This window comes from Sciurus vulgaris (assembly GCF_902686455.1).
Source record: "Sciurus vulgaris genome assembly, chromosome: 5".
Classification (NCBI taxonomy): Eukaryota; Metazoa; Chordata; class Mammalia; order Rodentia; family Sciuridae; genus Sciurus; species Sciurus vulgaris.
The window spans coordinates 78,897,612-78,969,700 of NC_136465.1; the positions used below are offsets into that span (position 1 = coordinate 78,897,612).

A 72,089-nucleotide genomic window follows, 5' to 3' on the forward strand; every position below is an offset into this window, starting at 1 on the left:
CTTTCTCCACTTAAGCATTTTCAGTCATTCCCTGCAGACAGGAATCTGGGACAGGGCATTCCTATTTGAAAACAGGGGGAAAAGACCCCAACCCATAAGACTGAATGTGGTCTTTGTAAGACTTCCTCTGCTTGGCCCTGCCTGAGGCCCATGGCCTATTACAGCTTCCCTGGTTTTTCAACTTTCTGACTGCAGGTTCAAGCTAGGTATCTGCTAGGAGAGCAGAAATGCTATTTGTAAAGGATCCTTGTTTCTTTGTCTTCAGGCAATATCTAAGTTGGGGGTCATGCTCCCTTTGAGAGACCTCAAGATTGGGCAGAAGCCTGGGACTTTGGGAAGAGGTGGGCTCTGGCTGTAGTAGAGGCAGGGATTCCATCAGAGGCATGCCTGGGCCTTTCAGGGACAGGTGAAAATAATAGTTTGATTTGTAAGACTGGCACCTGGAGAACAGTGGTTCCTGTTTTTTCTTCACCCCCAAATATCCAGGCTCTGGGGAGTTGTAGGGATAGCAGCCTTCAAATCCAAACCTGAGAAGTGATACCACAGACTCTTCCATCAGTGTCCTGACATAATTAAAAACAAGGCTACAGCAAAAAGGTGAACCGTCAAAGAAGACCACCCAGAAACCCTGCAGAAAAGCTATCTGAGTGAGAGCACGGTATGAGGCAGGTAGGGAAGCCAGACCACCCCTGGAAGGAGAAGATGCCATAGCCTCGGTACCACTGCTCTGGTCAAGGAAGAGCTTCAATACCTGTCCAGCCCCAGGCAAACCCAAGCAGACCCAGACCAGAAAAAAATTGTCCACTTAGCCAAGGAGAACCTCCAAACAAGTCCTAAGTCCTAAAAGGTGTTGGAGAAATTCCAGATGGAAATTTCCAGAATGATTCCCACTCCTTCCATACAGTTAGTTTTGAATCACTAGCTGCAACTTGCCAGTCACACAGCACCATGGACAAGCAAAGAGGTACACAGTGGGCTCTTGCCATACATCAATCAGAGTTTGTCAGAAGATTCTCAAATAAATGGATCCAAAGAAGTTCTGGAATGCAAAATGTGAAGTGTTTATATAAAAGTGTTATTTTATGTATCCTCTTTGAGCACATGATTTCTTCATGCATAGAAGAAAAAAATACGTCCTTTTTACATGTTTCTGACTTAAGGATCAAATTAGATAATTTTTTTTGAATTGATGTTTTGGTTTGAAGATGTAAAGGAATTTGAATTCTATTCTATAACAAAGCTCACTTTCTCCTTTCCTCCCTCCTTCCTTCCTTCCTGGTGCTGGGGATGTAGCCAGGGTTTCACACATGCTAGGCAAGCACTCTAACACTGACTACATCCCCAGCCCATAAGTCTGTTTTTAATATAAAAGTGTTTCCCTAACATTTTCATATGAAACCAACTGTAGATCCTGTTTGCCCCGAGGCTCAGGGGCCCTTGCCTGCACTGTTTATGAGGATGTAGCCACTCACCATGTGAACATGTCAGGTTGGGCTATTTCTTCTCAGTAGTGCTAAAACCAGTTATGGGTCCTCCTAGGACAGTGAATAATCCACAAGCATTGAATCATGAGGTAATGTTATGAGTCACCCTTACCCCAGGTGAGTCTTTGGCACTATAGATGATGGGGACGAAGGTTTTTTTCATTTGCACTCTGCTGTAGAGGTTCACTTATGCTACCTTTTTGTGGGTCTAGATGTTGATGAACTCTACCTGCACCCCCAACAAATGTCGAGGCGCCCCCTTTGTTAACCTGGTCCCACATATCCTTCCAGTGTTTTTCAGTCTGTACAGGACAACCTCTACTGCTTTCTTTGCTTCCTGGTTGTTGCAGACATTGAGCTGGAAGGTTCTTAGTTATTGTTCAAGCCCGCCTGCATAAGAAAACTTTTTTTTTCCCCCTTAAGGAAGCCATTTGAATGCAGATGCTTGTTCAAGGAGAACCTAAATCCAGAGTCATAGTCTGTGACCAGGACACCTTTGCTGCCAGCAGGGTTCATGGGTCCATCTTGCTGGCATAAATCCAACTGCTGATGGAGTATAGGAAGCAGAACAAAACAACAGCATGTGTCATGTTTCACTTTATCTACTATAAACACTTAAGGTTTTTCCTGGGAGCTGTGATGGGCATCTGGGAAGGCAGGCAGCTAGTACTGTGGCAACAAGTGGAAGAATGGTTGGCGTTTCCCTGGTAGTGGTTCCTAGACCAAATAGACAGGCACTCCTATTTTGGAGGTCTGTGCGGGTACATTTCCCTAAACTCTGGATTACTCCTGGACCAAGTGGGGATACTGCTTCCCTTCTCAGAGTTTCTCTATAGGTTCCCAACTTGTGGGCTCCACCCTCTGGCACCAAAGGACACCAACATACCTCCTAGCTTAAATGTTAGGGCTGCGCTCAGTGGGGACCAACCGTGATCCAGTGACAGGGTAGGCGGGGAGATGTGCAGAAATTTTAATGATACTAATTTTTCCAATCCATGAACACAAGGCATTTTTATAATTATTTGTATATTCTTTTTTTTTTTCATCTTAGTTTTCAATGTGGAGATCTTTTGCCTCCTTGATTAACTTTATTCTTAAATATTTTATTGTTTTTGATGGGATTATCTTCTGGATTTTTTTTTTTTATAGTTATTTGCTAGGGCATGGAAAAGCAACTGGTTTTCATGTGCTGAAGTTGTTCCTGCAAATGTATTGGATTTGTACTTTTAGTTCGTGTGTGTGTGTGCATGCACACGTGATCATTATAGTTCTCCTCAAAGAAAGTCATGACATGTTTAACAGGCATTTACACTTTTTGCCTTCATATTAGATGACTTTTATTTCTTTCTCTTGGCTAATTGCTCTGTCTAGTGCTATGCTCATTAGAAGTGATGAAGACTAAGTACCCTTGCCTTGCACCTCATCTTAGAAGGAAAAGTATCAGTATTTCATGATTGTGTATGATGTTAATTGTGAGTTTGTCATGTATAGTTTTCATTATGTTGAGGAACATTCTTTCTATATTTAGTTTGTTGTAATTATAAAAAGATGTTGAATTTTGTCAAGTGCTTTTTGGCATTTATTGAGATGATTTTTTTTCTTCTTCTTTATTCTATTTGAAAGTAAAAAAACTGAAATGGGGACAGGCCTAGACAGATCAGCGATGCCTTTTATTAAGCAGGGAGTTAAGCATAGGAAGGGCACCTTTTCAGGAGAGAAAATGGTAACTTGTTACAAGAGAAGTGACTTTTATAGGGTTTACGTGAGACTTGAATCAAAATTCGTTGGTTGGGCAGTCAGGGAGAGCCATTGTGCAAGTTCAAAGCCCATTGTTGCTGGGAAATGGAGAAAGTCCAGAGCCGACTGTTTGCCTTCTCTCTCCCAGGACCCATTGTCCTCCTTTCTCCCTGGGGGTTGTTGTTTCCCTTTTCCTTGGGGGTTGTTGTTTTCCACATCCTTCACTGTTAACCTGTTGATGTGTTATATTACATCAATCGATCTCTGTATGTTGCAACGTCCTTTCCCCCAGGGATAAATCCTGCTTGATCATAATGCATGATTCCCTAAGGTGTTGCTGAATTCAGTTTCCTAGTGTTTGCTGAGGATTTTTGCATATGTGTTCATCAGGGAGATTGGCTTATACTTTTCTTGTGTCTTTGATTGATATCAGGATAATGCTGGCTTCATAAAATAAGTTTGGAAGCTCTTTAATTCTTGAAAAAGTTTGAGAAAGATTGGAATTATTCTTTAAATTTTTAGTAGAGGTCAGTAGTGAAGCCATCTGTTTCTGGACTTCTCTTTGTTGAGAGATTTTTGATTATGGATTCAATCTCCCTACTAGTAAAGATCAGTACAGATTTCTGTTTTGTCATGATTCAGTCTTGGTAGGTGGTACATTTCTAGGAATTTAAAAATTTCTTCTAGGTTAACCAGTTTGTTGGTATATAATTATTTGTAATAATCTCTTTCAAGACATTTGTTTCATTTTGTTATTGAAAGCTCAATCCTTGTTCTGATGCCAATTTATTAAGAAGGACAAGGTTTTGAGAAAAAGGATAAAGAAGGTTTATTGCTTTGCTAGCAAAGGAGGCGTACGAGGGAGTCCTGTCCAAAGGCTGATTCTGTCTATCAGGGAGAACAGAGGACTTTTAAAAAAGCTCTTCAAAGGCTACATTCCTGGTGTGCCCTGATGGGGACATGTGCTGATGGTGTGTTAAAATTCACTTGTTAATTTGAGAGATAGTCCCTCCCTAGATCTTCAGGTGACATCTCCTTCCTGTTGTGGGTGTGTGTTTAAGGGCAGGTAACTCAAACTGGAAAAAGGTAATCTTGTTCCAGCCCCCAAGTTAGGAAGGAGGAGAGGGAGAAGAGGAAAAGGAAAACAAGTCCCTTTTAAAGTAAGCCTCTGAGCATCAAAGGCTATATTCAAAAAGTGAAGTGGAGGATCCAAAGTCCCTTTATTCCCACCTCTTCACCATGTTCAGTCAGAGGAAGGAGAAGTTGTGCTCCATTTGTATACAGTGTGTCTAAATGCATTCTACTGTCATGTACAAACAAATAGAACAAATAAAAAATAAAGTGAGTGGGCCACTGTTACACAGTGGCATCAGATGTCACGTCTCCTTTCCATTTCTCATTTTGTTTATTTGATCTTCTCTGTTTTTTCTCTTAGCCTAGCAAAAGAGTTTTCAATTTTATTTACTTGGTTTTTAAAAATCATTTCATTTTTCTTTATTGTGTCTTTATTCTCTTATTTTTAAATCTTTTGCATTTTTATTACTTTCTTCATAACTTTGGGATTATTTTGTCCTTTTTTTTTTCTAGTTCTTGAGATGTAAAGTTAAGTTGCTACTTGAAACTTTTTTTTTTTTTTTTTTTGCAGTGCTGGGGATTGAACCCAGGGCCTTGGGCTTGGGAGGTGAACACTCTACCAACTGAGCTATCTCCTCAGCCCTGAAACTTTTCTTTTATAGGTGTTTGTCACTTAATCTTTCTTCTTAGTATTGCTTTTGCTGCATCAAGATATTTTCTAATTTCTTTTTTTAACTTTTGGTTGTTGAAAAGTGTGTTAATTTCCACATATTTGTAAATCTCCCCACTTTCCCTGGTCTCTAGATTCATTTTAGTATAGTTGGAAAAGACATTTGATCTAATTTCAGTCTTCTTAAATTTGCTAAGACTTTTTTGTAATCCAAGATGTGATCTATCCTGTACAATTTGTCCTGTGTACGCTTGAGAACAGTGTGTATTCTACTAGTATGGAACAGAATGTTCTGCATGTATCTGTTAGGTTGACTTGGCCTGTAGTGTTCAAGTCCTCTGTGTCTGGTTGATCTGTCTATTACTGAAGTGGGGTATTAAAATTTCCTACTATTATTGTATTTCTCTCATTTTTCCCTTCAATTCTGCCAATGTTTTCTTCAATCTAGGTGCTCTGCTGTTGGGTGCATATGTATTTATAATTGTTATGTCTTAATGTTGAATGATTCTTTTATTCTTAATGTTGTTTTAGGTGTCTCATGACAATTTTGAGCTTAAAAGTCTATTTTGTCTGATATTAGTCTAGTCACACTTGTTCTCTTACCATTTGAAAGAAATAGATTTTCCCATTCCTTCGCTTTCAATATGTGTGTTGTTAACTCTAAAGTGAAGTTTTTTTTCCAAAGATAACATATACTTAGATCTTTTTTTAAAAAATCTAGTCAGGAGGTTTCAAGATGGCAGACTAGAGGGTGGCTGCATTTCATGTTGCTCCAGGACTCAGGATTCAAAAGAGGAGATGTTGAGAGACTTGGGACCAACTCAAAGTCGCCGGGTGAGTCTCTCCCGTTGGGGAGGCATCCCAGATGGGGCGGTAGTCCCAGAACACAGGGAACTTTGTGAAGTAGAGTTGCCCAACAAGACACCCCTCCCCCTGCTGGAGCAGTGAACTCGGACAACTGGGAGCATCATAGAGGAGGCCGCTCAGCACAGCGCTTGGACTTGGAGCAACCACTGGAGCTCCGGGCGGCAGCCCAGAGGAGGGGCTGCGAGGAGAGCTGTTTGGACTCAGAGGGACTGCTCCTGAACACCGGGGTCTCCCGGAGGAGGAGGAGGAGTGCGGCAGGTCACTTGACTCGGAGTGACTGCCCAGGGCTACAGGTGGTTGGTGGGAGGAGGAGGCGCCCAGTGAGTTGCTTGGACTCCTAGTGTCTGCACCAGAACACCTGGCGGCTGCCCAGAGGAAGAGGCATGCGGCAGGTTGCTGGGACTTGAAGTGACTGTACGGGGCTCCAGGTGGCTGCTCAGAGGAGGGGCCGCATAGCCAGGTGATTAGGTGCAGAGCAGGGTCCCAGGACCTAGGAGGCTTCTTGGGGGAAGAGCTGCACAGAAACAAGCTGAGGGGCGGAGTGAAGGTTCCAGGACTGTGAGCAGATTCTCTGAGGAGAGGCAGCCTAAGGAGACTTGTCTGCGAAGGGTGAGGCTCCCAGGCCCTAGAGGTAGGTCTGGGCCCCTGGGAACATTGCAGAGGAAGGCAGCCCAGCCCAGGTGGTACTTGTGGATTGAGGGGAACCTCTAGGAGAGGAACTGACCAGCAAGACTTCCCCACTGTGTGAGTCTTCAATGCTGGGTGAGGTTTTCCCACAAGGATGGTAAAACCAGAGACACAGGCCCAAACAGGCCTTGCCTCAGCCTACAGCCTAGTTCCCTGTTGGATGACCATTGGTCAACAAGTGGAGGCACCTCTGCCCACTAGCAGGGAATATACCCCACCTGAAGGCCACCACCCCTAGAGAGGCAGCTTCCTTGTAAAGCACCACATTATCAACGTCCTCCAAGACTTCAGTCTACTAAAGGCAAAGAGGGGATATACTAGAAATCTTCAGGGACATTATAAGTCAATAGAGGAAATCGGCAATATCTCAGTGGTCCACTGATACCTGAACAATATGAGAAAACAAGGGAAGAAAATGCCCCAAACAAATCTAGATGTTACATCAATAAAATCCAATGACAGCATGGCAGAAGAAATGACAGGAGTTCAGAATGTACATAATTAAAATGAACAGGGAAGCAAACGATGAGATGAAAGAGCAAATGCAGGTATTAAATGATCACACCAATCGATGGTTAAAAGAGCAAATAAAAGAAGCAAAAGATCATTTCAATAAAGAGTTAGAGATATTGAAAAAAAACCAAACAGAAATCCGTGAAAAGAAGGAAACAATAAACCAAATTAAGAACTCCATAGAAAGCATAACCAATAGGATAGAACACCTGGAAGACAGAACCTCAGATATTGAAGACAAAATATTTAACCTTGAAAACAAAGTTGACCAAACAGAGAAGATGGTAAGAAATCATGAACAGAATCTCCAAGAATTATGAGATATCATGAAAAGGCCAAATTTAAGAATTATTGGGATTGAGGAAGGCTTAGAGAAATAAACCAAAGGAATGAACAATCTATTCAATGAAATAATATCAGAAAATTTCCCAAATCTGAAGAATGAAAAGGAAAATCAAGTACAAGAGGCTTATAGGACTCCAAATATACAAAATTACAACAGACCCACACCAAGGCATATTATAATGAAAATACCTAACATACAAAATAAAGACAGAATTTTAAAGGCCGTGAGAGAAAAGAATCAGATTACATTCAGGGGGAAACCAATAAGAATATTAGCAGATTTTCCAATCCAGACCCTAAAAGCTAGAAGGGCCTGGAACAACATTTACCAAGCTCTGAAAGAAAATGGATGCCAACCAAGAATATTATACCCAGCAAAACTTACCTTCAAATTTGATGATGAAATAAAATCCTTCCATGATAAACAAAAGCTAAAAGAATTTACAAAAAGAAAGCCAGCATTACAGAACATTCTCAGCAAAATATTCCATGAGGAAGAGATGAAAAACAAAGAAGCAAAACAGCAAAGGGAGGAATTATCCTAAGGGAATTGTCAAATAAAGGAGGAACCAAGTTGTATCAAAAATAAATAAATAAATAATTAAAAAAATGAACCAAATGACCAGGAATACAAATCATATCTCAATAATAATCCTGAATGTTAATGGCCTGAACTCATCAATCAAAAGACATAGACTGGCAGATTGGATTAAAAAGAAAGATCCAACAATATGTTGCCTGCAAGAGACTCACCTCATAGAAAAAGATACCCATAGACTAAAGGTGAAAGGATGGGGAAAAACATACCATGCACATGGACTCAGCAAAAAAGCTGGAGTATCCATCCTCATTTCAGATAATGTGGACTTCAAGCCAAAGTTAGTCAGAAGGGATAAAGAAGGACATTTCATACTGCTTAAGGGAAGCATAAATCAGGAAGACATAACGATAGTAAATATTTATGCCCTAAACAATGGTGCATCCCTGTACATCAAACAAATCCTTCTCAATTTCAGAAACCAAATAGACCATAACACAATAATACTAGGTGATTTTAACACACCTCACTCACCACTGGACAGATCTTCCAAACAAAAATTGAACAAAGAAACCATAGATCTCAATAACACAATCAATAATTTAGACTTAATGGACATTTATAGAATATACCATCCAACCAAGAGTGAATACATTTTCTTCTCAGCAGCACATGGATCCTTCTCTAAAATAGACCATATATTATGCCACAAAGCTACTGTTAGCAAATACAAGAAGATAGAGACACTACCTTGTATTCTGTCAGATCATAATGTATTGAAGTTAGAAATGAATGAAAGAGTAAAAAACAGAAACCACTCCAACACCTGGAGATTAAACAATACACTATTATATGATGAATGGATAACAGAAGATATTAGGAAGGAAATTAAAAAATTCTTAGAGGTAAATGAGAACAAAGAAACATCATATCAAAATCTCTGGGACACTACGAAAGCAGTATTTAGAGGAAAATTTATTTCATGGAGCGCATTCAATAAAAGAAGTAAAACTCAACAAATAAATAACCTAACACTACAGCTCAAAGCCCTAGAAAAAGAAGAACAGAACAGACCAACACCAAAAGTAGTAGAAGAGAGGAAACAGTTAAACTCAGACCTGAAATCAACAAAATTGAAACAAAAGAAACAATACAAAAAATTGACAAAATAAATAGGTGGTACTTCGAAAAAATAAACAAAATTGATAAACCTTTAGTCACACTAACAAAGAGAAGACGAGAGAAAACCCAAATCACTAAAATTCGGAATGAACAAGGAAATATCACAACAGACAGGATTGAAATACAAAACATAATTAGAAGCTATTTTGAAAATCTATACTCCAACAAAACAGAAAACCTCAAAGACATCAACAAGTTTCTAGAGACATATGAATTGCCTAAACTGAACGAGGAGGACATACACAACTTAAATAGACCAATTTCAAGTACTGAAATAGAAGAAGTCATCAAAAGCCTACCAACAAAGAAAAGTCCGGGACCAGATGGGTTCTCAGCCGAGTTCTACAAAACCTTTAAAGAAGAGCTCTTTCCAATACTTCTCAAAGTATTCCATAAAATAGAAGAGGAGGGAACCCTCCCAAACTCATTCTATGAAGCCAATATTACCCTGATACCTAAACCAGACAGAAACACATCGAGAAAAGAAAATTTCAGACCAATATCCTTAATGAACATCGACGCAAAAATTCTCAACAAAATTTTAGCAAATTGCATACAAAAACATATGAAAAAGAGAGTGCACCATGATCAAGTGAGTTTCATCCCAGGGATGCAAGGTTGGTTCAACATCTGGAAATCAATAAATGTCATTCACCATATCAATAGACCTAAAGTCAAGAATCACATGATTATTTCAATAGATGCAGAAAAAGCATTTGATAAAATACAGCACCCCTTCATGCTCAAAACACTAGGAAAAATAGGGATAGTGGGAACATTCCTTAACATTGTAAAGTCCATCTATGCTAAGCCCATGGATAATATCATTCTACATGGTGAAAAACTGAAAGCATTCCCCCTAAAAACTGGAACAAGGCAGGGATGCCCTCTTTCACCACTTCTATTCAGCATCATCCTTGAAACTCTAGTCAGAGCAATTAGACCAAATAAATTAAAGGGATACAAGTAGGAAAAGAAGAACTCAAACTATCCCTATTTGCTGATGATATGATTATATATTTAGAGGATTCTGGAAATTCCACCAGAAAACTCTTAGAACTCATAAGTGAATTCAGTAAAGTAGCAGGTTACAAGATCAATGCTCATAAATCCAATGCATTTTTATACATAAGTGATGAATCTTTGGAAAGAATAATTAGGAAAACTACCCCATTCACAATAGCATCAAAAAAAATAAAATAAAATACTTGGGAATCAATCTTACAAAATAGGTGAAAGACCTCTACAATGAGAACTACAGAACACTAAAGAAAGAAATTAAAGAAAACCTTAGAAGATGGAAAGATCTCCCATGTTCTTGGATAAGCAGGATTAATATTGTCAAAATGGCCATACTACCAAAAGTGCTATACAGATTCAATGCAATTCCAATTAAAATCCCAATGATGTACCTTACAGAAGTAGAGCAAGCAATTATGAAATTCATCTGGAAGAATAAGAAACCCAGAATAGCTAAAGCAATCCTCAGTAGAAAGAGTGAAGCAGGGGGTATCGCAATACCAGATCTTCACCTCTACTACAAAGAGTAACAAAAATGGCATGGTATTGGTATCAAAATAGAAAGGTAGATCAATGGTACAGAATAGAGGACACGGACACAAACCCAAATAAATACAATTTTCTCATACTAGGCAAAGGTGCCAAAAATATGCAATGGAGAAAAGATAGGGTCTTCAACAAATGGTGCTGGGAGAATTGGAAATCCATATGCAACAGAATGAAACTAAACCCATATCTCTCACCATGCATGAAACTCAACTCAAAATGGATTAAGGACCTTGGAATCAGACCAGGGACCCTGCAGATTATAGAAGAAAAAGTAGGTCCAGATCTTCAACAGGTCAGCTTAGGACCAGAGTTTCTCAACAGGACTCCCATAGCACAAGAAATAAAAGCAAGAATCAACCACTGGGATAGATTCAAACTAAAAAGCTTTCTCTCAGCAAAGGAAACTATCAGCAATGAGAAGAAAGAGCCTACAGAGTGGGAGAAAAATCTTTGCCATTCATACTTCAGATAGAGCGCTAATCTCCAGAATCTATTAAAACTCAAAAAACTCTACACCAAGAATGCAAATAATCCAGTCGACAAAAAGGCTAAGGAAATGAACAGACACTTCACAAAAGAAGATCTACAAGCAATCAACAAACATATGGAAAAATGTTCAACATCTCTAGTAATAAGAGAAATGCAAATCAAAAGCACCCTAAGATTCCATCTCACCCCAAGTAGAATGGCGATCATCAAGAATACGAGCAAGAACAGGTGTTGGCGAGGATGTGGGGAAAAAGGTACACTCGTACATTGCTGGTGCGGCTGCAAATTAGTGCAGCCACTCTGGAAAGCAGTGTAGAGATTCCTTAGAAAACTTGGAATGGAACCACCATTTGACCCAGCTATCCCACTCCTTGGCCTATACCCAAAGGACTTAAAATCAGCATACTACAGAGATACAGCCACATCATTGTGCATAGCTGCTCAATTCACAATAGCCAGATTGTGGAACCCACCTAGATGCCCTTCAATTGATGAATGGATAAAGAAACTGTGGTATATATATACACAATGGAATATTACTCTGCCATGAAGAATGATAAAGTTATGGCATTTGCAGGCAAATGGATGAAATTGGAGAATATCATGCTAAGTGAGATAAGGCAATCTCTAAAAACCAAAGGACGAATGATCTCACTGATAAGTGGATGATGACACATAATTGGGGGTGGGAGGGGTTAGTGTTAGGTTTAGAGTTAGTTTTAGGAAGGGGGCAAGAATGGAGGAAGGAAGGACTGTATAGAGGGACAAGAGGGGTGGGAGGGGTGGGGGGAAGGAAAGATAAAATGAATGAAACAACATTACCCTATGTAAATTTATGATTACACAAATGGTATGCCTTTATGCCATGTACAAACAGAGAAACAACATGTATCCCATTTGTTTACAATAAAAAAAGAAAGCAAGCAAACAAAAAAAATAAATCTATTCAGTCACCCAGTGTCTTTTGTTTTTGGTTTTTGATGAAAAGAAGCATTTATTCTTTTTTAAAATTTGTTCTTTTTAGATATATGTCAGTAGAGTGCATTTTGATTATACATGCATGGAATATAACTTATTCTAATTAGAATTCCATTCTTGTAGTTGTACATGTGGAGTTTCCCTTGTGGTTTTTTTCACACACAAACATAAGAAAGTTATGTCTGATTCATTCTGCTATCTTTCCTATTTCCATCCCCCCACCCTTCCCTTCCTTTTTCTTTGTCTAATCCACTAAACTTCTATTCTCCCTGCCTCCCCCTTGTTGTGTGTTAACATCCACGTATCAGAGAGAACATTCAATCTTTGGTCCTTTGGGATTGTTTATTCCACTTAGCATGATAGTCTCCAGATCTATCTGTTTACTGGCAAAATGTCATAAGGTTTTTCATTCTATGTTATGGTTGAGTAATATTCCATTGTGTATATATACACCACATTTTCTTTATCCATTTATCAGTTGCAGGGCACCTAGGTTGGTTCCATAGCTTAGTTATTGTGAGCCGATCTGCTGTAAACATTGATGTTCCTGTATTACTATATTCTGATTTTAAGTCCTTTGGGTATATACCAAGGAGTGGGATAGTTGGGTCAAATGGTGGCTCTATTTCAAGTTTTCTGAAGAATTTTCAGAAAACACTTCTTTGCAGAGTGTTCGCACCAATTTGCAGTCCCACCAGTAATGTATGAGTGTACCTTTTTCCCCATATCCTCACCAACATTTATTGTTGCTTGTGTTCTTGATAATTGTCATACTGATTGGAGTGAGATGGAATCTCAGTGTAGTTTTAATTTGTATCTCTCTAATTGCTAGAGAAATGATGTTGAATATTTTTTCATGTTTGTTGATTGATTGTATTTCTTCTGTGAAGTGCCTGTTCAGTTCCTTTGCCCATTTATTGCTTGGGTTATTGGATTTTTTTTGTGTGTGTGTTAAGTTTTTTGAGTTCTTTATATATCCTGGAGATTAGTGCTCTATCTGAGATGCAGGTGGCAAAGATTTTTTCCCATTCTGTAGACTCTTTTCACATTCTTGATTGTTTCCTTTGCTCTAAAGAAGCTTTTTAAGTGGGGCTTTTAATCTATTTACATTGAACCTATTTATTGATTGGGAGGATTTACAGGTGCTATTTTGTTCACTGTTTTCTGTTTGTCTTGTAGTTCTTTTGTCCCTTTTCTTTTGCTGTCATCCTTTGTGTTTCATTGATTTTTGTACATTAGTATGCTTTTCACAATTTTTCTTTTTCTTTTGTGAAACTTATGTTGTATTGCCTTTGTGGTTACAGTAGGATTAACACAAAATGTCTTATAGTTAAAATGTTGTGGTATGTTTTAAGCTGATAATAACAACTTCTCTCCTACCTCATGTTATTCATGACATTTGCATCTATTTGTGTTTTATATTCATTAATGCATTTTTGTTATTTGCTTATTTTATTTTGGTACTGGGGATTGAGCCAAGAGGTACTTTACCAGTGAACTACATCTCCAACCCCTTTTATTTTTCATTTTGAGACAGGGTCTTGCTGAATAGCCTAGGCTATCCTGGAACTTCCAATCCTTCTGCTTCAGTTTCCCGAGTAGCTGGGATTACAGTTGTGTACCACTGCACCTGACACTAATGTATTTTTAGTTATTTTTATCACATTTGCTTCTGTATCTGTATTATTGTAAAGATGGTGTGAAAGTAAGTTTGAATACTTGGTGGGTAAATATTGTGCTACCATGTGTAGCAGGTCAGGTGTTCTTTAATATGTAGAAAGAAAAAGAAAAACAATTTAGAAGATACTAAAGAAGAAAATAAATTTGTAGACACTTTGGATTTACCCAAGAAAACTGGAAATTCTCTGGAGATAACTTATTAAATATCCTTGTGTTCTCCTTTTCTCTCTGCCCTTCTTTCTTTCATCTCTCTCATCATGATCATAGCTGACCAATCTGGAAGTCTATGATCTCTATGAAATTTCTGATGAAAATAACCCTTGAGAGGAAAGATTTGCAAATAATATGTATAGAAATTTTCAGAAATTAGAATTCTACAGGAGCTGGTGATTCCACATAAACCTTCCCTTTGAGATCCAGGTCTTTTGCCTTTAATTTATTGCTAGCACATGTTGACTCTGATTTCTAGTCCTCCAGATTTTCTACCATGCTATGTAATTATGAGATGACATTTGATTTTGGAGATCTTATAATAATGTTTGATCCAACTGCAAGAGCATCAGTAAGCTGATATTTTTTGTTGTTGTTGTTAAGTACAAAAGCTATAAAGAAGTTAAAAGTAAAGAGTAAATGCAAGGAAAGATGTCCCTTGACTTGTATGATCTGTTCCAAGAAGAATGACCAAATATTGCTAGCCCATTAGAGAAATTTTACAAGTAAGTAAGGAATATAACACAACTTAAAATGAGACAGAAAAAAATAAGATATTGAAGAGGAATAGTATTTATGTGTGGTTAAAGGCATGTGTCCTGCCTGGGTTAAATGAACCTAAATCAAGTCTCATCATTAGGACTTATTAGACAATTATAATCTACACCTCTATTTATTTGTAACATTGGAATGAGAATAGCACTTATTTTTCAAGGTTGTTAGAATAAGATTAAATAATGGAGTGGATAAAAGGACTTACACAATACTTTGGGCATATAATCAATACAGGTTTACTAAGAGTTAATCATAGAATATTGATGCTCAGCTCAAGGTTGGGCATAAACAACTTGGAAGCCAAGGTCATGATTTCTATTAATTATAAAGAGCAGCTGGTGAAAGCAAGATTACATTCAGAAGGAAGGTCTGTAATTTAGGAGTTAGAGTAAAAGTCAGTTACTAAGTGAAAGCAGGTAAATGTCATAGCCTTGGAGGGTCAAGTAATTACTTGATGACAGAAAGGAATGTGCCATTACTGGACCAAACACTGGACTTGAGGACATGGTTGAAGGCCAAGATCTTCTGAACCTGGCAGAAACAAATGAAGAATCAGGAAGTTGAGGCTGAAGGCAAATTGTAGGGTAGTCCTCTAGTTCTGTCAGACTACAGCTTGATGGCAAGGCACTTCAGTTTTATTAGTAGCTTTAAATATTTTTAAAAAATCATCATTATAAAAAGCTTAAATAATGTAGAAGGATTGTAAAAAGTCAAACTCACCTCTACAAATATATTTCTAGAAAAAAATCATCAATATAATTTTTTCCTATAATTTTCTGAACACCAATCTCTCTCCATCTCCATAAAATGAACATACTACTACACTCATAAACATATTTTTAAAATTTTTTATTAAAATCTTGTTTATTTTTACAGACTGCATTTTGATTCATTGTACACAAATGGGGTACAACTTTTCATTTCTATAGTTGTGCACGATGTAGATTCACACCATTCATGTAATCCTACATGTACATAGCATAATACTGTTTCATTCTACTATCTTTCTGTCCCCCACCCCCTCCCACCCCATTTTCCTCTACACCATCCAAAGTTCCTTCGTTCTTCTCTTCCCCCTGCCACCCCACCTCATTATATACTGTCATGCACTTATCAGAGAAAACATTTGGCCTTTGGTTTTTGGGGATTGGCCTGTTTCACTTTCATAAACATATTGCTAGATAGGCATTTTAAATATACAAATGGGATAATATTGTTTATTTTTATTGAATAACATGGTTTAGATACTTTCTATATTCATAATATTTCTGTTTACTGAATTCTTTTTTTTTTTTTATTTAATTTTTTTTTCTTTTAGTGCTGAGGATTGAACCCAAGGCTCTACCACTGTGTCACATTCCCAGCCCTGAATTCTTTTTAATGACTGAATTATATTCTGTAGAATTGGTAGTCTACAGATTATTTAAACAACCAGTTTTTATGGAAGCAGTTTTCCTGAGAATTATTTTCAAGAGAAGAATGCAAAAGAAATGCCAACGTTCTTGACTTTAGCCATGATACGGAGGATGGCCCTAATGACCAATTATGTTGTCAAGAGCGAGTTCTATACTAGATTTGTTCCACAAATCTCAGAGTAGCTGCTCATAACCAAACACAAATCCAGAACTCAAGTGTGCCTTCCAGTGGGTTCTCTGCAGACTCCCATCTTCAAAACCACTCCATTCCCACTTCCTGTTATACACTTAGGGAAGCGACCTACATTCCTCATTGCTTTCTATCCTCATGGGTCCCACAGCCTTTCCCACTGGGCTACAGAGGGAGATGCCTCATTTTCTGTGGCAGGACTCCCCAGCTGCAAATCTCAGAGAGAGGATGTCTCACATTCTTCCCTTGCAGAAGGATCCCACAGCTTCTTCCACAAATCATTCTGAAATCACACCCACAGAATTTTGAAAAACGAGTATACACTAGTTAGTGAAGGACTGTTCAACTCTTTCTGTAATAACCGATGAATTATTATCTCACACTTACCCAATTAAAAAAGGCCTTCCTAATTTAACAAGGTCATTCTAGTGACTAGTCCTATAAAATAAGAGGTCATGCCTTAGGGTCTTATTTTCTCAACATCCAATCAGTTAAGCAGCTGGCATAGATTTTTCTGTTCCACACCAACAATCAGCTGACTTCATAAATGATCTCTATAGATGTGATGGTTGAAATGATGGAAATGATTGACATTGACAAGGTCAAAGTTATAAGTTTGATGTGTCAGTTAGGAATGAATTCATTCTGTTGCATTTCTAATTCCTAGCCATTTAACCTATTATTTTTGTTCTAACAGTGAATATCCTGAGACCAGGGCTAGGGCAGAATTTTAGTTATGCCATCAAGAACTAGAGATTTTTGTACTTTCATTGTTTTTTTTTTTTTTTTTTTTTTTTTTTTTTTTTGGTATTGGGGATTGAACTCAAGAACACTTTACCCTGAGTTGTGTCCCCAGTGCTTTTTATTTTATTTTATCTTGAGACAGGGTCTCACTAAGTTTCTGAGGGTCTTGCTAAATTGCTGAAGCTGGCCTTGAGCTTGGGATCCTACTGCCTCAGTTTTCCAAGTTGCTGAGATTTCAGGTATATGCCTCTACACCTGGCTTCTACCTTCATCTCTATCATACTGATCATGTAGCTACTTACCCTCATGTTGTGGTCCCATATAGCAAGATGGCTCTCATGGTGTGAGCATTGCATTTGCCTTTCAGGAAGTAAGAAGCTGAAGTAAAAAATGTCAATGGGGAACTATTTTGCCCTAGGTATCTGCTCTTCTTTCCCTTACCCTGGGTGTAAAGTCTTCTCAGAAACACTACTCAGTAGGCTTCAAATAACCTAATTATCTGAAGTTATGTTTTGGATCATCCTCAGTAACAAGAGCTGCTGAAAATTAATATTTTAAACCAGCCACACTGCTACCCTAATTAGCATTGTGTCTCTGTAAGGAAAATGATAAAAATGAATATTGGGCAAGTAGTTAGTGGTATCTGTCTTCCCATTTAGCATAGTTACATGACATGAATAAATGGAGCAGATAAAAATATAAAGGATACATAATGAATCAAGAGATTTCAGTGTAAGAGTTCAAGAAAAAAGACTTTGAAAGGCAAGGGACATATAGTAATATATCAAGTTTTAAAGGGTTGCTGACAGAAAGACTAAGGCAATATTACTAAGCTTGATGGTCAGGAATAAACTAGGATCTCTAGAAGGAATATTTTTAGGATAGTTTTACTTTATTTTTAAAAAAATTTTTTCTCATTAAACAGACTTTATTTGTAGAGCCACTGTAGGTTCACATTAAACTGATTGGCTGGAGAACAGCTCCTACCTACCATGTCCATGTCCAGGGCTCCTTTGTCATGGTGCATGAACCTGCAACATCAGGATGGTTTAAAGTGAGTGAGAGTTGCAATAAGAACATCAAATGTAACCCAATAGGTTAGAAAAGTTTATGGAAGATTCCTTTTTTTTAGGTTAAGGGAGAATTCAAAAATTTTTGACTTTAGGTAGAAGAGTTAGTGAAGACTGAAGATGCAAAGAAGGGGAAGCAAAATACAAAAATGAATGTCAGAGAAGGCAGGGGAGAATGAGACCAAAAGCACAACTTTGCCAGGTTAGCCTAGATCAAAAGAGGAATTACTATCTTTTTCAGGTGAGAAAAGGGGAAAAGATAATTATAAAATGTTCATGATCTTTTTTTCTTCCTTTCTTCCTTCCTCCTCCCTCCCTCCCTCCTTCAGCCCTCCCTCTTTCTTTCTTTCTTTCTTTCTTTTTTTTTTTTTTTTTTTTGGATTGAACCCAGCAGGGCTTAACCACTGAACCACATCCCCAGATCTTTCTAATATTTTGTTTAGAGACAGGGTCTTGCTGAATTCCTTAGGGCCTTGCTAACTTGCTGAGGCTGGCTTTGAAATCCTGATCTTCCTGCCTCAGCCTCTGGAGCCGCTGGGATTATAGATGTACACCACCACACCAGGCAATGTTCACAATCTTTAAAATTGAACAGTGTAATTCAACAATTATCTTTTGAGTACTTCTCAAATACCAGGTGTATTGGAGTGCTAAAGATTACAAAATGAGTGAGACAAATTTCCTACTCTGAAAGACACTGCAGTATAGCACTTACGAACACATCTAGACTGTTTATAGCCTATAAACACATATAGTTTAAGTGTTTAGATTATAACTGTTCTAAGGTGTATGTGACAATATCAACAGCTTGCAAAATTCTTAATTTTTTCCCAATGGGAATCAGGGAAGGCTTCTCACAAAAATAATAACGTTTAAGAATACCTAGGCTTATTTCTCTACAAAGAAAAAGAAAAACATGCTTGCAGAGTTTCAAGATTTAAAAACTATCAAAAGAAAGGGCATAAAGTTAAGATAATATATGCCATTTTTCAGGGAATAGCCAGGAGGCTAATTTGGTTATTACATGTGATTACAATTGGACAGGGTAGTAGCATATGAAGCTACAAATGCAAGTGAAGCCATATTGCTAAGTGGTTTACCTGTCACGTTCAGATTCAATCTCACCCAGTGATGTTAGAAAATGAATTATTCTATTGGAAAAGTTAAAATGGTAACTTTGATGGAAACACATCGATTGGAGTTAATGGTAGCAGAAAGAAGTTGAGAAGTTGTACTAATCCAAAAAGGAAGCGATGAAATTCTGAATGGTGTGACAGTGGTAACAGTAAGGGGGGGGGCATAGAATTAATAGGGACAAAGTTGGGAAGCAGGAGAAGGAAGAGAATGAAAGGAGTTGAGAATAGAATCCAGATTTCTGACTTGGTCATTTGAAAGCAGCATCTGCATGGAAGGCAGAGAATTGGAGCACAACAGACAGTGATATTTATTAAAAAGATACAGACTTAAAGTTTAGGAAACAAATGAAAATCTTGGATTTAGATATAGGATTATCATGCCATAAACAATTGTTGAAGCTTGTGTGTAGGATGAGATATCTCAGGATTAACAGTTGAGTGATTAGAGAATCAAAGATAGAACCTGGGAGAATATGAGGCTTTTCAAAATTTTCAGTGGTATTTTAATTTGGATTTATATTGTTAGAAATGTTAGATTTATAACTTCATAAAGTTGCTTTTTAAAGTTACATTAGATTTTAAGTCCTGTAGGCAATGACAGTGTTTAACACCCACTATCTAACAGTGACAAACCTTAGTATGTACCCATTAAATATTGGTGAATATGTGAATGATTAAATGGAAAAATAAGAGTCAGTAAAGAAAGTTTAAGAGGAGAATAATGAGCTAACAGAAGAACCTATTGAAAAAAAAAAGTTTTGGTAGAAATCATCAAAGGAAACAAAAGCAGAAAGTATATGTCCTTGAAAAATATTGTGTTAGTCAGCTTCCCACCACTGTGGTGAGTGCTGGAGATCACCAACTTATCAAGAGGAAAAGATTTATTTTGGGGTCTGGTTTTGGAGGTGCTCATCTATGATCAGTTGGCCCTTCAGTGGTGGAGGCTGTGCGAGGCAGCACATCGTGGTGAGAGCACACAATGGAACAAAACCATTCACCTCATGGCCAGGAAGCTAATAGTAGGAGGTGCTGGGGTCCCATTGTCCTCTTAAGGGCATGTCCCAGTGACCTTCTGCTAGACTCACCTCTTTTTTTTTTTTTTTTTTTTTTCAAATTTTAAGGATTTTCTTTGTATTTTTCACAAAGATTATCAATGCTTTTACATGAAAGAAAAAATGCATATCATGTTTACACATAATACATACAGCTGAAACTGCTACAGTCTTTTATAACTACAGTATCATTTTCAAATAAGCATGGTATAACTAAATATTACATCATTTGATTTCTTTTTGAAGGTGATACACCTCTGAGGCATCACTCTAATGTTACTGTCCATTCACTACTTGTTGAAAATTTGAGTTCCTAGTAGATGTTTTAGCATATGGATGGTTCCTCCACTGCTTGGGCACCCTCTGTGACAGCTTTGACACACTTAGCCATTGTCTGTGAGGCTCTGCTAATTGAATCTGTCATGTAAAACTCTTTTATAGTTAACTGAGGTGGAACAAGTGGGTCAGCAAGAAGTTGCTGGTTCACCAGCTTGGAGAGCTCATTTGCTTGCTGAAAGTAATTGGCTCCTTCCACATCATCATATCGAACAAGATTAGGAGAGAGTTCTTCCAATCTGTTCCTCACTTGATCCAGAGTATCATATGGAAGAGTAATACCTGCAATCTCAGAAAGTGCTCTTATAATTTTCCAGTCTTCTCGTGCCAAGCCAGGAGGTGTCACAGCTACTTTCGTTTGCTGAGCTCTGCCCTCAGTATTTACATAAGTAGCAGACTTTTCTGTGTAAGCAGCTCCTGGGAGAATAACATCAGCTATGGGAGCTCCAACATCACCATGATGTCCCTGATAAATAATGAAACAATCCTTTGGCAAATCCTGTCGTGTGATACAACCTCCATCAGCTCCCAGGAGAAACAACACTTTGGGAGGGTTCTTTCGAATTGCTTCTACCCCAGGTTTATACCCTAGGTCCAAAGCAGCTACTTGGCTTGCAACCCTATGGAGAATATTCATAACTTTCCAATCTCCAGTAACACCACTAGTCACCCGAATCTTTTGTGCAATGGTAGAGACAGTTGCAAGAATTGCTGCCCCATCGTTTCTTTGGAGTGCAGAACTGCCTAAAACCACCATTGGTTTTTTAGCATCCTTTAAGACCTGGCTGAATGAGTGGCTACCAGAAGCAATGTCTTGCAGAATTTTAGGGGAGTCTCCCAGGTGGTCATATCGGTAAGTGAGGTCCACTGGACTACCTATAAGGGCTACTTTCAAGTCATTATGAAGCCAGCTCTTTCGAATTCTAGCATTAAATAGTGGTGCTTCAAAACGTGGATTTGTACCAACCAGAAGGACCACATCTGCCTCTTCCACACCAGCAATTGTAGTATTAAGAAGATAATTGGAACGCAAATCTGTGCCAGCTCCAGCAGTGGGAAAGACCTCTTCAGTGCATAAGGTTTCAGAGTCCACTCTATTAAGCAAATCTTTCAGAGCTACTAGGGCTTCAGCATCCACCAAGCCACCTGCAACTGCTGCCACATCCTTGCCTTGAAAACTCTGCAATATTTATTCTCTATTTCAATATTTTACCATTCCAGCTACACGAGAGAGTGCATCTTCCCAGGAGGTATAGCTTAAAAGTCCCTTTTCATTTCTGACCATCGGCTCAGTAAGTCTTTGACGTTTTAGCCCATCATAGGCAAATCTGGTTTTATCAGAGATCCATTCTTCATTGATGTCCTCATGCATTCGTGGCAAAATTCTCATCACCTCTCCAGTTCTTGTGCTAACCACAATATTACTTCCAACTGCATCCATTACATCAATAGATTCTGTCTTTCTTGTTTCCCAAGGTCGCGCAGTAAAGGCATAGGGCTTAGAGGTTAGGGCACCTACAGGGCAGATATCAATGATATTCCCAGATAATTCAGACATGCACATTTTTTCAATATATGTGCCAACTTGCATATCATTTCCTCTGCCTGTTGTTACCAAATCATCTACTCCTGCAATCTCACTTGCAAACCTGATGCATCGAGTACACTGTATGCATCTAGTCATGATGGTCTTTACCAATGGTCCGATGTTTTTGTCCTCCACAGCCCGTTTACCCTCTAAAAATCGGCTTCTATCACTTCCAAACATCATTGACTGGTCCTGCAGATCACATTCACCTCCCTGGTCACAAATAGGACAGTCCAATGGGTGATTGGCTAATAAGAACTCCATCACACCTTCTCTGGCTTTCTTAGATTTTTCTGAGTTTGTCAGGATATTCCAACCCTTCATTACTGGCATAGCACAAGCAGCTACAACCTTAGGAGCTTTCTCAATTTCAACAAGACACATCCTGCAGTTTCCAGCAACAGACAACCTTTCATGATAACAGAATCGAGGGATCTGCATGCCAACCTTCTCACAAGCTTGGAGGACAGTAGTTCCCGGTTCCACCATGACAGATTGACCATCAACGAACACTTCAATCAAGTTGCTTGCTGCTGTGGCAGTGGTTCGAACATATCCTTTAGGAGACTTGGAAAGGCCTACTAAGGCCCTTCTAACAGGTATCCGTAACATGTTGCTTCTCCGTGGAGCCGCCGAAGCTGCTCTGCTGGAGTGTCCGGCCCACACTGACCCCTCCGACACCCGGCAACTTATTCAATATTAGACTCACCTCTTAACATTTTCACCATCTCTCAGTAACTCCTCCTTGGGAACCAAACCTCCAACACACAGTCCTTTGAGGGTCATTTAAAATCTGAACTAGTGCAAATGTTAAAATCAACTATTGCCAATGTCAATAGAATACACATTTGGCTATTAAGATATTGGTAAACCTTATAGAGAATTGCTGGAAGAGGCTGAAACTAAATTTCAAAAAGTAAATGTAAATGAGAATCAAGTGTCTCTATAAATAAAGTTAAATAATATAGAAAGATTCTAAATAAGTTAAATATTTTATGGTCTTTGGAGTTGAACCCAGGACCTAGCATATGCTGGAAAAGCGCTGAGCTATATCCCCAGCCCTTTTAAAAATTTTATTTTGAGATAGAATTCAGCTATGTTGCACCAGCTGGCCTCAAACTTAGGATCATCCTGCCTCAGCCCCTGGAATAGCTGGGGTTACAGGTATGTGCCTCTCTTCCTGGCTAAAATATTATGTACATTTTAGTACCAGGGGTTGAATCTAGGGGTGTTAACCACTGAGACACATTCCCAGCCCTTTCCATTTTTTATTTTGAGACAGGATCTTGCTCAGTTGCTGAGGCTTGCTTTGAACTTGTGATCCTCCTGCTTCAAAATTAAAATTATGAATACTAAATGAATTGATACATGTTCATGTTAAGCACTTAGAGCAATATTTGGTACATATTACTGCAATAAACGTATTATGATTTACTTACTGATCTATGTATCTATCTACCCATCCATCCATCATTCATCTAGTTATATATGTATCTATATCTATTGTATATTTCATGAATGAAAAGAATAGAATGAAAGAAGCAAGACTGTACTTTTTTTTCCTTTTTATTGATTCTTTTTAGTTTTACATAACATCGGGAATCATTTTGACATAGTAATAAAGGCATAGAGCCAGGTGCAGTGGTGCATGCCTATAATTCCAGTGGCTGGGGAGGCTGAGGCAAGGGGCCAGTCTCAACAACTTAGCAAGTCCCTAAGCAACTTAGTGAGATCTCACTGTGTCCTGCACAGTGAGGAAGAAGTTAACGGAGGTTGAGAACTGGCTGAGAAAATGAAAGTGTGAGGAAATATTAAGAAATGAAGACAAAAGACATGAAAATAGTGGAACAGTGGGTTCTTGGTGGGTGAAACAGTCCTGTTGGATCTGATTCCTAACAAAGAGAAAAAACTTACATATCCTTTTATTTTATAGGCAAACACATCAAAGCGATTTATTGTGAGAAAAAGTTCTTCAAGGTAAACAAAAAGCAAAGTCAAGCAGGAATAGTTTAATTAGAGCTTATCTATTTTGCAATATCTTCTCTAGGCTCTGGACAGCTGGCCCCTCAAAGCTATTGAGTACACCCAAATTTCTTTCACCCCAGGGCAGCAGGCATCTGAGTTCAAAGCTATGGAACCTGTAAATCCCACGCCAGGCATGGACTCTGCCCCACTAAGAGTGGCCACCTGCAAACGGGCCTCTCTTTCAGCACCATGGCACTGAGAGATTCCCAGAAATAAAAAAATAAAATTAAAAAAGGGCTGGAGATGTAACTTAGTGTTTGTGTCTCTAAAAACACAGACAAGAATAATAACAAAGGCAGGGAATATAATTTGCTTTAATTCAGTCCCCAGTATTTCCCCTTTCCCTTCCCTCTACTCTACTGATTTTGTGCTGGTTACTTTTAGGTGTTTTTTTTTTTTGTTGTTGTTGTTTTAGTTAGTGTCTGTGGATATATATATAATGGTGAAATTCACTGTGGTATATTCATACATGTAAATAGCTAAGTTAGGCTAGATTCATTCCACTGTTTTTCCTTATCTCATTTCTTTTCCCTCCTTCCAGTCCCCTTCATCTCATCCACTGATCTTTCTTCTATTTTGATGAAATTTCCCCCTTTCCCTGTCTCTTTCTCTCTCTCTTTTTCCCCTTATTATAAAAGCATATCCTCTTATATGCTTCTGCATATTAGAAACATTCAACTTTTGACTTTCTAAGTCTGTTTTATTTTACTAAGCATGACGGTATCCAGTTTCATCAATTTATCAGCAAATATCATGATTTTTTAATTCTTTATGACTGAGTAATGTTCCATTGTGTATGTATACTACATTTTCTTTGTCCATTCATCTGTTGGTTACATAGCTTGGCTATTATGAATCATGCTTCTGTCAACATTGATGTGGTTGTATTCCTATAATATCCTGATTTTGGATCTTTTGGATATATACCAAAGAGTAGGGTAGCTGGTCATATGGTTGTTCCATTCCTAGTTGAGGAATCTCTATATTGCTTTCCATAGTGATTGCACTAATTTGAAGTCCCACCAACAGTGTATGAATGTACCTTTTTCCCTACATTCTTGTTCACACTTGTTTTCTTGAAAATTGTCATTCTGACCGAAGTGAGAGACAACTCAATGTAATTTTGATTTGCATTTCCCTAATTGCTGGAGATGTTGAACATTCTTTCATATATTTGTTGGCCATTTGTATTTCTTCTTTTGTGAAGAATATGTTTAGTTCTTTCACCTGTTTATTAATTTTTTGGTGTTTTTTTTTGAGTTCTTTATATATTCTGGATAAAAATGCCCTCAAATGTGGACTTTTAAAAATTAAGTTTGGCAATTAAATGAAAAAAAAAGTAAGAAATATCTTGAAAAATAAGTAAATTATAATAATATATTTGAAGTCACATGGAGAATTCTTGATATCTTTTTGGGAGAAAGAACCAGAGGAGAAAGTATATTTTCTTGGAACATATATAGATGACTAAAGGATAACTAAAAGCCAAACCAGGAGCTAAGGTCTGTAGAAGGTAAAAAAGAGTGGTCCTGGAAAGTACACAGAGAGTTATTGATTTATAAAAGGCCTATAGCTGGGTGGAAAAATAACTGTGACTTTAATTGAATATCAAAACTATGATCATTACATGGGACTGCATATTTTAATGTATTGAATTGACTGTGTTTTGAGATAAAATGATTCTTCAATTTTTAATATTTAAGAGTGATCAGAGGGCCAGGTGGGGTGGCTCATGCCTGTAAGTAATCCCAGTTGCTCTGGAGGCTGAGGCAGGAGTATCACAGGTTCAAAGTCAGCCTTAGCAACTTAGGGAGGCCCTAAGCAACTCAATGAGACCCTGTCTCTAATTTAAAAATTTTTAAAAAGACTAGGGATGTGCCTCAGTGGTTAAGCACCCCTGGGTTCAATCCCCCATGCCGGAAAAAAAAAAAAAAAGTGATCAGAGAAGTCATGTAACACTTTGGATTTTCATCTGGAGCAAGTAGAAGACTTCCATTGATAGCATTTTAGAGAGAGCTGATCACAAATGATTGTACTTCCATTAGTCTCAATTTTTGCATGTTAGCTATAGATTCCTTGTGCCCAAGCACATTCAGGAATAAGAAATTAATTTTCCCCAAAGAACTCAATCTAGTATTTCAAGTTTTAATACTTTTAAGAAATTTATTTTCATATTATTATAGGATACCTAAGACAATTTAAAAGTGAATAAAATCATCTAAGACAACTTAAATAATTCTAAGAAATTATTTTATATATAATTTTCTTTCTTTTCTTTTTTCTTTTCTTCTCCTTCTTCTTCCTCTTCTCCTCTTCCTCCTCTTCTTTCTTTCTTTCTTTTTTTATTTTGGTAGTGGGGATTGAACCCAGGGTCACTTAACCACTGAGCCACATCCCTGGCCCTTTTTATTTTTTATTTTGAGACAGGATATGACTAAGTTTCCTGAGGCTGGCTTTGAACTTTCCATCTTCCTGTCTCAGCCTCCCAAGTCACCCAAATGTCTTTCTTTCATAAATCAATAACATCTTTTGTACCTTCCAGGGCTATACCAATGAGATTGTTCTGCATTTTGTGCAACTAAGAACAATATTCTTATTCATACTCTTAGCTGAACACCTTTCATTAACTGAATGAGTCTTACAGGATATTATTTTCCAACTCATTCATTATTTTGTTTTTAGTTGTAAGATTTCTTAGTCTATTCAATTCATGAACTCAAGCATATTCTGAACAATTATAGTCTTCAGAGTCTGAAGTTGGGTTTAGTCTCTTATTGGCAACTGCTTTCATTTTTTCAAGACATGCAAGATAGCTTAACCTAGACTTTGTTTACCCTTTGTTGTTTTTTCATCTTGTGGTTTTATTTCTGTTATTTTAGCCTTTCATTGAATGAGGATTCTATTGGCTCGTCTTATAGGAAAGGAGCCTGAAGGAACTGGCATATGGACAGCTTGAACAATGTTGGATCTAGTAATAGAACATAAAATCATGGTTCTGGATGGGATATTAAAACATGGAAGACAGTTATTAATGCCTGTAATTAGAAGTAATAGTTGAGGAGAATTACTGTTTGTTTTAAATAACCTGATGAAATTCTTGTTTTTCCCTTGAGAAGCTTGACGAGCCCTTTAACCCAACTCAGCAAATCTGGCTAAAGCTCATATAGAAATTTAGATATGGGTGAGAAGTGTCCAACTCATGAGCTTCAAAAGTGACATTGTTCTTCTGGGTCTTATAAAGAATGCTCTGAAGTTTCTCCAGCATCAAGGCAGAGAGAAGCCATGGCTACCATCAGGATGCTGCTGGTCCTGCTCTCAATGGCCCTGCTGGCCCTGAGTTCAGCTCATAGGGCAGATGATGGTAAGAGGAAATAGGGGTCATATGACAGAAAAGGGGGTGAAAATTTGTGGAGAAGAGCAGAGTTTAATAGACTCTTTTCAAAAATTCAGTAGTTTATATTCAGAGAGTAGGCTAATAAATGGGGAGGCAACATTAGTTTCTATATTATTTTTCACTGATGGCAAATATCTCTCTGAAAATCTTTGCCTACATCTTAAACCAGCATCTCCATGGTATAACTTTTATATAATTATAATACATATGGATCTTCAGATATTCATTCATTTTGTAAGATGGCCTATAAATTGAGTAAAAATTCTGTAATGCATCTAGATATCTTGTTTCCTTGACATCAAACACTTGAACATTTAGACATTGGAAATTTTGATTAAATTTTTATTTATTTAATCAAATTTTTGATGCATTATTATATTTTTTCATTATATTACTAATCCTTTTAACACAAAAATCTGATAATGCAATTGTCAGATAAGCATTTAGAGTAAACCTGTAGATTCCTAGAAATGGGTAATTTTAGGTAATAATGAAGGAATTTATATATAATAAAAGTAAAAGGCTAATTATAAATCTGTAAGTCACATACAAAAGATGGGTGGCATATCTTAAAGGTATCAAATATGCAGATGCAGAACAAAAACTCAGATCATTGTTTAAATGGGAAATGACTAAAATTTCCAAAATTATCAAACACACTTTATAAGATAAACTATGAAAAATTAGAATCAAATTTTATTTCCTTATCAAATGTTCTTTCACTATGTAGAAGTAGCCTAAGTCAATACAATGGGAATATTAAACAATATTAAACTGTTTACTGCTAGCAATATTAAACAATAAATAAAATTATAATGTGTTATTTGAGTTTTAAATCTGTTGCCATATACTGAGACAAATTTGTTGCTTATGGAAAACGTTTCCCAAACCAGGTATCTTTCAAAGTTGATAAAATGCTTTGAGCCTCAACTGTGCTTTGTGATCATTTGGATATTAGATGGGGAACAACAATAAAATTCTGAGGAAAAATATTTCAAAAGAAGTATGTGCTGTGAATATAGTCTGTGCTGTGTCTTTTACATATAGTATGTCACTAATTATTCATTGCAACTATTTGAGATAGGTATTATTATCCATATTGCACATATGTACTTTTTAAGTACTTTTCCGAGCTTAAATAACTAGCAAGTGACATGCATATATTATAGATCCAACCCTACCGTTTTTCAAAGCACATGATCTTTCTCTCACTCTGTGACCACTATTTTAGCTTTTACTTTTTTTTTGAAATGACTTGGATTTGTCCTAAGTGCGAAGAATATTTTCAAGTTAATATCCCTATCCAACACATAAATTCTTTTGCTCTGGATATATCTTCTTGTTGATAAATTATTTCTTGGCTTCCTTCTCAAAGTCACCCACTTCCCACTACAGGCATGTGCCACTGAGCCTGGCAGTAAGTTTATTCTTAACGTGATGAGGGAGAGTGCTAATTTGCCTTAATAGTGTCTCAGAGGGGAAGAGCAGAGATGAAATATTTCAAAGTAGGGTTTAAGTTCTGGTTTCATGAAGACTTTGTCTGGAGCGGGTAAAATTTATGAGATTCTGAGACAATGGTCCTGAGGTTATATGAGGAGTCTTGGAGAATAAGCAGTCAATGGAATGGAAGAGTTGAATAGACTCATACTTGTTTAAATGAGTTTTGGGCAAGTTCCTGAAGTAATCAATAGTTATTTGAACAGTTTGTCTGCTGGGTAAGAGCGTTCTGGATAGCAAAGTAATGTTAATGTAGACAGTGAGCTGCATAGATACAGATTATTCTGATTCTCAAATTTTCTCTGTTTAGAAGTTGTCACATCATCTTTATTTTGTCTACAAGTATTGTGGCTCCCTCTTTCATTACTTATAATGCAAATTAGTCAAATATTTGACCTCCTTCCCTTGTCCATCAATGATCAGGATTAGGGCTCTACTTTGGGTAGTGTTGATTCATTGAATCCAAATCATTTATATTTTTTTTCCATAGAGTTCTCTTAAGCATTTTCTTAACTTGTATGTAAATCTACCTGTCTTTTTACAAATGCCCAGCTGGACTCCATTAACTCATGCTTTAAATTTGTCTTAGTTTTCTCTCTCTTTAAAATCCTAGATACAGTTCGTGATCGTCTTCAAAAAACAGGTAAATCCTTACTTAAGTATTTCTTTCTTTCTTTCTTTCTTTCTTTCTTTCTTTCTTTCTTTCTTTCTTTCTTTCTTTCTTTCTTTCTTTCTTTCTTTCTTTCTTTTCATTTCTGTACTGGGGATTGAGCCCATGAGCACTTAATCACTGAGTGACATCCTCAGCCCTTTTTATTTTTTATTTTGAGACAGGGACTGGTTAGGTTACTTACAGCCTTGCTAAATTTCTGAGTCTGGCTTTGAACTCAAGATCCCCCTGTTTCAGCCTTCCAAGTATCTGGGACTGCAGGAATGTGCCATCATGCCCAACATGTTTCTTTTTTCTTCAGAACCTATCATACTTTTTTCTTAATCTCTTAAAAGTTCATAAATATTGGAGCTGGGTGTGACGATGCATACCTGTAATCCCAGAGACTCAGGAGGCTGAGGCAGGGGAATCTCGAGTTCAAAGCCAAACTCAGAAATTTAGCTAGGCCCTAAGTAACTTTGTCTCTAAATAAAATATAAAAAAGGGCTGTAGATGTGGCTCAGTGATTAAGTGCCCCTGGGTTCAATCACCTGTACAAAAATAAATAAATAGATAGATAAATAGGTAAATAAATAAGTAAATAAATAAATAAATAAATAAGTTTGGGTTTAGTTAAATAAATTTGGGTTTAGTGAGTCCTAAAAGGCAAAAGGAATTACATGACCATCCGTTTCAATAGTCCTCAGCAATATGTTAAATAAGTACCAACTCCTTTTTTTTTTTCTTTACATTAGGACTTCTCGTATCAGAGATCCAAACAGTGTCTGGACATGAGCGGATCATAGGCACCCCACTTATTTATACACAAATTTCCCCAAATCCTTCTGCAAACAGTGACTAGTAACTGAATAATGTAAGCCCTTTACATTTGCAAATATTTCATCTCCACTGACAAACAAGTAACTTGAAGCATAAAGATATCCCATAATTTACTTAAAGTAGTATAGTTGTTCTGTAAATGCATTTACCATTGCACTTTGTTCTTCCACAATGAATTTATCACTGATGATTCATTCTTTAATTCAAAAATCCTGTATCTGTTTACATGCTGATTTTTCTGAATGCATGAATTTTAAAGCCATTATTAATCATACACACTTCAAATGAGGAATTTGAAGTCAGTTTAAATGGCATGGGTGAAGGAGTGGATATAGAAGAAAGATATAAAATAAAGACCAGAGTACATGAGAGAGCTAATGGATTATAAACCATTCCACCATTGAAATGGCAGAATTGAGTAAAAATGAATTAACCAACAATTTGATTGCTTAATGAAAGCCCTTATGCTTAATGAATTTTTTCTAGTTCCTAATTGTCAATGATGCTTTCATTCAGTTTTTAACATCATTTCAAATTTCATCCTTCTTTTGTTCTTTCTTTTCAGGAGTCACTCAAAAGGAAGAAGAGCCCCAAATCCCATGTGAGTCATTTTGAATTCAACTAAGTTATTTAGAATTTTTCTAAATGGAGTCTAAGAACCTCTGGTTTACTAATCTAATCTCAAATTTCCTGTATTTCTTTTCTTTTTTTTTTTTTTCTTCTTTTCTTTTTTTTTGGTACTGGAGATGGACCCAGGGGGTGCTTAACCACTGAGTCACATCCCCAGCCCTTTTTTATATTTTATTTAGAGATAGGGTCTTGCTGAGTTGCTAAGTGCCTCACTAATCTGCCGAGGTTGGTTTTGAACTCGCCATCTTCCTGCCTCAACCCCTGAGTTGCTGGAAGTACAGATGTGTACCTTTGCACCTGGCTAAATTCCTGTAGTTTTAAAGAATGAAAACATTATATTTAACCATTAAAACTTATTTTCTCAATCAGTCTGCCATATAGTTTTAGTTCTACATTGCAGAAGGAACACAAAAGCCAAAAACAGAAAACAAGAGACCCAAACTAAAAACAAAGATGAGAGAGAGCGAAAGAGAGAGTGAGAGAGATTTGCTTTGGATTTAAGAGTGTTCTGAGGTTCGGTACAGGGTTGCTGCTTTCGTTCTGAATTTTTTCATGTTTAAGGTACCTGGCCTTGGCTTCCTTTGTGATGGCACACCTATCTGGGAATTCCTGAAAGGTCTTATCTACATCTCTCAACCCTAATTCGGTAAAACTTAATCCTTAGCAATCACTCTGGCAGGGCTCTTTCCTCAGCACTGGGAATACAAGGTGAATGAAGCATTGTTACTGGTCTTAAAGTACTCAGAAACTTTTGGAAGATGGTGCTTGGATATACCCAAGATTATTGTCAGAAAAGGGGTAAAGGGTTCTCAGTTGACTGGACAGGTTGTGCTCCTCCCCATCCCCCCCCCCCCAAAAAAAAAAAAAAAAAAAAAAAAAAAGCCAAAGCACTGCCACCCACAGTGTTCCCACCCCTGTGTCCATTCAAATCCAGTCCGCATGCTAGTGAATGCAGGGAGCTGGGGTTGGAAGCTGTGCTGTGACTGTGCCGGCTTCTGGTCTGGTGTGTCCATGATCAGAGTTATTCTGATCTAAATATTTTGGGGCCTAAGATAATCAACTGAGTTGTTCATGGAGTTTTTCATCAGTATGTCTGAAACCATTCAACATAATGACAATGCTCCTGAAACTCTGTTCCTGAAAACACCAAATGAACAATGCCTAGAAGAAGAATTTTGTGATATTGCAATTGTGGTTGAAGATGTGAAACTCAGAGCACACAGATGTGTTCTTCCAGCCTGAAGCATTTAAGTTAAAAAGCTTTTCAAGAAACTCGAGGTAGACAGCTCTTCAGAAACAGCAAATTTTCTTTGTTCTGATGTATTTGAAGAGGTCAAGAGCTAGATGTATACAGCAAAGATTTCTTGAAAAGGGGGGATATTAATGATGTACTTGGGTTATATTCTTGGTATCTGATTTTTGAATAAACTCTGTTCTCAGAAGTGAGATGAATCTAGTCCTAATGAAAATACCAGTCAATCAAGGAGAAGTATTGCCTCAACATAAATTGCCCACCCCGGAGAGATTGCTGACACTCAGGATGAACAGATGAACAGATGCCAGGATGGACAACATCCACCAGTAGCATGAAGTTTGAGTATTTGCTGTATGGTCACCAATGGGAACCAAGCATGCCAATGCCTGCCAAGCATGTTTTAAGATGTTTTCTGATGAAGGAAGATTGAGGAAGCAGGAAAACCTCCACACAATGGACAGGCTGTTTGTTTGTGAAATATGTACAGAAGAAGGTCTACCTGGAAGAACACCTAAAAATCCACACAAAATTATAAGGCCTATAGTTGTGAGTTGTGTGGAAAATCATTTATCAGACTTAAAGAAGCATAAGAGAGTTCACAGAAACAAAGAAGCTTCAGCATGTCACAAGTGTGACAAAGCCTTCAAACACAAGTCCCACCTTAAGGACCATGAAAGGAGACACAGAGGGGACAGCCCTTTGTGGTAGCTTCTGCACCAAGGCATTTGCCAAGGCCTCTGATCCAAAGAGGCACCAGAACAATATGCACAGAGGGAGGTAGCTGGTTATTCCCAGTGCCATCCAGAACAACATGGAACAGGTGCAGGGGCCCTCTTGGCTGCTGAGGGCCTGCCTGTAGCTAGAGGTGGAGGACAGGAACATGCGCCTGGAAAGCTGAGACTGAGACTGCACTGAATGATTAGAGAATGCCAGTGATTATGCTTTTGTGGAAACAAGTGGAACATTGTGCTTATTGTACTTAAGGCTATAGTTAGTTAGGTGTTTTTAAAACTGCAAGGAAATTGACATCCTTAAGTTCTAATCAGTTTCTCTGTGTTTTCTGGTGTTTACTGTCAGTGTTGCCAATAAACTTCTCTCCCCTTCTTTTTATGATTTTAATTTGAGAACACTCTGTGTTCAGTTTAGAAGTGAGTGACTGTTCCTTTTTTTTTTTTTTTCCCCCCTGTGGTGCTGGGGATCGAACCAAGGGCCTTGTGCATTCGAGGCAAGCACTCTACCAACTGAGCTCTATCCCCACCTCTGTTCCATTTTTGATTCCTCTACACACACTACACTGGTGAGCGTACCGCACAGTGTAATAATTGAGTAAATTGATTTCTTTATAATCAAATTACACATGTGAGTTATTAATAACAATAAATATACTTCATAAAAATGTAGACAATGCTCTTAGGTGGTTGATCAGAACTCCATGCAAGTATGAACCCAAGTTCTGGAAATGTAGAATGGTATTAGGCTTATTAAAGAGGTATTAGGTTTGTTAAATTTTTATATCACTGTTTTTAACTCTTTTTGTGACAAGTAATAGTTGTCTTGTTGAAGTATTTCTTCATTCATTTTGATTGCTCAGTATATACCCTAAAAGCTGGGGTCACACGTACCAGAGGCTGAGCAAACTTACTAGGATACTGGTGGTCTTGGGGCTGAGTTCCGAGGTTCCTATTTTTGAGGGGTTTGTTACTTTGCACCAGCAGGGATTTGTGGAGTAGACCAGTACTGAAAGGAGACAAGGTTTTCACCTGTGCAACAATTCCAAGATTTGCTATATCAAAATGTTTTTTTATTTGTTTGTTTTTTTCAGTGCTGGGGATCCCAGGGCCTCACAAATGCTAGGCAAATAAATATTCTACCACTGAGCCACATCACCATTCCCCCTTTCTCACCTTTCTCTCTTCTTCCTCTTCTCCTCCTCCACCTGCTTTCCTTCTCTTCCTCCTTCTCGTTTGTGTTGGGGATTGAACCCAGGATTGAACTACCACCGAGCTACACACCATTAATTTTAATTTTAAGGCAGTTCTCAGAAAGTTGCCCAGACTGGCTTGGAACTTGCTTCAGCCTCTTGAGTCACTGGGATTACAGGAGTGCACCACATACCCAGCTTCAAAACAATTTTTTTTTTTTTTTTTTTGATACCAGGGATTGAACCCAGTGGCACTTAACCACTGAGCCACATCCCCAACCCCTCTGCCTTTTAAAAAATTTATTTTTGTGACAGAGTCTGCTAATTTGTTTAGGGCCTGGCTAAGTTGCTGAGACTGACCTTTAACTTGGAATCCTCCTGCTTCAGCCTCCTGAGTTACTGGAATTACAGACCTGTACTACCATGCCTGGTGCAAAACAATTTTTAATTGATTTTGAAATTAGATTTGTATTTAGGCTCAAAAGACAAGAAGCCAGTCTTCTCATTCAGATACATTTGTGGAGCTTAACAGAATGTCATAAGCTTTTGTGTACTCTGCAACACTTGATTTACCCATAAAAGATTCATCATAGTGAATTCCATACCTGTCTTCATTAAGCTTATCCTTTTTCTTTTCTTATTCTTTTCTGGATCTGCATTGTTTTTTCTAAGCACTTGATGAATTAACTGAAGAAACACCAGAGAAATTAGAAGTCAAACGTCAAAGAGAACTCACAGGTCAGCGTGGCAAGAAGGGCAAAAGTGGGAAGAAAGGCCGAGGTCATCTGCATGGCCCCAGGGGTCAAACTGTCCAGGGCGGAGAGGAGAGCTCAAATGGAAAGCAACGTAGTGGAGATGATCAAAGAGGCAAGGGTCGCCAGGGTGACCAGAAAGGCCAGTCTGAAAGAAGTGGCCAGAAAGGCCAGACTGGAAGAAGTGGCCAGAAAGGCCAGACTGGAAGAGGTGGCCGGGGTGGTCAGAGCAATAGCTCTCCTGTTGGTGAATGATGTGGAAAACCAACTAAAGATGGTCTTCAGTGATGCCCCAGGTACTGACTATATTTTATTCAATAATTCAGTAAATTTCTCTTTAAATTCCCCAGTTCTCTCATTTCTACTCAAGTGTCTCCCATTTTTAAATTTTGACTTTAATATCTCTCAAACTTTTCCCCAGATGTGTCCTTGTTATGTTGCTCCCTTCCCCAACCTTATACGTGAGAGTACCCTCCACTTTCACAACAGCACGTGTTCCCTCTACCTTATCAGGGTTTTTGACTCTCTTATTCTTCTATTGGTTGGCAGGCCCTCTAAGCTCTCCCTTTCTTTTTCTCTCCTTCCTTTAATCTCCTCCTTTCCTTTTCCCTTCTCCCTGCCTTTTTCCTCCTGTTCTCCCTCTTCCTTCCCCTTCTTTCTCCTCCTGCTCTTTCTCTTAATATAATTTCGTTTAAGGAGACTACTTAATGGTAGATATACCAGGCTTAGGTCATACACAAGCCAATTTATTACTTCTATCTAAATTCCTTCTTTTTGTTTCAGAAATTGATGGAGATCAGCCGGCAACTATAAACTTTTCAGGAGTGTAAACGTCTTGGCATTTCTCTAACTTCAAAAAAGCAATAAACTGGACACAGTGGCACCTACCTATAATCTCAGTGGTTTGGGAGGCTGAGGCAGGAGGATCTCAGGTTCAAAGCCAATTTCAACAACTCAATGAGGTTCTACACAACTTAATGAGACCCCCGTCTCAAAATAAATAAATACATAAATAAGAAAATAAACACATTAAATTAAAAAAGGGACTGAGGATGTAGCTCAGCAGTGAAGTGCCCTGGGTTCAATCCCTGGTCCCCAAAGCAAAACAAACAAACAAAAAACAAACAAACAAACAAAAAACAAAACCCAAGCAAACAAACAAATGAAAAAAAAAAACCACAAAAACACCAATAAAGTCATCAGCATTAATGCCTTGGCTCTTGTTTTCTTTCTTTCTAGGGTCATGGATCTCCATCAAGGGATAAAAGTATGCAGAGAGATACAGGGTTCTGATTGGACCCCAACTCATCTGTATATTGGAGGTCTATGAAAAGCTCAGATTTTAAATAATTTAACAAGGACTTAAGCACCACCAGTGTTTGAAAGCAAAGACTTTATTCTTGAAACCAGTAACCAGATTACCAACATACACACCATTTTCTCAGTTCAAACAGAAATTTACTTTGTGTATTTCCTTAATCTCTGCAAGTATTTCAAAGCATATGTGCCATTTTGGTATATTTCTGTTTAGCTGGGATTCAAGAAAGCCTCCAGGAGCACCAGAAGCTAAGGTACAGGCAAGGAACAGATTCTTCCCACAGCACTCAGAAAGAAACAGCTCTTTTTATACCTGTCTTTGAATTTCTAGTATCCAGAAATAAGAAAAAAAAAATTCTGTTGTTTAAGCCCCCACATTCCATCCCTCCAGTTTATGGTATTTTGTTATAGAAGCCCTAGGGAAGATATACTATGAGAAAATTCACTTACCAGATGCATGTGTGTGTGTGTGTGTGTGTGTGTGTGTGTGTGTGTGTGTGTGTTTGTAAATAAGCATGGACAAATTATAACATTTACTCCATTCTACCTCCCAAACTTCTGAGTGGAGATCAATAGAAAAAGACATCACAGGCATACATCTTTTAGTTGCTGGCCTTAATTTCCAGTCAAGCTAAGGGTTGTGTTTAACCTAGAAGTTCTATGTTTTACCTAGTGTCAAAATATCATTCTATCAATGGGGAATACACATGTGAATGCAGTTAGTCTAAGAAGATGGATTTAAAATCAGATGAGGATAAAAATGAAGGCTTTTGTTAAAATAATATACTTTTTAAAAAGTATTAATTTTAACATTAAAGTATTACAAAATAATAATCCTTTGATATGCTCAGTGATATTTAAAAGTGTACGGTGACTTTAGGCCATTACTTTTGAGTTTAGAGGTGGTAGAACATATCCATAGAGAAAGGTGACTAAGTGACTCTGCTCAGCTTTTTCTAGTCTCTGGTCTTTCTGTTGTTTGGATTGAGTACATTCTGTAGATTTGTATTTGGGTTCACTATTTCTGTCCTGCCATCTTTACTACTGAGCCCTTTCAGCAAGAATTTTGGTAATGTGTATTCCAGTTCTATAATTTCCATGTGATTAATTTTAATAACTCCTATTTATTTTCTGAGATTTTTACATTTGTTTTAATGGATATGTAATAATTGAAGCTTTTTTATGACCTTCCCTTTAAAAGCCTTGTCAGATCATTCCAATATCTGATTCATTTGAATACTGGTATTGGTTGGTTGTCTTTTTCTGATAGTTGCTGTGATGGATGATAAGAATTTCAAGATAAGTGGCATAGTTCTATGAAAATAACCATATCTACCTCACCCCACCCCAATAGTAAGAAGAGTAGAACTAGCTTACACTTTTGGAAAGATCTTTAATGTCTGACTAAGTAAAGGACCATTGAATTCTATCTATGCTGCTGCATTTGATCTTTTATTGATACATGATTGAAAAGTATTGTCTCACTGAGTTATGTGTATTTTCTAATTGTTGACATATTTTAGTATCCCATATCAAAAAATCACATTTGTAATATCACATTTAATCTCTATCATTTGAAAACTCTTCTATTGGCAAGCTTTTGAGCTCATTGTAGTGCATGCAACATTTCTGAAATTCTTCTTTTTATTTGAAAGCACAAATTTACTGCAAGAATTGCTGACAGTTTTCAGTTGAAACTTTCGGGTTCACTTTTCTTTTTCAAGAAAATGTGTGCTAAGTGCCCAAATAAATCTGGGGATTTAAATAAAGTAAACTAAAAATGAAGGCTTGAATGGCCATTTCCATCAAGGTGGAAGTAGTTTTCTTTTTGTATTCTTATTAATGAAGATTTTACAGGTTAAGGTAACATAAACAGAAATTAAACAAGCTTAATTCTACTTATGTGTACATTCACTGTGATGTGTAATTCTGAATCAGATTTAGAAGTATTTTTTTGCCTCAAAAGATGAGTTAATTCCTTGCTTTTCTGTTTTTCTCTACCCTGATGGACTTTTCCATCCAGCTTCTAAAATAATATGAGCACACTATGGGTAGACTGAGTAATTTTCACAATGCAAAATACATGAAAATATATAAACCTAAGGGTAGAAGAGTTTGAAAACTTATTGGTAAGGATGAAAGAGAAAGAAACTTTCTGTTTTTATCTTCACTTAAATCTTACTGTATTACTCAGTGTTCCCAAACCACTAAAAACACTGTGATAGTGCATAGAGTTAGTTAGCCAAGGTGTCAGTATGCTTTCTTCTACTCTCCAATTTCTGTGGACAAGATCCTATGTCATGCCATGTGCATAGAGGTACACATTTGTAATCTCAAGAAGTCAAGATGCTGAGGCAGGAGGATTACAAATTCAAAGCTAGCCTCAGCAACTTAGCAAGGCACTAAGCAACTTCTTGAAATCCTGCTTCAAAATAAATTAAAAACAACAATAACAACAACAACAAAACAGCTGGGAATGTGGTTCACTGATTAAGGACCCCTGTGTTAAATCTCTGGTAACAAAAATAAATAAATAAATAAATAAATAAATCCCTTGTCACTTCTTGATGAGACCTTTCTTTATCTCTCCTGCTAAGGGCTTTCAGAGTATCTTCGTTTGCCTCCTTCTGATAGTAATCATGGCAATGTCCACGCATCACCATTCATTAGATTCTGAGCTCCAAAGTACAGTAAAAATGCTACATTCTCCTTTGCATCTCCATTGCTGAGAATAGGGTTCTGACAGAGGGATTATTTAAAAAGCATGCATTCCCAACAAAGGAAACGATTAGAAAACTATAGAATGCAGGAAGAATGGGGAACATAGAGAATGCAAGAAAATCTTTGCTAGCTACTTTGTTTGACAGATGATTAATATCCAGAATATATAAAGAACTCAAAAAGCCTTACACCAAAAAAACAAATAACCCAATTAATAAATGAGCAAATGAAATAAACAGACACCTCTCAAGTGAAAATATACAAATGGCCAACAAATTTAAGAAAAATGTTTAGCATCTTCAGCAATTAAAGAAATGCAAATCAAGCTACACTGAAATTTCATCTCACACCAGTCAGAATGGCAGTCACCATGAATATAAATAATAATTATATAGGAGAGGATGTGGAGAAAAAGAACAATTTTACAGTGCTGGTGGAACTGTAAATTAATTCAACCACTGTGGAAATCAGTATGGAACCACCATATGACCCACCTCTACCACTCTTTGGTTATTTATTCTAAAGAATTAAAGTCATCATTCTGTAGTGATACAAGCATACCCATGTTTACAGCAGCTCAGTTCACAACAGCCAAGCTATGGAACCAACCTAGGGATCCATCAGTGGATGAATGGGTTAAGAAAATATTGCATACATACATACATAATGAAGTTTTATTCAGCTATAAGGAAAAATGAAATTATGTCCTTTGCAGAAAAATGACATAATGGATCTTAGGAATTTGGGAACATTGTATTAAGTGAAAACAGCCAGTCAGAGGTCAAGGGTTGAATGTTTTCTATCATATATAAGAAAAAGGCAAAGAGAAGTATGTAGGGGAAATTTCATCAGTATCAAAGGGAGATCAGTAGAGGAAAGAGACCAAGGGCTAAGAGGTGGAGAGAAAGGGGGGAAGTGCTGGGGAGTGTGATATTGGCCAAATTATATTGTACTGTTATATGTAACAACAAATCCCATCATTATATACAACTATAATGCAGGAGTAAAAACATGCAGAAAGAGAGGGGTAAAGTGTGCAATCCTTGAATGTGTGTCACATTTTATCTGTATGACACTCAGACATTCAATGTGGGTACAGGCGTCTATTAAGCAAGCAAGGGTCAAAAACATAAAGAAAGGAAACAAATTGCATTGTCTATGTCTCCTTCACTACACTCTCATGAAGAAGACCTGAGAAGTCTACCCCAACTACCAGGAGAGAGAGAATCAGTATAAATCTGCCTTTCAACTTTTCACCTTTGCATGATTTCTCAGAACTAATATAAACTCAGAAGAGAAACCATGAAACCTGGTTATGTCACCTTCATCAAAGTAAGAAAAATTATGTACAGTAAGCATACAGTGCCACTGGTCTCACCTCAGTCCCTCTTGCCTGGCCACTGTTCACAGAGAAATAGAATGATGAGCTGCTGCACCCATAGCGCGGAGGTGGCTGGCCACATTTCCAGGGTTCCCAATACAGGAATATCAGAGCTGGAGCTCCAACATTTCCATTAGTCCTCAGAGTTCTTTTGTTGTTATGCCTAGTAAATTCACATAAACTAGGCCTTTGCTGTGGTCAGGGGCAGGGACTGGTGTTCTTTAGGGCAATATTTAAAGGAATATGACCTTCATGCTATGCATCTAATTTTCTATTATTTCTTTAACTTACAAGGCACTTAACAAACCTTATTAAATGTTTTCAGTTTCATTGATCTGTGTATTTTCTATTATCCTCAGAAAAGAAAAATGAACATCAGAATGTAGCATATAATTACTTTTGATTGTAAACAAACCTATTTATGAGAATATCTAATGTCTTTGTAAATGTTTTCTTTTCTGTACATAAAGTTCACAGCGACTTTAGGCTGGTTATTAACAGAATTTGTATTTCCACAATATATTTCCCATCACAAATGCTGTGTTTTTGATGGAATATCCCAAACAAATCTTATAAATGTATTAGATACAGTCCAAATATTTCCCTGGTTTATAGAGATGGCTTGAATTGAATCAATGTTTCTTTGACAGTTTCAACATCTTGATATTTAAGATTTGATTGAAGGTCTGATCTTCTTGTAATATATTGATAATGATTATTTGGTACAGTCCACGTTGCTAAATGCAAACATATACAAGTTTTTTGTGGAGAAATTCTTTTCAATAAGCAATCAATAGGTTCTTCATTGTGCAGAGAATTTCTACATAAATGTTCTCTCTGTTGCTTCTGCAGTATATTTCATTCATTGGTCTATGATCCTAAAATAATGTTAGCATTGATGCTAATCAGTATCAATTACTGTTATATGCATATAATTCCATGGAATTTACTGAGAATTGTGACTCGATTAAGACTTCCCCAAAGATGAAGCTTAGCTAGATGATCTGAGAAGAATCATGACACTGACTGCTTTTCATAAGGAAGCAAACACAGCAGGATGCAATTACAGTTGTTTTGAATTAGATATACATGTGCACCTGGAGAAATGATTTAGAACTAGCAATGAAAATCCCCTCTCCTTTCATGGCTAATGTTAGGATATTTATTATAATTTGTTCTAAAACAGAGAGAGGTATAGAGACAAAGTCATTCTACATGAGATTTCCTAAGTAACATTCATAAGTATGCTAAGTAAATTTTAAGAGTACTTAAAAGAGCACATGAAACCAAAATTAATGCAAGAACTGAAGACAATTAAGAAACCTCTTATAATTGTTTGTCCTGGAGAATTATAGCTTCTCGTCAGATGTGTTTGTTAAGATTGTCTTCTTTTTAGAATATACTTCACTTTCCAAAACACCCTTATGAATGCTTGTCTTAATTTATTGTTCCCCAGGATCAGGATAAATGAATGGCCTGAGGGATAGATCAGAGCAATCAACTCACCAAATATCACAGCTAATTCAGTCTCTGGCATAAAGTAGCTGGAGGTGGCTATAAGAAAGGCCAAATGGTAGGCAATGAAGAGGAGGAGGAAGGAGATGACTGCTTTCATGGCTCCCACGTGTGCTTCTGAGCTGGGATCTCTGTGCCCTGAGGCATTGAGCTGCATCTGCCTGGTGTGTCTCCACAGGGAGAGGATCAAGAGGAGAAATGAGATTAGGGACACAGAAAAGGGAAACAGTGTTACCAGGTTGAGATATATCTTGGTAGAGGCATATGTGGTTTTCTTTATTCTGCATTTCACAGTTAGGTTTCTTTTCCACTTTGCCTTCACACAGTGTCTGAAATCATCATTCAAATTCTTGGTGACGGGGAGACTAATAAACATAGAGAAGGCCAAGCACCCAGTAGAGTCTTGAGAATCCCTCTGTCAATTCTCCACTTCATCCAGAGGAAAAGTGGGTGGAAGAAGTTTGCTATCTTGAAGAAATAGAAAGTGCTAAGGCAGGTGGCAAACCAGACACTTAAGTGGTTGGTTAGGGTCCAGAAGAAGTCAATGATTCTCATTTGTTCACTAGTGGTGTAGACATCTGGATACAGCACCAATATAAAACAATCTAATAATATTATAAATAATAGACAAATTCTGGACATAGCCAGACTTGTGAGGATTAAATCAATGGAGGCAATCTTCCTATTCTTGACCTGGTCCATGAACGTTACCACGGCAATGAAAGTATTCCCCAAGATCCCCACTGAAAACTCTCCAGCTGCTATGAGTAACAAAATGCTCTCCTCTGTACACAGCATGCTCCAATGGAGAAAGACCTAGTTACTTTCTAGTTGACCTGTAGCAGTTTGGTATCTATACCTGCTTCTTAGATTTTGCTCTAATTTTCTTTACCTCTTCTATTGTGGTCTTGCGATGAGAAATGGAGACCGGAGTTCTCTTCATTAAATCCTAATTAGTCTTGATGAATGCTGTGTTTGACCATCCTTGGCCTGGCTGCTGTGTATCCATTTATCTTCTCAGCAGCTTCTTCTTCTCCACATGTAGTTAATTTAGGCTGAGCTAGTGTTTGCTAAGATGCAAATTGAGCCAATACCCTTTCCTAGTCCGGTACTGTCTTTCTGAAGCTATGTTACATGAATTTTGGTTTCTTTGATCTTCGATGCATCCTAGTACCCTCAAGAGGGTTGCCAGATTTAGGAAGTAAACATACAGGCTACCCAGTGAGACTCGAGTTTTAGATAATAAATGATGAGCAATTTTAGTGTATGTGCAAAGCTGCATAAGATCAGAACTTTCAGGACATCCTGAAACTAAATAAAATTGGTGTGTATTATATTATATGTGTCCAACCTAAACCTCAAGACTTTGGCTAGCAATTAGAAAAGTGGCAAAAACTGAAATTTGTGGAAGTATCTTTGCCTTGTTGAATGATCATACTGGTTATTAATAAAGAATCCCAAGTTTGGGCCCACAATGAGAATGATATATTTTCAGGAAATATAAGACATGAACAGTAAATGTAGATTACTTGGCCCCTCCAGATTTTAAGCTTATTTTCTTGGTTTTCCAGGTGAGAAATAACTATATATAACTATCACTATATATATATATATATATATATATAACTTAAGATAGTGTATCATTATAATTGTGTAAGTGACAAATATTGGTCAGAGTTCATGATGCTAGATATAATGAGGTAAAGGAGTTATGATAAACATGAATATTGACTATTTAAATTTTTTCTTTTCATTTGATATGTTCTCAATGTAATGTTAGCAAGTGTTGGATATGTCCATTACCTTGTTAGTTCTGATATCATGGTTATTATTAGCATATGTCCAAAGTCATCAAATTGTATACACTAAATACATGCAGTTTTTCATTTATCAGTTGTACCTCAGTAAATCTGTTCAAAAATAAAGTGTCTTCATTGGCTATTGTATGTATGAGAAGGAAGAATAAAATCCTGCATTTCATTTTCCTCTCTACTCTCCTCCATACCTAAATTGCTTCTAAGTTTCTAGAAACGCACCCCTTCTAGCAGGAGGATGAATATTAAGTAAACCTCTTCTCTACAGACTAAATCCTATTTTGAAATAGTTTCTCTAATTTATAGTTACTGAAGAACACTTTGTAAAGCTTCTGTGAAATAATTCTTGGGCATTTACAGCTTTCTGGAATTGTATGACTTCTCTGATCTTCCTTAAAGGAGAAACCTTCATTCCTGAAATGCCCCCTTGATCTGGGGGTAAATTGCATGATGATGCAGCTATGCTCATAGGTGACTGCTTTCTTTTGTCTTAGAAATAATTCCTGTCCAGGCACATAATTTCTACTCCATAGTTATCCTGGTCAATAAAGCACTCAGACTAACTATAATAATATCTTCACTGAAATAACTTTTTTCTTTTTCATTAATTTTACTGACCTATTAATAACTACATATAACTATATATAACAATGTCAACCAAATTCTTTTTAGGATAATTTTAATATTTTCTTTTGTTTGTGCACACAAGCAAGATTTTGTGCATGCCAGTTTCACACAGCATAAAACTTAGGTCAAGGCATAGTTAAGAGGAAAAAGAGAAAAAAAATTCCACAGGTGAGCATTTTGTCACATGCTACTCTTTCAAACCCCAATCATTGGGTCATTGGAGAAACTTGAAAACATAAGAAAGACAGAAAAGAAAACACAGAAAAAGAAACTTCAGGCTAATGGGGTGAAACCTTCCCAGAAGCGCTAATCCTATGAAATATTTTTTTGTTTAAACCTGCAGAGAAATATAATGTTCAATCCAGTATAGACTTTGTGGGTTTGTCCTAGAATGCATTAGCATATTTTTTAATTTTTATTTTTACAGACTGCATTATGATCATTGTACACAAATTAGCATATTGTAATAAAAAATGAATCTTCTTGTCTTGTAAATTAAGAGCACCATAAGTGACTAACACATTAGAAATCCAATCAATAAAGTGTATATACTACAAGAGTATATAATAAACAGTATTTTAGAGTGAATTTTACACAAAGGTAAGCAAAGCATTTAAAATTTAGCTAATTCATATTTTTAGTTGTAATACAAGCAAAGGAGTGGATGGAAGTATACCAGGGTTAGACAGAAAATGGTGGGATTAATTGCAAAAATGCAGAAGCAGATAAGAACAGACCTTGGGCATGTCAAGGCACTTCTCAAACATCCTAGTGAGGAGGGTTTTGATCCTCACAGCAAAACCATGTTTTATTAGGATTCTCATTTTCCTACTTGTTTTTGTAATTTTGTCCTATATGTGTCATGGACAGATATTGGTGGGTGTGTGTGTGTGTGTGTGTGTGTGTGTGTGTGTGTGTGTGTGTGTGTGATGAGAGACAGAGAGAGAGAGAGAGAGAGAGAGAGAGAGAGAATATATGTATACTCCACAGTATATGTTATTTTTTTTCCAATTTTTTTCCTTAAGTCATGAGTGAAAATCATTGCTGGTCTTATTTTTTTTTTTAAGGTAACTTGAACAGAATAAACTGACTGATATTAGTTACGTTCATTCTTTTATCCAGATTGTAAACAGTACTTAGGAGATACTTTTGCATAGATTCTATTTCTAATCAGGTGCTGTCTGAGAAGCAGGTTCTTTATGAGGAAACTTGATTTTAAGGGCAATGAAGAGCAAGTGGTAGAATAAAATCCACCAGATATTGCTGTCACAGAGATGGCCTAAAGCATCACTAAGGAAACTGCACCATAGACCAGGCAGGGGAGGATTGAATTCCCTGTAAATCAGTCGAATGCGAGTGACTCAGCAGAGGTGTGAGTGGAGCACAGTTAAGGATGGGACTGAAAATGTGTGACAGAAAGAAAGGAGGAACTGGCAAGTGTAGCCCAGATGCAGTTTGCCTTGGTCAAAGTAAAACCTTCGAGAACTTAATGAGGCAACACATGCGTAACATTTGTCTTGAGAAGACGAGAAGGGAGGCATCAGCCCTGACATTCTTAGGGGAAAGGGAATATAAAGATGAGGAGGTCTGAACTGTACAAAGCAAAGGATGTATTCTATAGGTCCTGGTAATGCCAGAAGATATGCAGCCAAAATAAATGGAAAAACTGGAAAATAATAAGAAAGGGCCTGTGTTTTTGTTGTTGTTTCCTTGCTGATTTTTGAGACAGGGGCTCTCTTGGTTGCCCAGGCTGGCTTCAAACTCCTAGGCTCAAACGATCCTCCTGTGTCAACTTCCCACGAAAAAAATTGTATTTTTTTTAAATCAGATAATAAGGTTTCCTTTTTTTTTTAATTGAGAAAATAAGATTTTCTTTTTTTCCTTATTTTTTATTTGTTCTAATTAGTTATACCTGACAGTTAGAATGCATTTTGACACAAATGAAGTATAACTTGTCATTCATCTGGTTTTACATGATGTGGAGTTACACAGGTCATGTAATCACATATGGGCATAGGGAATAATGTCCAACTCATTCTACTATCATTCCTAGCCTCGTGGCCCCACCACAATTTAATCAGTTTTGGCATGTAGGTAACAAGTGCAATCAATATAAAAAACACTTCCATTACTTTTTTAAAATTTGAAATGATGCAGACTGTGTTTCCTGCATGATTTATTATATTCAAAATCAATCACCTTATTATAGAATCCCACCCCCATATTAACTACTTCAAAATTAAATGGCACACTTATAAATATCTCAGCGGTCAAGGAATAAAGCACAAGAAGAGTAAATGAAAAGTGCTTTGAACTGATTATAATAGGTAAAATATCAGGATTTCTGGTATGAAGCAATACTCAGATGAACATTTATAGCTTAAAGTATTTGTATCTGAAAGAAGCTAGAATAACAATCAAATTAATTTCAAATTATTTAGTAGGAAGGAAGAAATAAGAGTAGGAACAGAAATACATAAATTAGAGAAGAATTAATACAACTTTATTTGATAAAATCAAATATGTCTAATCAAGAAAAAAGCAAGAACAGAAAAAATAATATCAATGGAAAGGGAGCTATCAAAATAGTCCTACACATGCTAAAATATATATTAAGGTAATATTACAATTGTATGTCAACATACATGATAGCTTACATAACATGGTCTATATTAGAGAAGCATCCATGTACTGCTGAGAAGAAAGTGTATTCAGTCATTGATGGATGACGTATTCTTGTATATGTCTGTTAAGTCTAAATTATCAATTGTATTTTTCCTTTTATAGCTTCTTTCTTTAGTTTCTGTTTGGAGATCTATCCAGTGGACACAGAGGCAAGTTAAATCTTGAAATTCTTCTAGTTGTTAAGAGTTCCTACTTCATAACTGATTTTAAATTAGAAGTTTTCTTATGGCTTTAGTTTGGGAGTAGTCATTCAGTTAAAAGTACAGTGTGGTTTATGCAAACAAATAGTTGCATAACAATTAGAGTTGTCCCCTCCTGGAAGTGGGGCCCAGTCAGGCACTGTGGCCTGTGGTGGCCTTGTATGTCCCTTCAGGATAAGTCACACCGTCGTGCATTTCCATGAGTTTAGTAACAGTGTCGATTCCAAGTCCCTGTTCTGATGCCCTCTGAGATGTTTCCTGATGATGCTGATGTTCTTACAGACATGGAACAATCTTTGCTATAATTGTATAATTGTATAAAGTCATGAATGTTCATACATTATCTTTAAATTGAAAAAAACTTAACTTAAAATAATTTGTACCCTGTATTATTGTGTTGTTGTCTGTTTGATTCTGAGATTGAGAAGGGTATGTTTGATGTATGTAGATGCTCCATTGTTTGGAGCATAAATGTTTATGATTGTTATGCCTTATTGAGGTATCATTCCCTTAAGCACTATGAAATAGTCTTTTTTGTCCTAATTAACTTTGGCTTAAAGTCCACTTTATCTGATATGATAATAGAAACCCCTCCTTTTTCATGCATTCCATGTTAGATATTTTTTTCCCACACTTTCACCTCTAGTATGTGTATGTCTTTGTCTATATTGTGAATCTCTTGGAGACACCACATCATTGGTTCTTGTTTTTAAACCAATATGCTAGTCTATGTCTTTTGATGGTGAGTTTAGGCCATTAATATTCAAGGTTATTATTGAGATATGATTTGTATCCCTGGTCATTTTTTTCATATCTAGTTTTTATTTTGATTTAGTTTCTCCTTCCATTGCCTATTCCTATAGTGTAGATCCCCCCTTTTCTGAATTTCATTTTTTTTTATACTTTCCTCCTCATGGAATATTTTGCTGAGAATATTCCTTAGTGCAGGCTTTCTAGTTGCAAATTCTTTCAACTTTAGTTTATCATGGAAGGTTTTTATTTCACCTTCAAGTCTGGATATAGGATTCTTGGTTGGCAACTATTTTCTTTCCAAGTGTGGTATTATTTTAGGACCTCCTAGCTTTGAGGTCCAGGTTGAGAAATCAGCAGAGATTCTAATTGTTTCCCCCTATATGTTCATCTGATATTTTTCTCTCACAGAGTTTAAAATTCTATCCTTATTCGGTATGTTAGGCATTTTCATTATGATGTACCTTGCTGGGAGTTTGCTGTAATTTTGTACATTTGGGGTCCTGTGAGCCTCTTGTATTTGATTTTCCATTTCAATCTTTAGGTTTGGGAAGTTTTCTGATATTGTTTCAGTGAAAAGGTTATGTATTCATATGGTTTCTTTCTCCATGGCTTTATCTATCCAAATATGTCTTATATTTGGTCTTTTCATGTTATTCCACAGTTCTTGGAAGTTCTGCTCATGGTTTCTTAACATCCTCTCTGTGTGGTCAACTCTACTTTCAAGATTATATATTTTTTCTTTATTGCTCTAGGTTCTGTCTTCCAAGTGATCTAGTCTGGTTGGTGTTGTTTTCTGTAGAATTTTTAATTCAATTTATTGTTTCCTTCCTTTCAGGGAATTTTTTTTTTTCAGTGATATTTTGCTACCTCTATTTCCTCTCTTACATCATCCTTTACTTCTCAGATCAGTTGAACTATATACATTCTAAACTCCCTCTCCAACATTTCATTCACTGTGGTGTCGATGGATACTGTTATTGGAGTATCTTGGATTGTTTGGGGAAATTTGTTCCCTTGCTTTTTACATTGTTTGTGTGTCTACCCATTTAACAGTATGGATCTGAGACAGGAGAGTTTCTACCCTATGGACTTATTGTGTCCCTGAAGGTTTCCAGCATCTCACCGTTAGGGGTAGACAAATAATAACTACCAATGCAAACAGTGCACAGCATTAAAACAAATAGCTCCTACTATGATGTCAACAATGTTAATTATCATGATAAATAGAAATTATATGATCAGTTATTGCCTACAATAAAAACAGTAGTTTTGCCAAAAGGATTTACAGAATTTCAAATGGTGAAAAGCAAGAGAACAGAAATGATATAAGATGCGATGATTATGAGGGAGGAGGACAGAAGAAGAAGTAAAAACTAAAAGGAAGATTGAAAGAGAACAATAGAGGTTGGTGTTAGCGAAGAAATGAGAGAATCAAGGTAAACAGGTAGGAGAAAAAATATATATGTAAAGTATAAATTAAAAAAATAAATTAAAAATAAAAATAAAAGAATACAAAATAAAATTAAAATATACTAATCAAACATCACAGTTCACAAAAAAACTATTCCATGAAAAACAACTGGCTTCAAAAATGCTAGAAGTGAGAGAAAAACAAACATGAATATGCATAAATGCCCATGTACCATTAAAGTCACAACAGAGGAAAATAATTAAAATAAAATCATGATAGTTAATCTTTCCATCGGAGTTCAAAAGACTCTCAGCTTCTCTTCTCAGCAGTGTTAGGTGGGGATGTCTGCAGCGTGATGTTCCACTTCTGGATTACTGGAGTGAGACAGGCAATTCCATGGGCAGGATTCCTGGAGGCAGGGTTTAGGCTTGGTGGGCCAGGGCTCTATGCCAGTTGGTCTGGAGAGTTTAAATCAGCGACCCTCCAGCACCCAGCACTTGCTAGTCCATGCTGGAAGACTGTACCTCAGGGATCTCCCCTGGATTCCACTCATGGGGTCGGGGAGCCCAATTCCTTCACCCCTGTGTTACCTTCCAACCTCTCGTTTCTTGGGTTCAGTTTCCAAACAATCTCTCCTGCCCCAGTCCTTCCAGTTCCTGGCCAGAGGCACTCCCAGCATGTCCTGCAAGCAGTGGATTGGAGGCTGACGGGTGGAGCCTGCTGGCTTTCCACAACCAGTTGTCCCCTGTGTAAACCTTTCTCCACATTCTAGTGTCTCCTGGTCACTTGTTATACCCTGTGTCATGCAGTGTGTGTTTACTGGGGCTGTACTTCAGGACAAATTCAGGTGTGTGAGGAATCTGCCCCTTCAGCTGATGGCCCCATGCCGTGGCTGCAAAATGGTTCCTTCCTTGGTCCTTGGTGGGCCACCTGAAGAGATGGCTGTTTCTTTTCCTTGCACACAGATAATGGGCAGCATGTCTTTCAGGTTTGCCAGGCAAAGTCCTTGATCTTTAAATGCTGCATACCAGACATGCCTCTGGCCTTCCTGAAATGCAGGTTCCTTTCTTTTCCTTTCCCTCCACTTTGTTCATAGAAGGACTGGTCTGCCAGAGCTGCCAGCCTGGCTGTGTCATTGGCTGTGCTTCTGGGGATTTCTTCTTTATTATATCACATTCAACCACCTGAGTCCCTGATCTGCTTTGAATGTCCAGTTTTAAATTTCAATGCAGTCTCTCTACTCTGTTTTGTTCACCCACTTTGCTGAGAAGTTGCCTGTTTTCTTGGTTTCACTCCATGGAGCAGCCAGGAACACCACCTCCTCTATTCCACCATAAGATTTGCTGCTAACATTCATTTATAAATCTAAAATGTCTCATAATGCAGGCTATCTACATGTCAGCATCCTGAAAGTGGGCTGCCTCAGTTTATTATTTCCAAAAATTAAAATAACTGAGTGTCCTGATGGATAGAGAATTGCTACAATCTCTCCAACCATCATAGCTAACTTTTGTTCTGTTATAAGATAGCTATAGCTCACTAAAAGAAAAAATACACAGTAAATAAAAAAGAAGAAGAGAAATGAAGTTATAATTTTCATGGCTTTCACATGAGCCTGTGTGTTGGGGTCTCTACCACCTTTAGAATTCAGTTTCATTTGATTAATATGTCTCCTCAGGGATATTATTAAGATAAAAAATGAGATTAGTGAAAAAATAAACGGTACCATAGCAAACAGGCTAAATAAAGTCATTGGCTCAAAGTATTGAATTTTACTCATATGGAACATTTCAGTGATGTTTTTTGAATCTTTGATAAGATTATGAAACCTATAACCATAACTCACTATTGGTGCTAGTATAATGCCAACCAAAAAGGAGACGGCAAAGCATCCTAGCAGGATCCAGTGAACCACTCTATCAGTTCTCCACTTCAGCCAGAGAAAAAGTGGGTGGGAGAAATTGGCTATCTTGAGGCAATAGAAGACATTCAGACAGGTGGCAAACCACATGCTTAAGTAGTTAAAGAATATCCAGAAGCTGCAAACAATTATTAGTATTTTTGAATTTTCAAACACATCTGGGTATAGTGTTGTCAAAATCCCATGTAGTACTACAGTAGCGATCAAACACATTCTTGAGATAGCTAAACTGGTGAGGACATAGTCAATTGAGGAGATCTTCTTCTTCTTAATCCAGTCAATCCAGTTGACTAGTCCAATGTATCCATTGCCCAACATTCCTATTATGAATTCTGCAGTGATCACAATTGTAAAGATATCTTTGTTACTGAACATGTTTGTAGAGAGAACACCCTGATCTCCAATATCACTGCAAATGGAATAATTTACAGATGATGAGTTAGAACATGATTAATAAATTCTTGAAAGCATTTCTTGTAATGTTTTCATCTGTCATTATTCTGACTTTGGTATTCTTCTTGGAGCTCCGAGATCTAACCTGAAATAGGATGATTTTTACATTCATGAAGACTAAACCAATAGACCGCTCCAAACAAATGTCTTGTGTAGTTTTCTGCAGCCTGGGAATATTATAATTATTACCTTTAGTGAGTGATAACTGAAGCATTTAGTTGAAACTGCTCTCACACAAATTCAGACTTTATTTCATGAATTTGCAATAGGCTTCTTGCAGTAGGTTCAGTAGGTTCTGTATATTTGAACCTGTCAGGTTAAATTTTGAAGCAGAAGTCATTAAAAAGAACAAAACCCGTAAGTGTTAACTAAGAATAAAAATGTGTAAATGAAGCTTCATTTTCAACATTATAAGTTATAAATTAACCACAATCGTGTCTACTCCGGAAATGGGATTTTGTTTCAAAAAATATTAGTATAGTTAGATCATATAGAAATAATAAAGGATAAATTTTGTCTTCATTTAGATGATCAATTAGTGAAGGTTATGACCCAAGTCTCATTATAAATGAAAGTTGTTACTGTTCAGACAGTCATGTGGCAATAGTTACTAAGAATTTGCTCTGTGCAGTTTATTAGAATTATAATCTGCCTGACACAGATTTGTTGTCTCTAGTTTTATTCGATGTGAGAAGTGCTCACAAAGATGATTCACTTCTTGAAACATTCTCTTTTTTACATTAATCATTGCCCTCTAAAATTAAAGAAATTTGCACTTTATTCTAGTTCCAGTACATTTCTTTTGATAAGACATACCATCTCATAGCACGTGTTATATTCATGTCACTAGAGAGGGCAATCACATAAAAACGTAATTTTCTTTGAATGAAGTAGCGTTTCCAGAGAGTAGGAGTAAATCTTTCATTAAATTAGATTAATTCTCTTTTTTGGGAAACATGACTTGAATGTGGGTGATACAAATCACAATAAACCAGGGTTCTTCTTGGAATATCAGGATTGTCCTGATCAGTACTTTTTTTTTTTTCCCCCGGGATCAGGGGGACTGGGGATAAACTACATCCCCAGTCCTTTTTATCTGGGGCAGGACTGGCTCAGTGCTTAGAGCCTGGCTGCAGTGCTGAGGCTGGCCTTGAACTTGCAATCCTCCTGCCTCAGGAGTCATTGGGATTACAGTCATTGAGCACTGCACCTGGCTTGTCTTTCAGTTTGAAGTAGGCAGGTTTTCACCAATTGACTTTATAGGAAGGATTTATGAGTTCTAAATCTCAACCCCAGAGCCTGTGTGACTGAAGTTCTTCTACTTACTGAGTTGAAGCCCTTTGCCAGCACATGGCAGGAAGAAGTGGAATCTTTTTTTTATTTAGTCAGTGACATGACACATTATTGTGGGATTCGTGTTCCTTTTCCTGTGAAGACAAAGAAAATGTGGTTCAATGACAGCATTAGATTCAAAGCAAAATCAGGGAGAAACACAAAGGAACATAAAGAGAATCTTTAGAATAATGTTAGATGTTAGCATTTTTCAGTAGTATGTAAGAGGACATGAATGCAAACACTTAGATGGGAGAAATTCTTTCGTTGATCTCTTTTTTTCTTGTATTGAAGATATTTCTCTAGGGCTCTCTAGGGAATAGAGGGCTTCTTTTCTTTTAGAAACCATCCAGGAATCTTAAAACTTTCAGAACAACTTCCCTTAGTTTGTTTCCCTTTCCAAGATGAATGCATGGGGTGATGGGAAATGACAGTGTGATTGGGTCAGCACTAACTCTCCCCTGAGGAATCAGAGCCAGAGGTTATCACCAGATGTAGAGTCAGGAGTGTTGAGATGATTGCTGCTTTCGTGACCCCCGTGTGCTCCTCTTGCTGGGATTTCCGGACCCTGTGGCATGGAGTTTCATCTGCTTGGCGTTTCTAAATAGGGAGAAGAGTCCAAGAAAAATAAAGTCAGCAAAAAAATACATGGAACTATTATACCCAGGTTCACAGAAGTCGGTTTCAAAGCATTTGGGATTTCACTCACCTTGAATTCACAAGTTATGTTCTTTTCAAGATTGGCCTTGATGAAGTGACACCCTGTATCATCATGAGAATGAGCCCCCAAATCCCAAAGATGATGCTGTTGATCTTTAGCTTGATCCAGAGGAAAAGTAGGTGAGATGCATAGGCTATCTCAAGGCCACAGAAGTTGCTGAGACCAAAAGTAAACCAGGCACTTTAATTATTGGCTGGAGTCCAGACAATATCCAGGAGGCTCGCTAGCTTCTCTCTGTCCTACTTGTCTGGGGAAAGTAGCCTAACAAAGCCATTCAGAGACATTCACACAAGTATATTCTGGAGACAGCCAAGGCGATTGAGAAGATGTCATCTCAGTGAATCCTCTTGAGCCAAGCAATGCAGTTAACCAGGATGATGAATCCATTTCCTCCAATCCCTTTAGACAGTTCACCAGCAAGCAGTCAGAGATATCGTCTCTATTGCACTTGATATGTCAGCAGAGAGTTCTGATTTGGAACTTGCCGATGATGAATTGTAGATGGCTGCTGCTTATGTCATGCTGCAGTTGTCTTTATTTGTCCCTGTTGTCAGCTGTGATTCAGACCAAGAAGATAGCCAGCTCTGCTGTGGGCTAGAACTGCCTGAAGACTTTCCTGCCTGAGGCCAGTAACTTCCTGTTTAAATAGTGGTGATTGCAAGGCTCTAAGATGCAAATGAGAATGGATCTCATTTCTTGGATTTGCACATTCTTTCTCATGTTAAGCTCTTTGCATCTTGTTTCTTGTTTTCAAATTATAAATCTTGGTTTTTTCCCTAATTGACGGAGAGAATTATATATATTTTTGTGTGCAACATGAAGTTTTGAATTCTATATAGATTGTGTAGGGATTGGCCTACTATTTAATGTCTGAATAAGTTCAGATAGTTATTGCTTTTGTGGTGAGAATATTTAGCATCCACTCAGTATTTTCAAGGTCATGATATACTATCATTAGCTGTAGTTATGCTGTCTGATAGCTCTCTTGAATTATTCCTCTTATTGCAGTGTAATTTTGTATTCATTGATCAATAACTCCATAATCAAACCTCCCCCAACTCCCTCCACTTCTGTAACCATCCTTCTATTCTCTACTGTATGAGATCAACCTTCTTAGATTTCACCTTAAGTAGGATCATGCACGATTTCTTTCTGTGCCTGACTAAATTGACCTAACATCAATGTCCTCCTGGTTCATCCCATGTTATCACAAATGACAGTATTCCCTTCTCTTTATGAATTAATGCTATTGCACTTTGCATGCATACCACATCTTGGGTAGTACATAATGGTGCTATAAACATGGGTGTGCATTAATATTTTTAATGTAGTGATTCCAGTTCTTTTGGATAGATCCCAGCAGTATGGACTTAAACAATAATTATTTTTCCTATCCATGAACTCAGGATATCTTTCCACTTATTTGGGCCCTCTTCCATTTCTTCCAGCAATGTTTTAGGATATGCAGTTTTCCTAGCACCACTATTGGGCAAGACTGTCACTTCCCCTGTGTGTGTTCTTGGTTCCTTTCCACTGATTTGTATCTTCTTCAATTTCTCCCATGTTTTATTATTTTCAGTGTAATGATATTTCACCTCCCTGGATTTATTCATACATACTTTGTGTGTATTATACATGGAACTATTTTGATTTTTTTTTAAGATTTTTGTGTATTAATTTTGTATCCTACAACTTCATTGAATTTGTTTATTGGTTCCAAAAGTTCTTGGGTACAACCTTGAGGGCTTTCTAAGTGTAAGACCATGTCATCTGCAAATAGTGACAATTTGACTTTTTTCTTTTCAATCTACATGCCATTTATTCTTTTGTCTAATTACTCTAAGACTTCTAGCAGTGTGTTAAACAGAAGGGGTGAGAGTGAGCTTTCTTGTCTTGTTCCAGATCTTAGAAGAAAAGCTTTCAATTTTTTTTTATGAGTGCAATATTTGTTGTGGGTTTGTGTTATATGGTAAATTATTTCTGTGCTTACTTTATTGAGAGTTTTTATTAGGGAGGGATGTCAAATGTTGTCAATGCTTTACCTGCATCTACTGAAATGGTCATGTGGTCCTTATCCTTTATTCTGTTAATGTGACATATCCTATTTATTGGTTTGCATATGTTGGGTTCTCCTTATGTCTCTGGGGTGAATTCCCCTTCATCATCATGAATAACCTTTTTGATATATTATTGTAATTTCTTTGCTAGTGTTTTGTTGAGAGTTTTTGGCATCTATATCCCTTGGGAGTATTGGACTGTTATTGATTCTTCAAGATTCTGATTGGAAAATAGAGCTTTTTCAGCATCATTACCATTGCTAATGACTTGCACATATTCCAAAATTGTGGTCTACTTTGCAAAAATATAGATTTTGGAGCTTAAAAAGTGATTATGAATTTAATAAAATACTTGGGAATCAATCTAACAAAAGAGGTGAAAGACCTCTACAATGAGAACTACAGAACACTAAAGTAAAAAATTAAAGAAAATCTTAGAATATGGAAAGATCTCCCATGTTCTTGGATAGGCAGAATTAATATTGTCAAAATGGCCATACTACCAAAAGTGCTATACAGATTCAATGCAATTCCAATTAAAATCCCAATGGTGTACCCTACAGAAATAGAGCAAGCAATTATGAAATTCATCTGGAAGAATAAGAAACCCAGAATAGCTAAAGCAATCCTTAGCAGGAAGAGTGAAACAGGGGGTATCGCAATACCAGATCTTCAACTCTACTACAAAGCAATAGTAACAAAAACGGCATGGTATTGGTACCAAAATAGAAAGGTAGATCAATGGTATAGAATAGAGGACATGGACACAAACCCAAATAAATATAATTTTCTCATACTAGACAAAGGTGCCAAAAACATGCAATGGAGAAAAGATAGCTTCTTCAACAAATGGTGCTGGGAAAACTGGAAATCCATATGCAACAAAATGAAACTAAACCCCTCTCTCTCACTCTGCACAAAACTCAACTCTAAATGGATCAAGAACCTCGGAATCAGACCAGAGACCCTGCATCTTATAGAAGAAAAAGTAGGTCCAGATCTTCAACATGTTGGCTTAGGATCACACTTCCTTAACAGAACTCCCATAGCATAAGAAATAAAAGCAAGAGTCAATAACTGGGATAGATTCAAACTAAAAAGCTTTCTCTCAGCAAAGGAAACTATCAGCAATGTGGAGAGAGAACCTACAGAGTGGGAGAATATCTTTGCCACTCATACTTCAGATAGAGAACTAATTCCAGAATATATAAAGAACTCAAAAAACTCTACACCAGGAATACAAATAACCCAGTCAACAAATGGGCTAAGGATATGAACAAATACTTCACAGAAGAAGATGTACAAGCAATCAACAAACATATGGAAAAATGTTCAACGTCTCTAGTAATAAGAGAAATGCAAATCAAAACTACCCTAAGATTCCATCTCACCCTAATTAGAATGGTGATTATCAAGAATACAAGCAGCAATAGGTATTGGCTAGGATGTGGGGGAAAAGGTACACTCATACATTGCTGGTGGGGTTGCAGTTAGTGCAGCCACTCTGGAAAGCAGTGTGGAGATTCCTTAGAAAACTTGGAATGGAACCACCATTTGACTCATCTATCCCACTCTTGGCCCATACCCAAAGGACTTAAAATCAGCATACTACAGAGATGCAGCCACATCAGTGTTCATAGCTGCTCAATTCACAATAGCCATATTGTGGAACCAACCTCAATGCCCCTCAATTGATGAATGGGTAAACAAACTGTGGTATATATACACAATGCAATATTACTCAGTCATAAAGAATAATAAAATTATGGCATTTGCAGGCAAATGGATGCAGTTGGAGAATATCATGCTAAGTGAGATAAACTGATCTCAAAAAAACAAAGGACAAATGATTTCACTGATAAGCAGATGATGATACATAATGTGGGTTGGGAGGGAGGCAAGAATGGAGGAAGGAGGGACAGTATAGAGGGAAAAGGGGTGGGAGAGGTTGTGGGAAGGAAAAAAAAATAACAGAATGAGTCAAACACCATTACCCTATGTAAATGTATGATTACACAAATGGTATGACTCTACTTTATATACAGAGAAACAAGTTGTACCCCATTTGTTTACAATAAAAAAAACTAAAAAAAAAAAAAAAGTAACATTATTACTTCTAGCCTCAAAGTAACACATTGGCTTCATTAGTTAGGAAACGCAGGTAGAACAATAGTAGTTTTCCATTTTCTTTAAAAGACATGTTATTTAATTTATTTTGTTATTTTTAAGACACCGCTATTTGTTGTGTAGCTTTTTCACCCTGTAACATGGGAGAAAGATATTTTATTTTTGCTTGTTATACATATTTGTGTTCAATTTATTATGGTAGGTTAAAAATAAACATAATCTTCAAGCTCTCCCTTTCTTCCTCTCTCCTCTCCTTTAATCTCCTCCTTTCCTTTTCCCTTCTCCCTGCCTTTTCCTCCTGTTCTCCCTCTTCCTTCCCCTTCTTTCTCCTCCTGCTCTTTCTCTTAATATAATTTCGTTTAATGAGACTACTTATTGGTGAAGATATCAGGCTTAGGTCATACACAAGCCAAATTATTACTTCTATCTAAATTCCTTCTTTTTGTTTCAGAAATTGATGGAGACAACTGGCAACTATACACTTTTCAGGAGTGGCCTTTCTTTCTCTAACTTCAAAAAAGCCATAAACTGGGCACAGTGGCACACACCTGTAATCCCAGTGGTTTGGCTGAGGCAGGGGGATCACAAGTCCAAAGCCAGTCTCAGCAACTCAGTGAAGTTCTAAGCAACATAATGAGTCCTGGTCTCAAAATAAAATAAAATAAATAAATTAAATGGTCTGAGCATGTGGCTTAGTGGTTAAGTGTTCCTGGGTTCAATCCCTGGTACCAAAAGGAAAAAACAAATACAAACAATGCCTACAAAACACCAATAAAGTCATCAGCATTAATGCCTTGGCTATTTTTTTTTTTTTTTCTTTCTAGGTTCATGGATCTCCATCAAGGGATGAAGGTATGCAGAGAGATACAGGGTCCTGATTGGACCCCAACTCATCCGAATACTGGAAGTTTATGGAAAGCTCAGATTTTAAATTTGACAAAGATTTAAATACCACCAGTATTGGAAAGCAAAAGTCTTTGTTCTTGAAACCAGTAACCAGATGACCAATATAGGCACCACTTCCTCATTTCAAAGAGAAATTTGCTTTATGTATTTCCTTGATCTCTGCCAGTATTTCAAAGCATATGTGCCATTTTGATATATTTCTGTTTAGCTGGGATTCAAGAAAGCCTCCAGGAGCACTAGAAGCTAGGGTTCAGGCAAGGAACAGATTGTTCCTCACAGTGCTCAGAAAGAACCAGCTCTGCTTACAACTGTTTTTGAACTTCTAGTATCCAGAACTATAAGAAAAAAATATTATGCTGTTTAAGCCCCCACATCCCATCCCTCCAGTTTATGGTATTTTGTTATAGAAGCCCTAGGGAAGATATACTATGAGAAAATTCACTTACCAAATGTGTGTGTGTGTGTGTGTGTGTGTGTGTGTGTGTGTGTGTGTGTGTGTGTTTGTGAATAAGCATAGACAAATTATAACATTTACTCCATTCTACCTCCCAAGCTTCTGAGTGGAGATCAATAGAAAAAGACATCACAGGCATACATCTCTTAGTTGCTGGCCTTAATTCCCAGTCAAGCTAAGGGTTGTGCTTAACCTAGAAGTTCTATGTTTTACCTAGTGTCAAAATATCATTCTATCAATGGGGAATACACATGTGAATGCAGTTAGTCTAAGAAGATGGATTTAAAATCAGATGAGGATAAAAATGAAGGCTTTTGTTAAAATAATATACTTTTTAAAAAGTATTAATTTTAACATTAGAGTATTACAAAATAATAATCCTTTGATATGCTCAGTGATATTTAAAAGTGTACGGTGACTTTAGGCTATTACTTTTAAGTTTAGAGGTGGTAGAACATATCCATAGAGAAAGGTGACTAAGTGACTCTGCTCAGCTTTTTCTAGTCTCTGGTCTTTCTGTTATTTGGATTGAGTACATTCTGTAGATTTGTATTTGGGTTCACTATTTCTGTCCTGCCATCTTTACTACTGAGCCCTTTCAGCAAGAATTTTGGTAATGTGTATTCCAGTTCTATAATTTCCATGTGATTAATTTTAATAACTCCTATTTATTTTCTGAGATTTTTCCATTTGTTTTAATGGATATGTAATAATTGAAGCTTTTTTATGACCTTCCCTTTAAAAGCCTTGTCAGATCATTCCAATATCTGATTCATTCGAATATTGGTATTGGTTGGTTGTCTTTTTCTGATAGCTGCTGTGATGGATGATAAGAATTTCAAGATAAGTGGCATAGTTCTATGAAAATAACCATATCTACCTCACCCCACCCCAATAGTAAGAAGAGTAGAACTAGCTTACACTTTTGGAAAGATCTTTAATGTCTGACTAAGTAAAGGACCATTGAATTCTATCTATGCTGCTGCATTTGATCTTTTATTGATACATGATTGAAAAGTATTGTCTCACTGAGTTATGTGTATTTTCTAACTGTTGACATACTTCAGCATACCATATCAAAAAATCACATTTGTAATATAACTTTTAATCTCTATCATTTGAAAACTCTTCTACTATTGGCAAGCTTTTGAGCTCATTGTAGTGGATGCAACATTTCTGAAATTCTTCTTTTTATTTGAAAGCACAAATTTACTGCAAGAATTGCTGACAGTTTTCAGTTGAAACTTTCGGGTTCACTTTTCTTTTTCAAGAAAATGTGTGCTAAGTGCCCAAATAAATCTGGGGATTTAAATAAAGTAAACTAAAAATGAAGGCTTGAATGGCCATTTCCATCAAGGTGGAAGTAGTTTTCTTTTTGTATTCTTATTAATGAAGATTTTACAGGTTAAGGTAACATAAACAGAAATTAAACAAGCTTAATTCTACTTATGTGTACATTCACTGTGATGTGTAATTCTGAATCAAATTTAGAAGTATTTTTTTGCCTCAAAAGATGAGTTAATTCCTTGCTTTTCTGTTTTTCTCTGTACCCTGATGGACTTTTCCATCCAGCTTCTAAAATAATATGAGCACACTATGGGTAGACTGAGTAATTTTCACAATGCAAAATACATGAAAATATATAAACCTAAGGGTAGAAGAGTTTGAAAACTTATTGGTAAGGATGAAAGAGAAAGAAACTTTCTGTTTTTATCTTCACTTAAATCTTACTGTATTACTCAGTGTTCCCAAACCACTAAAAACACTGTGATAGTGCATAGAGTTAGTTAGCCAAGGTGTCAGTATGCTTTCTTCTACTCTCCAATTTCTGTGGACAAGATCCTATGTCATGCCATGTGCATAGAGGTACACATTTGTAATCTCAAGAAGTCAAGATGCTGAGGCAGGAGGATTACAAATTCAAAGCTAGCCTCAGCAACTTAGCAAGGCACTAAGCAACTTCTTGAAATCCTGCTTCAAAATAAATTAAAAACAACAATAACAACAACAACAAAACAGCTGGGAATGTGGTTCGCTGATTAAGGACCCCTGTGTTAAATCTCTGGTAACAAAAATAAATAAATAAATAAATAAATAAATCCCTTGTCACTTCTCGATGAGACCTTTCTTTTCCTCCCTTGCTAAGGGCTTTCAGAGTAATCTTCTTTTGCCCCTCTTCTGATAGTGATCATGGTTATGACCAAGTATCACCATTCATTAGATTCTGAGCTCCAAAGTACAGTAAAAATGCTACATTCTCCTTTGCATCTCCATTGCTGAGAATAGGGTTCTGCCAGAGGGATTATTTAAAAAGCATGCATTCCCAACAAAGGAAACAATTAGAAATCTATAGAATTCAAGAAGAATGGGGAACCTACAGAATGCAAGAAACTCTTTGCTAGTTACTGTTTGACAGATGATTAATATCCAGAATATATAAAGAACTCAAAAAACCTTACACCAAAAAAACAAATAACCCAATTAATAAATGAGCAAATGTGAATTAAACAGACACCTCTCAAATGAAAATATACAAATGGCCAACAAATTTAAGAAAAATGTTTAGCATCTTCAGCAATTAAAGAAATGCAAATCAAGCTACACTGAAATTTCATCTCACACCATTCAGAATGGCAGTCATCATGAATATGAATAATAATATAGGAGAGGATGTGGAGAAAAAGGAACACTTATACACTATTTGTGGGACTGTAAATTAATTCAACCACTGTGGAAATCAGTATGGAACCACCATATGACCCAGCTCTACCACTCTTTGGTTATTTATCCTAAAGAATTAAAGTCATCATTCTGTAGTAACACATGCATGCCCATGTTTATAGTAGCACAGTTCACAACAGCCAAGCTATGGAACCAACCTAGGGATCCATCAATGGATGAATGGGTTAAGAAAATATTGCATACATACATACATAATGAAGTTTTATTCAGCTATAAGGAAAAATAAAATTATGTCCTTGCAGAAAAATGACATACTGGATCTTAGGAATTTGGGAACATTGTGTTAAGTGAAAACAGCCAGTCAGAGGTCAAGGGTTGAATGTTTTCTATCATATGTAAGAAAAAGGCAAAGAGAAGTATGTAGGGGAAATTTCATCAGTATCAAAGGGAGATCAGTAGAGGAAAGAGACCAAGGGCTAAGAGGTGGAGAGGAAAGGGGGAAGTGCTGGGGAGTGTGATATTGGCCAAATTATATTGTACTGTTATATGTAACAACAAATCCCATCATTATATACAACTATAATGCAGGAGTAAAAACATGCAGAAAGAGAGGGGTAAAGTGTGCAATCCTTGAATGTGTGTCACATTTTATCTGTATGACACTCAGACATTCAATGTGGGTACAGGCGTCTATTAAGCAAGCAAGGGTCAAAAACATAAAGAAAGGAAACAAATTGCATTGTCTATATCTCCTTCACTACACTCTCATGAAGAAGACCTGAGAAGTCTACCCCAACTACCAGGAGAGAGAGAATCAGTATAAATCTGCCTTTCAACTTTTCACCTTTGCATGATTTCTCAGGACTAATATAAACTCAGAAGAGAAACCATGAACCCTGGTTATGTCACCTTCATCAAAGTAAGAAAAATTATGTACAGTAAGCATACACTGCCACTGGTCTCACCTCAGTCCCTCTTGCCTGGCCACTGTTCACAGAGAAATAGAATGATGAGCTGCTGCACCCACAGCGCGGAGGTGGCTGGCCACATTTCCAGGGTTCCCAATACAGGAATATCAGAGCTGGAGCTCCAACATTTCCATTAGTCCTCAGAGTTCTTTTGTTGTTATGCCTAGTAAATTCACATAAACTAGGCTTTTGCTGTGGTCAGGGGCAGGGACTGGTGTTCTTTAGGGCAATATTTAAAGGAATATGACCTTCATGCTATGCATCTAATTTTCTATTATTTCTTTAACTTACAAGGCACTTAACAAACCTTATTAAATGTTTTCAATTTCATTGATCTGTATATTTTCTATTATCCTCAGAAAAGAAAAATGAACATCAGAATGTAGCATATAATTACTTTTGATTGTAAAAAAATCTATTTATGAGAATATTTTATGTTTTTGTAAATGTTTTCTTTTCTGTACACAAAGCTCCAAGCCACTTCAGACTGGTTATTAACATAAAAGGTCTCTCTACAATATATTTTTCATACACAAATGCTTTGTTTTTCATCGAATATTCCAAACAGATCTTACAAATGAATTAGATGCAGTCCAAATATTTCTCTTGTTTAAAGAGATGGCTTGAATTGAATCAATGTTTCTTTGACAGTTTCAACATCTTGATATTTAAGATTTGATTGAAGGTCTGATCTTATCGTAATATATTGATAATGATTATTGGTACAGTCCACGTTGCTAAATGCAAACATATACAAGTCTTTTGTGGAGAAATTCTTTTCAATAAGCAATCAATAGGTTCTTCATTGTGCAGAGAATTTCTACATAAATGTTCTCTCTGTTGCTTCTGCAGTATATTTCATTCATTGGTCTATGATCCTAAAATAATGTTAGCATTGATGCTAATCAGTATCAATTACTGTTATATGCATATAATTCCATGGAATTTACTGAGAATTGTGACTCGATTGAGTCTTTCCCAAAGATGAGGCTTAGCTAGATGATCTGAGAAGAATCATGACACTGACTGCTTTTCATAAGGAAGCAAACACAGCAGGATGCAATTACAGTTGTTTTGAATGAGTTATACATTTGCACCTGGAGAAATGATTTAGAACTAGCAATGAAAATCCCCTCTCCTTTCATGGCTAATGTTAGGATATTTATTATAATTTGTTCTAAAACAGAGAGAGGTATAGAGACAAAGTCATTCTACATGAGATTTCCTAAGTAACATTCATAAGTATGCTAAGTAAATTTTAAGAGTACTTAAAAGAGCACATGAAACCAAAATTAATGCAAGAACTGAAGACAATTAAGAAACCTCTTATAATTGTTTGTCCTGGAGAATTATAGCTTCTCGTCAGATGTGTTTGTTAAGATTGTCTTCTTTTTAGAATATACTTCACTTTCCAAAACACCCTTATGAATGCTTGTCTTAATTTATTGTTCCCCAGGATCAGGATAAATGAATGGCCTGAGGGATAGATCAGAGCAATCAACTCACCAAATATCACAGCTAATTCAGTCTCTGGCATAAAGTAGCTGGAGGTGGCTATAAGAAAGGCCAAATGGTAGGCAATGAAGAGGAGGAGGAAGGAGATGACTGCTTTCATGGCTCCCACGTGTGCTTCTGAGCTGGGATCTCTGTGCCCTGAGGCATTGAGCTGCATCTGCCTGGTGTGTCTCCACAGGGAGAGGATCAAGAGGAGAAATGAGATTAGGGACACAGAAAAGGGAAACAGTGTTACCAGGTTGAGATATATCTTGGTAGAGGCATATGTGGTTTTCTTTATTCTGCATTTCACAGTTAGGTTTCTTTTCCACTTTGCCTTCACACAGTGTCTGAAATCATCATTCAAATTCTTGGTGACGGGGAGACTAATAAACACAGAGAAGGCCAAGCACCCCAGTAGAGTCTTGAGAATCACCCTGTCAATTCTCCACTTCATCCAGAGGAAAAGTGGGTGGAAGAAGTTTGCTATCTTGAAGAAATAGAAAGTGCTAAGGCAGGTGGCAAACCAGACACTTAAGTGGTTGGTTAGGGTCCAGAAGAAGTCAATGATTCTCATTTGTTCACCAGTGGTGTAGACATCCGGATACAGCACCAATATAAAACAATCTAATAATATTATAAATAATAGACAAATTCTGGACATAGCCAGACTTGTGAGGATTAAATCAATGGAGGCAATCTTCCTATTCTTGACCTGGTCCATGAACGTTACCACGGCAATGAAAGCATTCCCCAAGATCCCCACTGAAAACTCCACAGCTGCTATGAGTAACAAAATGCTCTCCTCTGTACACAGCATGCTCGGATGGAGAAAGACCTAGTTACTTTCTAGTTGACCTGTAGCAGTTTGGTATCTATACCTGCTTCTTAGATTTTGCTCTAATTTTCTTTACCTCTTCTATTGTGGTCTTGCGATGAGAAATGGAGACCGGAGTTCTCTTCATTAAATCCTAATTAGTCTTGATGAATGCTGTGTTTGACCATCCTTGGCCTGGCTGCTGTGTGTCCATTTATCTTCTCAGCAGCTTCTTCTTCTCCACATGTAGTTAATTTAGGCTGAGCTAGTGTTTGCTAAGATGCAAATTGAGCCAATACCCTTTCCTAGTCCGGTACTGTCTTTCTGAAGCTATGTTACATGAATTTTGGTTTCTTTGATCTTCGATGCATCCTAGTACCCTCAAGAGGGTTGCCAGATTTAGGAAGTAAACATACAGACTACCCAGTGAGACTCGAGTTTTAGATAATAAATGATGAGCAATTTTAGTGTATGTGCCAAGCTGCATAAGATCAGAACTTTCAGGACATCCTGAAACTAAATAAAATTGGTGTGTATTATATTATATCTGTCCAACCTAAACCTCAAGACTTTAGCTAGCAATTAGAAAAGTGGCAAAAACTGAAATTTGTGGAAGTATCTTTGCCTTGTTGAATGATCATACTGGTTATTAATAAAGAATCCCAAGTTTGGGCCCACAATGAGAATGATATATTTTCAGGAAATATAAGACATGAACACTAAATGTAGATTACTTGGCCCCTCCAGATTTTAAGCTTACTTTCTTGGTTTTCCAGGTGAGAAATAACTATATATAACATAACTATATATATATATATAACTTAAGATAATGTATCATTATAATTGTGTAAGTGACAAATATTGGTCAGAGTTCATGATGCTAGATATAATGAGGTAAAGGAGTTATGATAAACATGAATATTGACTGTATTTAAATTTTTTCTTTTCATTTGATATGTTCTCAATGTAATGTTAGCAAGTGTTGGATATGTCCATTACCTTGTTAGTTCTGATATCATGGTTATTATTAGCATATGTCGAAACTCATCAAAATGTATACACTAAATACATGCAGTTTCTCATTTATCAGTTGTACCTCAGTAAATCTGTTCAAAAATAAAGTGTCTTCATTGGCTATTGTATGTATGAGAAGGAAGAATAAAATCCTGCATTTCATTTTCCTCTCTACTCTCCTCCATACCTAAATTGCTTCTAAGTTTCTAGAAACGTACCCCTTCTAGCAGGAGGATGAATATTAAGTAAATCTCTTCTCTACAGACTAAATCCTATTTTGAAATAGTTTCTCTAATTTAGAGTTACTGAAGAACACTTTGTAAAGCTTCTGTGAAATAATTCTTGGGCATTTACAGCTTTCTGGAATTGTATGACTTCTCTGATCTTCCTTAAAGGAGAAACCTTCATTCCTGAAATGCCCCCTTGATCTGGGGGTAAATTGCATGATGATGCAGCTATGCTCATAGGTGACTGCTTTCTTTTATCTTAGAAATAATTCCTGTCCAGGCACATAATTTCTACTCCATAGTTATCCTGGTCAATAAAGCACTCAGACTAACTATAATAATATCTTCACTGAAATAACTTTTTTCTTTTTCATTAATTTTATTGACCTATTAATAACTATATATAACTATATATAACAATGTCAACCAAATTCTTTTTAGGATAATTTTAATATTTTCTTTTGTTTGTGCACACAAGCAAGATTTTGTGCATGCCAGTTTCACACAGCATAAAAATTAGGTCAAGGCATAGTTAAGAGGAAAAAGAGAAAAAAAATTCCACAGGTGAGCATTTTGTCACATGCTACTCTTTCAAACCCCAATCATTGGGTCATTGGAGAAACTTGAAAACATAAGAAAGACAGAAAAGAAAACACAGAAAAAGAAACTTCAGACTAATGGGGTGAAACCTTCCCAGAAGCGCTAATCCTATGAAATAGTTTTCTGTTTAAACCTGCAGAGAAATATAATGTTCAATCCAGTATAGACTTTGTGGGTTTGTCCTAGAATGCATTAGCATATTTTTTAATTTTTATTTTTACAGACTGCATTATGATCATTGTACACAAATTAGCATATTGTAATAAAAAATGAATCTTCTTGTCTTGTAAATTAAGAGCACCATAAGTGACTAACACATTAGAAATCCAATCAATAAAGTGTATATACTACAAGGGTATATAATAAACAGTATTTTAGAGTGAATTTTACACAAAGGTAAGCAAAGCATTTAAAATTTAGCTAATTCATATTTTTAGTTGTAATACAAGCAAAGGAGTGGATGGAAGTATACCAGGGTTAGACAGAAAATGGTGGGATTAATTGCAAAAATGCAGAAGCAGATAAGAACAGACCTTGGGCATGTCAAGGCACTTCTCAAACATCCTAGTGAGGAGGGTTTTGATCCTCACAGCAAAACCATGTTTTATTAGGATTCTCATTTTCCTACTTGTTTTTGTAATTTTGTCCTATATGTGTCATGGACAGATATTGGTGGGTGTGTGTGTGTGTGTGTGTGTGTGTGTGTGTGTGTGTGTGTGTGTGTGGTGAGAGACAGAGAGAGAGAGAGAGAGAGAGAGAGAGAGAATATATGTATACTCCACAGTATATGTTATTTTTTTTCCAATTTTTTTCCTTAAGTCATGAGTGAAAATCATTGCTGGTCTTATTTTTTTTTTTAAGGTAACTTGAACAGAATAAACTGACTGATATTAGTTACGTTCATTCTTTTATCCAGATTGTAAACAGTACTTAGGAGATACTTTTGCATAGATTCTATTTCTAATCAGGTGCTGTCTGAGAAGCAGGTTCTTTATGAGGAAACTTGATTTTAAGGGCAATGAAGAGCAAGTGGTAGAATAAAATCCACCAGATATTGCTGTCACAGAGATGGCCTAAAGCATCACTAAGGAAACTGCACCATAGACCAGGCAGGGGAGGATTGAATTCCCTGTAAATCAGTCGAATGCGAGTGACTCAGCAGAGGTGTGAGTGGAGCACAGTTAAGGATGGGACTGAAAATGTGTGACAGAAAGAAAGGAGGAACTGGCAAGTGTAGCCCAGATGCAGTTTGCCTTGGTCAAAGTAAAACCTTCGAGAACTTAATGAGGCAACACATGCGTAACATTTGTCTTGAGAAGACGAGAAGGGAGGCATCAGCCCTGACATTCTTAGGGGAAAGGGAATATAAAGATGAGGAGGTCTGAACTGTACAAAGCAAAGGATGTATTCTATAGGTCCTGGTAATGCCAGAAGATATGCAGCCAAAATAAATGGAAAAACTGGAAAATAATAAGAAAGGGCCTGTGTTTTTGTTGTTGTTTCCTTGCTGATTTTTGAGACAGGGGCTCTCTTGGTTGCCCAGGCTGGCTTCAAACTCCTAGGCTCAAACGATCCTCCTGTGTCAACTTCCCACGAAAAAAATTGTATTTTTTTTAAATCAGATAATAAGGTTTCCTTTTTCTTTTAATTGAGAAAATAAGATTTTCTTTTTTTCCTTATTTTTTATTTGTTCTAATTAGTTATACCTGACAGTTAGAATGCATTTTGACACAAATGAAGTATAACTTGTCATTCATCTGGTTTTACATGATGTGGAGTTACACAGGTCATGTAATCACATATGGGCATAGGGCAATAATGTCCAACTCATTCTACTATCATTCCTAGCCTCGTGGCCCCACCACAATTTAATCAGTTTTGGCATGTAGATAACAAGTGCGATCAATATAAAAAGCACTTCCATTACTTTTTTAAAATTTGAAATGATGCAGACTGTGTTTCCTGCATGATTTATTATATTCAAAATCAATCACCTTATTATAGAATCCCACCCCCATATTAACTACTTCAAAATTAAATGGCACACTTATAAATATCTCAGAGGTCAAGGAGTAAAGCACAAGAAGAGTAAATGAAAAGTGCTTTGAACTGAGTATAATAGGTAAAATATCAGGATTTCTGGGATGAAGCAGTACTCAGATGAACATTTATAGCTTAAAGTATTTGTATCTGAAAGAAGCTAGAATAACAATCAAATTAATTTCAAATTATTTAGTAGGAAGGAGGAAATGAGAGTAGGAACAGAAATACATAAATTAGAGAAGAATTAATACAGCTTTATTTGATAAAATCAAATATGTCTAATCAAGAAAAAAGCAAGAACAGAAAAAATATTATCAATGGAAAGGGAGCTTTCAAAATAGTCCTACACATGCTAAAATATATATTAAGGTAATATTACAATTGTATGTCAACATACATGATAGCTTACATAACATGGTCTATATTAGCAAAGCATCCATGTACTGCTGAGAAGAAAATGTATTCAGTCATTGATGGATGAAGTATTCTTGTATATGTCTGTTAAGTCTAAATAATCAATTGTATTTTTCCTTTTATAGCTTCTTTCTTTAGTTTCTGTTTGGAGATCTATCCAGTGGACACAGAGGCAAGTTAAATCTTGAAATTCTTCTAGTTGTTAAGAGTTCCTACTTCATAACTGATTTTAAATTAGAAGTTTTCTTATGGTTTTAGTTTGGGAGTAGTCATTCAGTTAAAAGTACAGTGTGGTTTATGCAAACAAATAGTTGCATAACAATTAGAGTTGTCCCCTCCTGGAAGTGGGGCCCAGTCAGGCACTGTGGCCTGTGGTGGCCTTGTATGTCCCTTCAGGATAAGTCACACCGTCGTGCATTTCCATGAGTTTAGTAACAGTGTCGATTCCAAGTCCCTGTTCTGATGCCCTCTGAGATGTTCCTGATGATGCTGATGTTCTTACAGACATGGAACAATCTTTGCTATAATTGTATAATTGTATAAAGTCATGAATGTTCATACATTATCTTTAAATTGAAAAAAACTTAACTTAAAATAATTTGTACCCTGTATTATTGTGTTGTTGTCTGTTTGATTCTTGAGATTGAGAAGGGTATGTTTGATGTATGTAGATGCTCCATTGTTTGGAGCATAAATGTTTATGATTGTTATGCCTTATTGAGGTATCATTCCCTTAAGCACTATGAAATAGTCTTTTTTGTCCTAATTAACTTTGGCTTAAAGTCCACTTTATCTGATATGATAATAGAAACCCCTCCTTTTTCATGCATTCCATGTTAGATATTTTTTTCCCACACTTTCACCTCTAGTATGTGTATGTCTTTGTCTATATTGTGAATCTCTTGGAGACACCACATCATTGGTTCTTGTTTTTAAACCAATCTGTTAGTCTATGTGTTTTGATGGTGAGTTTAGGCCATTAATATTCAAGGTTATTATTGAGATATGATTTGTATCCCTGGTCATTTTTTTCATATCTAGTTTTTATTTTGATTTAGTTTCTCCTTCCATTGCCTATTCCTATAGTGTAGATCTCCCCTTTTCTGAATTTCATTTTTTTTTTATACTTTCCTCCTCATGGAATATTTTGCTGAGAATATTCCTTAGTGCAGGCTTTCTAGCTGCAAATTCTTTCAACTTTAGTTTATCATGGAAGGTTTTTATTTCACCTTCAAGTCTGGATATAGGATTCTTGGTTGGCAACTATTTTCTTTCCAAGTGTGGTATTATTTTAGGACCTCCTAGCTTTGAGGTCCAGGTTGAGAAATCAGCAGAGATTCTAATTGTTTCCCCCTATATGTTCATCTGATATTTTTCTCTCACAGAGTTTAAAATTCTATCCTTATTCGGTATGTTAGGCATTTTCATTATGATGTACCTTGCTGGGAGTTTGCTGTAATTTTGTACATTTGGGGTCCTGTGAGCCTCTTGTATTTGATTTTCCATTTCAATCTTTAGGTTTGGGAAGTTTTCTGATATTGTTTCAGTGAAAAGGTTATGTATTCATATGGTTTCTTTCTCCATGGCTTTATCTATCCAAATATGTCTTATATTTGGTCTTTTCATGTTATTCCACAGTTCTTGGAAGTTCTGCTCATGGTTTCTTAACATCCTCTCTGTGTGGTCAACTCTACTTTCAAGATTATATATTTTTTCTTTATTGCTCTAGGTTCTGTCTTCCAAGTGATCTAGTCTGGTTGGTGTTGTTTTCTGTAGAATTTTTAATTCAATTTATTGTTTCCTTCCTTTCAGGGAATTTTTTTTTTTCAGTGATATTTTGCTACCTCCATTTCCTCTCTTACATCATCCTTTACTTCTCAGATCAGTTGAACTATGAACATTCTAAACTCCCTCTCCAACATTTCATTCACTGTGGTGTCGATGGATACTGTTATTGGAGTATCTTGGATTGTTTGGGGAAATTTGTTCCCTTGCTTTTTACATTGTTTGTGTGTCTACCCATTTAACAGTATGGATCTGAGACAGGAGAGTTTCTACCCTATGGACTTATTGTGTCCCTGAAGGTTTCCAGCATCTCACCGTTAGGGGTAGACAAATAATAACTACCAATGCAAACAGTGCACAGCATTAAAACAAATAGCTCCTACTATGATGTCAACAATGTTAATTATCATGATAAATAGAAATTATATGATCAGTTATTGCCTACAATAAAAACAGTAGTTTTGCCAAAAGGATTTACAGAATTTCAAATGGTGAAAAGCAAGAGAACAGAAATGATATAAGATGCGATGATTATGAGGGAGGAGGACAGAAGAAGAAGTAAAAACTAAAAGGAAGAT

The 72,089-nt window shown here is 36.8% G+C and overlaps 4 protein-coding genes across 4 annotated transcripts; all 4 read right to left on the reverse strand.

The window, feature by feature from the left end:
* Nucleotides 1–20,241: 20,241 nt before the first annotated feature.
* On the reverse strand, nt 20,242–22,803 carry LOC306660712 (NADH-ubiquinone oxidoreductase 75 kDa subunit, mitochondrial-like). The gene is made up of 2 exons (XM_079139096.1): nt 21,735–22,803; nt 20,242–21,701 (listed from the first exon to the last, which is right to left on the reverse strand). The coding sequence occupies exons 1-2, from the start codon at nt 22,719–22,721 to the stop codon at nt 20,511–20,513; spliced, it is 2,178 nt and encodes a 725-aa protein (XP_078995222.1). The 5' UTR covers nt 22,722–22,803; the 3' UTR covers nt 20,242–20,510.
* A 19,063-nt stretch (nt 22,804–41,866) lies between these two features.
* LOC306662228 (taste receptor type 2 member 7-like) lies at nt 41,867–42,804 on the reverse strand (the record flags this gene model as incomplete). Its single annotated transcript, XM_079141756.1, is given in 2 exon segments — nt 41,867–42,396; nt 42,399–42,804. Coding segments are annotated over 2 exon segments (936 nt in total).
* An 8,079-nt stretch (nt 42,805–50,883) lies between these two features.
* LOC306662656 (taste receptor type 2 member 8-like) lies at nt 50,884–51,792 on the reverse strand (the record flags this gene model as incomplete). Its single annotated transcript, XM_079142567.1, has 1 exon — nt 50,884–51,792. One exon carries the CDS (start codon nt 51,790–51,792, stop codon nt 50,884–50,886), a length of 909 nt encoding a protein of 302 aa, XP_078998693.1.
* Nucleotides 51,793–64,492: 12,700 nt separating this feature from the next.
* On the reverse strand, nt 64,493–65,431 carry LOC306662229 (taste receptor type 2 member 7-like; the record flags this gene model as incomplete). The annotated part of the gene is made up of 1 exon (XM_079141757.1): nt 64,493–65,431. The coding sequence occupies one exon, from the start codon at nt 65,429–65,431 to the stop codon at nt 64,493–64,495; it is 939 nt and encodes a 312-aa protein (XP_078997883.1).
* Between the last annotated feature and the right edge of the window lie 6,658 nt (nt 65,432–72,089).

Coding starts and splice junctions, on each gene's coding strand:
- LOC306660712 (XM_079139096.1), bottom strand. CDS start 22,721: ATGTTACGGATACCTGTTAGAAGGGCCTTAGTAGGCCTTTCCAAGTCT. Junction 21,702..21,734: donor TCTCTCGTGTAGCTGGAATG/GTAAAATATTGA, acceptor TAAATATTGCAG/AGTTTTCAAGGCAAGGATGT.